The 70,229-nt window shown below is 52.2% G+C and overlaps 2 protein-coding genes and 2 long non-coding RNA genes across 4 annotated transcripts in view; 3 read left to right on the top strand and 1 right to left on the bottom strand.

The window, feature by feature from the left end:
• The first annotated feature begins 17,489 nt into the window (after positions 1-17,489).
• Positions 17,490-23,893, top strand: LOC116657857. The gene is made up of 3 exons (XR_004313007.1): positions 17,490-17,755; positions 18,139-18,226; positions 23,779-23,893. It is a non-coding gene; the product is annotated as an uncharacterized LOC116657857 (long non-coding RNA).
• Positions 23,894-27,517: 3,624 nt separating this feature from the next.
• Positions 27,518-33,483, bottom strand: PCK1 (phosphoenolpyruvate carboxykinase 1). Its single transcript, XM_006186131.3, has 10 exons — positions 33,325-33,483; positions 32,818-33,078; positions 32,180-32,361; positions 31,540-31,743; positions 31,219-31,406; positions 30,520-30,682; positions 29,698-29,922; positions 29,480-29,611; positions 28,987-29,082; positions 27,518-28,559 (listed from the first exon to the last, which is right to left on the bottom strand). Exons 2-10 carry the CDS (start codon positions 33,039-33,041, stop codon positions 28,105-28,107), a joined length of 1,869 nt encoding a protein of 622 aa, XP_006186193.2. The 5' UTR covers positions 33,042-33,078; positions 33,325-33,483; the 3' UTR covers positions 27,518-28,104.
• A 493-nt stretch (positions 33,484-33,976) lies between these two features.
• On the top strand, positions 33,977-38,067 carry LOC116657858. Its single transcript, XR_004313008.1, has 3 exons — positions 33,977-34,115; positions 36,182-36,330; positions 37,961-38,067. It is a non-coding gene; the product is annotated as an uncharacterized LOC116657858 (long non-coding RNA).
• A 31,494-nt stretch (positions 38,068-69,561) lies between these two features.
• CTCFL (CCCTC-binding factor like) overlaps positions 69,562-70,229 on the top strand; it is a 23,001-nt gene continuing 22,333 nt past the window's right edge. The window contains 1 exon segment of the mRNA XM_014560416.2: positions 69,562-70,083. Within this exon segment, the coding sequence (XP_014415902.2) occupies positions 69,562-70,083 (522 nt within the window).

Genomic DNA, 70,229 nt, shown 5'->3' with positions numbered 1-70,229 from the left:
CTGTCTTCACATGGGCCCACCATGCAGGTGGGTGCCCCCAGGTCTCCGTGACAGTGTAGGGCTGAAGAAAACAAGCTCAGGGCCATCCGAGCTTGGAGTTCAGCCCCACTGCTTCCCAGCTGTGTGACCTCGGGCAGGTGCCTAGTCTGTGCCTCAGTTTCCACATGTGTAAAATGAGATAATCATAGTTCCTCCCTCTCAGGATGGTTTGCAGGATGGAATCAGTGTCCAGCTCATAGGAACCAGGTGTCCCTGTGTCAGTGCTGTTGATAACTGCCCCGAGCCCCACCATCTCCTGAGCAAGCCAGATTTCAGAGGCCACCCCTCTTCCATGTTGCCCCAACCTTGACCCCCTCTTTCTCCTTTGACTCCTGGTTCAGCCCCTAGTTTTAATCTGAGAATCAGTTCAGATAGGAGGGTCAGAAGCCGCATGGCCCCCGGTCAGGCCTGGTGGGAGCAGCTTCACCCTCTGGGCTGTGACACGCCCTGAGTGGCCCGCCGCCTCGGACCTCAGCACCCCGAAGCCCCAGTGCACACACAGCTCAGCGCCCGGGGCAGAGGGGGTCTTCCCGATGGGGCAGCCCTCTCCCACCATCTCACATACACGTGTGTCCCACCTCGGTGACCCCAGCAGCACCACCTCCTTCCGCCCAACCAACCCTCCTGGAGAGGCAGCCAGGCCTGGTCCCATCAGGGCTCAGACTCACCCGATGCGTGCCCTGGGAAGCGTGTTCAGTCTCTCTGAGCCTCGGCTTCCCCATCTGCAAAGTGGAGGATTGACTGAGAGAATCCATGGTGACACCTGGCACGCAGTGAGCGTTCCGCGGACCTCAGTGGGCGCCAGTAGACGTCAGTGGGCATCAATGGACGACAGTAGGTGTCAGTGGGCGTCAGTGGGCGTCAGTGGGAGTGGCTGCTGTCACCTCTGTGCTCACGGTTTCCCACACAACCACAGCCACACTGAGAGCAAACAGTGGGTCTCACTTGCTATGATTTAATGGCATCCTGTCACTCAGACCCCTCCTCGGGGGTGTCCTGACTCCTCTCCTGGGGATGACAGCAAGCCAGGTGGTTCTGGAGTTTGCCCCAGTCCCAGAGCCCCTGCATCCGTGTTTGAATACAGGCCTAGAAACTGTCCCTCCACACAGAGGTCGCCTGTTTAACCCTGACAGCAGCCCTATGAAATGGACCAACTGGGATTTTGCCCATTTCACAGATGAGGAACTGAGGCCCAGAAAAGCAAGCTCCAATCCAGGTCTCCACCGTGCATCCAACCCCGGTGGGTCCGTCACGGGCAGTCAGGACCCTTCAGCTCTGAGGGGAGCCCAGGACAGTAAGTGGGGCCATTCTGGAGCAGACACTGGGAGGCCAGGTGGGCTTGGGCCCCAGAGCCGTGATGTCTGTGTCCAAACATGGATTCGTTGAACCCCCTTCCTGTCACAGTGCCGAGGGCACTGACTTTTCGATCTTCCTCAAGGAAAGCAACAAAACCAAAAAACCCTGGAAAACTCACTTTGCTCCTCTAAATCCAACCTACGGCGCTCAGCCAGCCTGGGTCACCCCCGGGCCACACCCAGAGGGTGCGTGCAACTGCTCAAATTACGTTGTAAAAGAGTCTTCAGTGACATGGAAAGAGCTCCACCCCCGGTGGTGTGTCTGGACAATCCCGGCAGGTCACAGAGCTCTGTGTGGCGTGTGAGGCACTTTTTGGATTAAAAAATATCTGGATGCTTCTGAAAAAGATTGGAGGAAGTCAGTGCACATGTGAGGAAAGGCTCTCGCCGGCTGACGTCCCAGGGGGTCGCTTTCTTTTGGCTTTATCTGGATCTTCGCAGGGCACGTGCATTACCTGAGTAACTATAAGCACCTGAAAGAACAGAGCCTTCTGTGCCCAGGACACTGTGGACTCTGACACGGGCCACGGCTCTAGCCACCAGGTGGCGCCCCGATCCTTTTTTTTTTTTTTTTTTTTTTTTGCCGACTGCGCCCGAGGTTAGAATCAACTGGGCAGTGGGGCGGGGGTCATGGGATTCAGTTCTCTGACTCAGCTCAGCCCAGGATGCCTAGAGGGGGTGGGATGGTTCCTGAGGTCCCTGCCAGAGCTGGAACTTCAGGTTCTAACCCCTTCTTCCCCCATCTCATCTCTGTAGACTCCCAACTCCCAAGTTGGCAGTTCTGCAGAACAAGGGTGACCACGGGGCATATCCGTCCTGGCCCCTTCCCCGCCCTCTCTGACACCCTTATTCTGGTAGTGCTCCTGCCCTGTTATGTCTCCCACCTATTCCCCCTGGGTCAGCACCTGGAACCCTAACAGCTCTTGTCTCTTGCTGCTTACCTCTCTCTGCATCTTTCTGTCTGATTTCCTCTCTCTGTCTCTGGGTCTCTGTCTCTGTCTGCCCCCCACCATCCCCTCCTACAATACATCTTAATTGTTCATCAAAGTCCTCAACACCCCTGAGTCTGCACAGGCAGATTCCCAGGCCTCACCCCTGCAAATTCAGTCTAGCAGGTCTGGATGTGTCTCAGGAATCTGCATTTCATGTAAATCTCATCAGACTCCCCCTCTGCTAAAAATCCTCTGTGGTGAGCTCATGGCTCAAAATTCCCCCCAATCTGGAGTGGAGGACTGACCTAGCCCTGCTGATCCTCTGGCTTCATCTCCTCACTTCCCTCTGTCTCCCTTCCTAACCCCGGCCTCACCAGCCTTGAATTTACTCAAATCTGCCTGCCCCAGGGCCTTTGCACACACACTCCCTTTGGTTTCCTTTCTCTGTCTCTTTTGGCTGGCTCCTCTTCTGGGTCTCAGTTCAAGTGTCCCCTCCTCAGAGAGGCCCTCCCATCATGCAAACACTCTCTGTCACACCTACTGAGCTATTTCCTTCTAAGCACCCAGAGGAATCTGCCATCATTTTAATTCCTCATTCCTTTAATTATAGTCATTAATTAATTAATATAATTATTTACTAGGGCAGGGATCTCATCTGTCAGTCTGTCTTCTGACTCCTCAGTTTCGAGAACTCCATCTGGCTCACGAGTAGGGATGCAATCTGTATTTCACGATTAAATGAGTGAATGTATGAATGAACCCCCGCAGGTGACTGACGCCTAGCAGGGGCTGGAAACCTGAGCAACTGGCCCGTCATTCAGGGCCTTTCAAGATCTGGCCCCATCTCATTTCCTCCCCAGACCTGATTACTCCAGTCCAGGGACATCCCGGCCCAGCCCCCGGCCTTTGCTCAGCCCGTGCCGTCCACCTGAGTTCCCTCTCCTCTCAGCTCTGCCCACTGAACTCTCACCCTGAGGGCCCTACCCAGCCTCCAGCTCTGCCGTGACCTTCCTGGGTTGTTCCCTGAGTCAATATTTACCTCTCTGTCCTATAAACTCCACCCCACACTTTATGGGTCTCTTGAGGTTCTGCCCAAGGTGTTTGCTGTGTCCTCCAGGGACACACCATCCTGGGGCCTGGCCTGTATTGACCCTCCTGGGGTCTGCCCCTGTGTGGACTCCATGGAAATGCTGGCTCCAGGGCCCCAACCGACAGGTGTAGGGTGAGTGTGGCCCTGGGAATCAGCATTCATCAGCCCCGTCCCCAGGAGCTGATGCAGGATGTGGTTGGCTGGACTTGGTGACTCACGTCTTGCTAAGCCAGGGGCCCAGAATCCAGAACCTCTGCAGGACCCAGGGCTGCAGGGTGAATCGAGGTCTCCCTGTCCTCCTTGTCCCAAAGGCAGGGGCTTTGGCCCAGAGCTACCTCAGTGATTCAAACCCTCTCCCAGGCTGTGCAGCCGTGGGCAACTACACACCCTCTCTGTGCGTGGTTTCCTGTCTGCACCAACCCCACGGGCTCCTGCGGGGGTGCAGGGAGCCCAGACACCTGATGTGCTTGAACAAGCCTGACACAGAGACTCTAGGGATGTTTGTGGAAGAAGAAAAAGTCAGTCCAGAAGCAGAGTGCAGGCTCCTGCATGAGGCCCATATAAGGCACAAGGCCTGGTGGCAGGTGCGCTGGTGACCCTCCGAGTCAGTTTCCTTGCCTGTAACACGGACTCTCGTCCATCCGACATCCCACATGGATGGAAGTCAGGGCCTGTTCCCTCTACTGGACTGTGAGCTCCTCAGGCTGTGCCTTCACCCTTGTGCCCCCATTCGGGAACCTCGGGGAGCCATCCCCGCCCACCTCCCCGTCCCTGTGCCCAGGCCCAGATGGTCATATCCATTCGCCCCTGTAAGGGGAGGCCGTGACCCCCCTGATGAGGCCATCACAGTGGAGCTGCATCTCAGATTCCCTGGGGACCACAGTTGGGCTCCAAGAAGATCAGGTGCCCCACAGACCCCCCAATCTCTGCACCTACTCCCCTTTGGGCCCCAGCTGCCAAGCGCCCCCACACAGGGTCAAGCTTGTGGACTTGAATCCCACTGATGGGCCCGGGACTTTGGGCTGAGACTTCGCTCCAGGCTTGGGTATTCATAGAGACCCAGGTCTCCATCCAGGTGCTGACGTCGTGGCTGATGTCCTGGCTGGAGACACTGGGTTAAGCATTGATTTCTCTGGCTGATTCTGGCTTTGAACAGGGGACATCCAAGAGAACTGCCAGAGGCTGGACGTGGCAGAAATGGTCCAGAGATTTTCCACCTGAGTGGGGGCCGCCCCTCCCACCTCGGACCCAGCCTCTCCTTTGCAAGCATTCAAGGCCCAGACCAAACCTCCTTTCTGTCCTCAGTCCCCAGACTGCAACCCCAGCCCCACTGCCCACACACCCCAGTGTGCCACCACGCCTTTGCCCACCGGTCCCACCCTCCAGCCTGTCCTCATCTCCCCCCATGAGAGATGAAGGCCAGCCTGAGCAAGGTCCTCCTTCTGGGGACAGAAGTCCTCAGAGGGCAAGAATCCAGCCTCCTGGGTCTTGGCCCACCCAGTGCCCCAGGAGCAGGGATGGGCCTGGCCGGATGGCTCTGGGTCTCCAAGCCCAGTTTATCATGTCCTCCCCAGGACCTCAGCAGGTCTTCCTCTCTTGAGAAGTCTCCCTGGGAGGGCACTCGTGAGAGCCCTCAAACCCACCAGACCCCCGACTCCCAAAGCCGCCCCACCACAGACACCACCGTCATTCTCCAGACATTGCAGCAGCGCCCCACTGACCTCCTCCCTCGCCCCTCTGCCCGTGCTCCACCCAGCATGCCGGAGACTGGGGAAATGCAGCTCCAGTCCTGCTGCTCCCCCGCTGCAACCTTCAATGGCTCCTCACTGCCCCCGGAACTCGGCCCTCAGGCCAGCCAGACCTGGCCCTCCAGCCCCTCCACCTCTTCTCCCTGCTTCCCCCACGGCCGCTGCGTCTGGTTCCCCACACGACTCAGCCGCCCCCTGGCCTCCTAGCCTCCTAGCCTAAGGCTGTTCCCTCTCAGGCAACACCCTTCCTGCTTCTTCACTGGCTCCAGGCTTCAGCTCAGGCAGGAGGCTCTTGTCACTCTCCTCCAAGAGGTGCCCAAGCCCCTGTAGAGGTGCCGTTTTGGTGTTGAGTGTGGCCCGGGAATTGGCACGCCACTGCTGGTCTCTGGCCGCTGTGTTGGGCCAATGTGGACCTGGAGTGACAGAGGCTGTGGTGCCCTTGGGACAGAGAGAGTGAGTGGGTTCAGGCCCCCTGCCTGGCCCTCATGAGGATGTACTCCACCGGCTGCTCGGGTCCCCTCCCGGGGAAGCCCCTTCCCTTCACTCCAGCTGATGCTGGTGGGTCTTGGTCCTGCCCCAGGTGACCCCTCAGGTCTGTGAATTCACAAGAGTCCCCAACCAGCCCACACGCCACCTTGTGGGGATCCGGCCATTGGCCTGAGGTCCCCAGGGGGACGTGTCTGTCTCCATCTCCAGGCCTGGCCCACACCTGGCCCACAGGTGGCCGAGGGGCTCGGAGCTCACCTCCTCTGCGGCCTGCCATCCCGGGGCGCAGGGCAGGGGGCTAACCACACTGAGCCTCAGTGCCCCTGCCCTGGAGTGGAGCAAACAATGGCTCTCACCTCCCAGGCAGGGCCGGCGAGAGCCGGGCGGGTGCTGAGCACCCAGGACCCTGCCTGACGTGTAGCAAACGCTCAGTAAACGGGACGCTTTCCTTTCTGATCTCACCATCCTTTTACCTGGATCACGTTTGCACCTGGCGTGTCTCACACCACCAGGTGCTCGGCAGGTGTGTAGTGGATGAACAGCAGTGCCCAGGGCTCCTCGGAGAACCCAGCCCTCTGGTCTCTGGGGTCACCCAGCTTTGACGCACCAGCCCCTGTTTCTCGACTAACCTCATCCCACTGCATCTTGGCTGCAGAAGGAGCATGAGGAGGGCGGTGCGACCCCAGCCCCAGGAGCTCAGGCCTTCCCCACGGACCCCAAAACTCCCCCTTCCTTGGGGTGGGTCACGGTCAGGAGTCTCACAGGGGCCTAGGTCTTGCTGTGGCCTGGAAAATCCGTGCGGGCAGGGTCTCCGGTGGGCAGGAAATGATTAACGGAGCTGGCTCAGGCTGGATCTCTGGCTGGAAACTTCCGAGCTGGCAGAGACGCTGGTTTGGGTTAGCAGCCCCACCCCATCCAACTCTGCCCCCGCTGCTCAGGACTTTGGTAAAGAAAAGCCAGACCCTGCAAAGCCCTGTCTGAGCAGTGCAGGAGGGCAGCGCGGGGGACACTGGATGGCCTCCCCTCATCTGCTAAGAAAGCAAAACTCCCCAGAACCAGTGCCTCCCAAGGCAGGGGTCTGGGTTCTCAAGTGCGCAATGCAACTCTGTTCCGGCTTTGCTTCTTGGCTGGTTTTGAACCTGGAGACCTTCCTGGGGAGGAGGCTGCTCGCTCACAGGCTGGGAGCCCACTGGGGCCGGGGATTTATGCTGGGCAGTTCTCCCGGCTCGGCCCTCTGCCCTGGGCAGACCTCTTCTGGGCTGCAGTTCTCGCCCCGGGACCAGGCCCCAGTCAGAACACAGCCCCGACCCAGAGTGTGGCTGTTCGAGGTGGTGATGGGCAGGGCGTACTGTGTGCCAAGCTGGGCGAGGGGCTCTGTGGGATTTGCCCCAGTTCCTCCTCCCAACAACCCCGGCTAGGGCAGGGCGGCGGAGAGGAGCCAGGACAGACTAGGAGCCTCACTGGCTGGTTCAGCCCCAGACACACTACGGTGTTCTCAGCAAAATGGGCGTAATAATCCAACTGAGGGAGCCAAGCTCAGGGTGGGTAGGTGACTGGCCACGGTCACATAGCTGCAGGATTTGAGCCCAAATAACTCACCCTGGCCACCAACAGCAGCCCTGCCCCTCTTGCTGATGCTGCCTGGACACAGCCACCTCCAGGCATGTCGGAGGTGTCAGTGTAAAAAGTGTTGACTTAAAGTGAAGCCTGCCTCTTCTGCCCAGGAGGAAGAAGCAGCAGGGACCGTAGGTTGTTAAGCACTCGTGTCCTGCTGTTCAAGAAAACTGAATTCAAATCCTGCCTCCCGTGTAGCCTCAGGCAGGGTCTAATCTCTCTGGCCATAGTGTTTCCATCCATAATGAAGACAATGATAGCCCCTATCTTATTGGGAGGTGCTCAGAAAGTCTCTGGGGCCAACCCCCCAGAAACAACCTCATTTTCATTATTGGTGTCATGGGCCTGATTCCTTGGAAGAGTCCAGGGTTAATATCCAGGGTTCAGCCCAGGGGTCAGGAAGGTTGATCATAAATCACTTATCCTCTCTGGCCTCAGTGTCTTCACCTGTCAAATAGGACTAGTAACAGTCTGTGCTTCTGTGCTTGCGAGGAACCAGGCCCCGTTCTAAGCCCTGCACGTGTATCATCTCATTTAATGCTCACCTCAACCCCATGAATGTAGGGGGTGGGTGGGTGGGTACAAGTACCGGGGTTAGTCTTTCTCAGGGACCAGAACACACGGGAAGTGCCATGCATGGGTGGCTTTGTCACTGTCCCCAAGGTGGAACCATTCACTTGGCTTAACTGCTCCCCCTGCACCCTGGGCCTCCCCAGGACATACCAGCATCCACAGAGCCAGCCCAGGCGTCCAAGCTAGGGTGGGCGCCCTCCTCCCGTTCTTGCTTCTTCTTCCTCTCAGCCTAATTATAAGCAACATCAGAGATGCTGGAGGTTAAACCCCAGGAGCCTTCTTGGAAGACCGGGGCTGTTTCAGACTGGGTTAGATAAGCAAGGATGAAGGCACCCACACAAGGACGGCAGTGTGTAAGGAGGGATGTCTGGGCCCACTGAGGGAGGGTGCCTGCAAGTATTTTTCTGGGACATAGACTTGAAGCCCTTGAGGACCCAGAGGGGCTAGTGGCTGTTGTCACTGCTGGGTAGAACTATTCTGCAGCTGCATGTGAGAGAGGAAGGGAGCTCCCCATCCCTGGAAGAAATAAAGCAGTGGGTGTGTGCATCCTATTGTCCATGGTCCTGAGGCGGCTTGCCCTAGGTGGGAGGGTGAACTGGACAACTCCCTAAGGTAGCAGCCTGACAACAGGGGTCGGTGGGTACAAGTTAGTCCTGGTCAAGCACTTGGCACAGTGTCTGGCTCGTAGCATCCAACATGTGCTGGTTATTCTTTAAAAGACTTTTCCGGGGGAGGGTGAGTATAGCTCAGTGGTAGGGCGCATGCCTAACATGCACAAGGTCCAGGGTTCAATCCCCAGCACCCCCATTAAATACATAAATAGATAGATAAACCTAATTACCTCCCCCCACCAAAAAATAAAATAAAATAAATGTCCCTTCCAGTCCTAAATTCTGTGAGTCTGTGGCTTTGTTTACATGCCCAGGTGCATAACACAGAGATGGGACAGCAGGTGAGAAAACGCTGAAGGATTAAGGATTAAGTTAGAAACCAGGTAAGGAGTGAGTCTAGATGCATCTTTGAGCCCCAGCTGCCCAAGGGCTGGAACGTCCATGGAAATGTGGCAAATTGGAGAAATTCACATTTATTAGAGCTCCACTCAGGGACAGTGTGTCTGTGACTGCAAGAAATCTCAGGACAGATCACCTAGTCTGGGGATGAGACTTCTCTCCCCAAAGTGTGCTTGGACGGCAGCAGGCGCCCCCTGAAGCTCCTTCGACGGAGGTGCAGCCGCGCTTCCAAGGACTCCAGTTCGGCCGAGCCCGCTGGGCTTGGAGCAGAATAGCTCCGGCCAAAACAGGAGGCTAAGAACTGACCATCGCCTTCACGCAGAATACAGGGCACATGCACAGGGCCCGCCGAGGGGGAGGTGGCCTGGGGGCCCTCTGTCCTCTGTCCGAGAGTCAGTTCCAAATTGAGAGGCCTCCTTCTGGATGGAGAAAGATGAAACACAAGCAGGTTCCTTACGGCAGCAAGAATGTCTCTCCTCCTCCCAGAAGGATACACAGGGTGGACCGTTCAGTCCCTTCTGCTTGAGATGCACCCCAGCTGCTCCAGAGGACACTGGGGGCCCCTGGTGCACCCCCAGCCTGCTCCCGAGGAGTCGTTTCTCAAAGGTGACCTTGTATCATGACCCCTAAGCTGCCCCACCCGAGCCTGCCCTCCACGGGGTCGGAGCCCCACCTGCCGGCTTCCCTGAGTGTCCTCGTGTGCAAAGTTCCCGTGTGTGGTGAGTGCTCAGTGAGTGTTGGATCAGGTTAAATAAAACCACAGCCTCTCCCAGAGGTAAACATCTGTTTTCATTCTCCGTCTGCCATTACCAAGCAACCACACTTCAGTGAACCCACATTTCCCTTCCCAGCCTGGTGGGCTTCTAGCCGGCCCACCGCAGGCATCGCCTCCCAGGCTCAGAGAGCCACCTGCCAGCCTGCAGCCAGACGTGGCTGTTCCCACCTCTGTTCCCGCCTCTGTATCCGTCCTCCTGTCTGAAATGCAGTCTCCCTCTGTGTTCTCTTCAAATCCCTCCTGTTCTCACGGCTCTCCACTTTGCTCCGAATGTCTGCAAGTCCTAAACCCCCTCCCTTCTCCCCGCCTCTCCATCCTTCCTGAGGGTCCTTGGGCCATATTGAACATTATTTTCCTGAGCATCCAAACACCGCATGCAAACGATAGAATTATTTTCAAAGGCTTTTTCAAAATGATCATCAATTTTGAACATCATGGTGACTGGCTTTGGGATAACTCTGGTCTCTGATGTGGACATTCACGGTGTGCCCAGTGGTACCCCAGCCAAAGCCCCCGTCGTACCTCCGGACTGCCAGGATGTGGCTGTCCTTCGAGGGGTCTACTTTTGGGTGGCAACCATTATTTTAAAGCTTTGAATGCAATTGTGGGACATAGCTTTTTTTTTTTCCCTGAGGGGAGACAACCAGCTTCACTTCCAGTGTTCTTCCCTCTGGAACCTACACCCACTGGTTGAAGGGAAAAACCAAGGCATTATTTTTGGTGCTTCTTGGCATCACTGCCACCATCCTATCCATCTCCAGGTCTGTGACTCAACCCTCAAATGTGGCTCAAATTTGAAACATGCTTTCCACCTCCATCTCTTCCCTGAAGCCCCTCCTCCCTAGGATGGAGACCCCCTCTGCCTCCTCCCGTCCATCTCCCACACAGTAGCCGAAGGGAAACTTTTAAAACTGTGGGTCAGGTCACATCTCCACCGCAGTCCCCAAGGGTGGTTCTCAAACCAGAGTGTGAACCAGAGTCTTCTGTGGGGAGATCCTGAGCCCCACCCCGAGTTTCTGATTCAGCAGAGCTGGAGTGAGGTTCTGCTGGTGCTGGAGGTGGCAAGAGACCACGGGAGGAGAACGCTGGTCTGCCCGGAGCCCTACGGTGCTTCACAGCAAAATCGGAACGGCTTAACTATGCCACAGGGCGGGGTGTTAAGGTACAGGCTCGGGAACCAGACTGTCTGGATCCAAGTCCTGGCTCTGTGGCTTCCTGTGTGTCCTTGATCAAATGACTTAACTTCTCTGTGCTTTAGTTTGGTCTTCTTCTCAGCAAAATGGCAGCAGTTCTAGTATCTCCTTTCTGGGGTTGTTGAGAGGGTTGAACAAGCTAAGACTGTGTTTGGATTGGGTTCTCCCACAGGCAGACTGGAGGCAAGGATAAGAGAGGGCCCAGAAGTCCCGGGGAAGGGCCGGGAAGGGAGACTGGGAAGCAGGAGGCAAGTGGTACAGGGCCCTGGGCAGGGCGGGTTATCCCTGAGGGCGGCTGGGGCTCAGTCCTACGGGGAGCTCCGGGAGCCAGTGCAGGACGCGCCGTCATAACCTTGAGAGCGAGGTTAGCCAGCCGGGAGGTGAGCGGGATGAAGTGTTCATCCAACAGCCTGAGCAGCCCTGGGTTGAGGGCTGCTCCGGGGCTTGTGCAGGGGGGCTGTGAGCGGCCTGCCCCACTGGCGGGAAGAGCAACTCCGGGGGCCCGGGCAGCCCTCCAGCCCACAGAGTCATGGTTGCCGCGGGGAGAACGCCAGGGGCAAGGGAGCAGCTCCTGGAAGTATCGGCCCCACAGACAGAGCCGTGGGGAAGCTTGTGCGGCCGGCTCCCCTCATAAAGCCCCTGGACCTGAGCCCCTAACCAAATCGCCTTCAGGGCTGGTCCTCCCACTGCAGCCCCCCGGCCATCTCCCTGCTGCTCGCACGTGCCCGGTCCAAGAGCCTTTGCACTGGCTGTGTCCCCAGCAGCTCTCACGGGCCTCACTCCTCACCTCCTCGCGTCTCAACACCATCTCCGGCTTGGAGAGCCCTTTCCTGTCTCTCATCAAAAGCCACCCACTCAGTCCCTCCCATTCCTTCTCCCCTTTCACTGCCAGCCCAGCACAACTACTCCAGAATCTCCGTGTCCAGTTCCCTGTTTACTGGTTCATGGTCTGCCTCCCCCAACTGGTCCATTTCACCCCAAGATTCCCAAAGCAAAAGTATTTGCCATCTTGTCACCGGACTCTAGCAAGCCCAAGGTGGCCTTCACTGAATGAGTGAATGAATAAATGAATGAATGACCAGAAGTACTTGACCAAGCATCAGAGGACCAGCAATGTTATCTAAGGAACGCTGGTTCCTGAGCTGACTTTGCAGGGCTTGAATCCCAAGTCCACTGTGCACTCTTGTGTCCTCCCTCTGACCCTCTGAACCTCACTTCTCTCGTGGGCCATTCACAACCCTCTCACCTTCAGGCACTGACCTTGACAGTGTGGGTGGGAGCTCCTCCTAACTGAAGGGCCCCATGAGATCCATAGATCTGAGAACAGACTGGACAAAATGAACACCATCTGCTCTCTCCTCCACCCTGGGCACTCCTCAAAGCCTAGAGTGTTGGTTAGGATTCACTGTGTTACACAGAAGAGAGAAACCAAGGTGAGAGTAGCTTAAATACAATGGATTATTTTACGCTCGTGTAAGAAGCTCAGAAGAAGGAAGTCCAGGGTGGGTAAGGCACTCGCTGAAGTCAGTAAAGCCCAGGTCCTTCCTGCCTTGTTGCCCCTCCATCCTCAACACAGAGCTTCCACTTCATGATCCACGGTGGCTGCTTGTGCTCCAGCCATCATGTCCTCATTCAAGCCATGAGTTAGGAGAAAGAAGTGAGGAAGACCTTGCTGTCTCCCTGCAAGGACACTTCACAGAATGCCACACCAAGACTCTGCTTCTGACTTACTGGCCGGCACTTGGTCACACATACATGTGCCTAGCAGTTCTTCCAATTAATTATTCTTTGGTCCATCTGGTATGCAAAGATGCTAGTGAAACAGCAGGGACCGAGATGAAGAAAGCTCTGATCGCCGCATTCCAGCAGGGGTGGGGAGGTAGGGATGGGGACAGAAGAGTCCCAGGTTAACACACACATGAGCTGGTGGCTTCTGAGTGAAGCCCCGTAAAGAGAACGCTAGTGATGAGGAAGAGCTGTGGGGAGAAGGGGTGAAAATCTACCCCAGCTGAGGGACACAGAGTGGGCCTTTCTGAAGAGGAGCCCTTTGGATGGAACCACTGACCATTCCAAGAACCAGGAAATGGCTCAGCCACGTGCCTGCTGTGCACCCTCAGGCAAGCCCCAGGACCTCTCTGAGCCTGTTTCCTCACCTATACAGTGTCAGCAGTATCCACTCTCCCACTGAGTTACGGGGTGGAATCTTGCTCATAGAATGCGGGTCTCCATGAAGAAATGGAGGTGTATAGCAACTAAGAACCTAGCTTCAGACCAGCGGTTCTCAGCTAAGGGGGAAGGGCAGATTTGGCATCCCAGCATACACATGTCAATGTCCAGAGACGTTTCTGGTTGTCACAACTGGGGAGGGGGCTGCTGCTAATGGCATCCAGTGGGGAGAGGCCAGATGCCGCTAAAAACATCCTGCAATGCCCAGAACAGCCCCCAGCCACCAAAAATCATCAAAAGCCAGCAGTGCCGAGGCTGAGAAATCCTGTCCCCCGCAGTCCCTGACCCAGAAGGAGCAGAGTTGGGGTCTCAATGCAGGGTCACTTCACCCCAAGTCCCCTCTCTGTTTTCTCCAAATGCTTTTCAGAATCCCACCCCAGACCCCTCCCATGTCCCCCAGACAATGGGATTTAGATGTCTGCTTTCTTAACAGACACCCAGGATGACTCAGACATTCACTGAAGTTTAAAGAGAACTAAACTTTGTGCTTATAAAGTGCCAGGCACGTAGTCGCCACCCCCCCACACCAAAATCCATTACAAGTTTAAAGTACAGCTATTATTTTTACAGCATTGCTTAGAAATGGCTTGCAATCTCTAATTTGCTAAATTGATGTGTATATTGACTAAATAAATATTCGGCACGGAGCCCGAGTCCCCCTCCACACTTATTAATCCTCAGGAAATGGAAACACAAGACACGAAATGAGCTTTTGCTCAGAGCTGCAGACAGGAATACATTATGTTGTTTTTCAGGCGTTTGGGGACCTGACTCGCTGCAGCAGATACGGCCCAATCGCCAGCCTCCAAGCTTTCCATGACGCACACGTCTGCCAGCAGACGTGACTGTGTTGCTGAGGCTTTTCCTCGGACTTTGAAAGTCTAGGACAAGGAACTTTTATCTCAACGGGGGGACATCTGGGGTGACTGCCTTTGGGGGAGTTGATCTGAGGGGTTGATGGATGGCACTAATATTCTTAGATAGAAATCAGGGCGGCTGCAGCACCCCAGAGAGATGACCCAGGGACAGGTCCCTTTCTTCAAGGGCTAGGGCTGTTAGTGGTCTCAGGCCTGGGGGGACGAGACAGAGCTACGGGGGGGGGGGGGAACGTGCCCTTTGTCAGCCACCCCTCCCCCATCACAGGGTGGAATGGGGCGCAGGAGGGGAAGTTCCCTGTGGACAAAGCTTGCTTTGCGGTTGCCCACCTGGAGGGCCTTGATCGTGGGATGTTGATGAGTCCTGGGGCGGCCTTATTCCAGGATGGGGAAGGGGGCCCCAGACATGTAGGAGTGAGCCAGATGGGGAAGGAGGTCTTTCGGGGATTAACTTCTAAAAGTTCCCAATCCAGAGGAGCATTCCCCTGCGGTGCTGGCTGCTACCAGTGAGACAAGAGAGCCCAGAATTAGGAGAGAAGCTCGTGTAATGAGAATCGGGAGATGGGGGAACGTTCTCCAGAGAGCAAGGGTCATGGCCTTCCTTTTGCCCTACTGGGAGGCACTGAATCCCCAGAGGGAGGCATTTCATCAGTCTCTGCCCGAAGGCAGCCCAGACTGCTCAGGGTCTGCACCGCGAGGAAAGCCAGTTTCCACCAGCTGGAGACTATGGAGGGCGTGGGAGGCCTCGGACGAGGTTGTGCCCAATGGGCTTCTTTGCAGCCCCTGCAGCTCAAGGTCTCCCCCAGGCGAGGCTGTGGGACCCCTTCTGCAGGGGTGGGAGAGGAGAAAACACTGACATCTCCAAGGTAGGCCCCTCATCTCTACCACTCTCCAAGCAGAAGGAGCAGCCCGTGCAAAGGCCCTGGGATGGGACCTGACCCCAGACCAGGAGTCTGGAGCCTGGTTAGCAGGTGAGACGGTGCCCTGAGATGCGAGCAGAGAGGCAGCCCAGGTCAGATCACACAGGGCCTTGTGGCCTCGTGGGGAGGAATTTGGGTTGCACCACGAATGCAATGGGCGGCTGTGGGGGGGTTTGTTAAAGGGCCTCAGCAAACTCAGGGACAAGCTTCAGCCCCATTTGGAAGGTTGAGCCCAGAGATCTGGCCCCTAAACGCAGCCCAGGAGATGAGCCGCCTGCCCCCAGCAGCTCCTGAGACAGAGGAAAGGCCACCCTCCTTCAGGGCCAGTGGAGATTTTATGGGTTAAATCAAGGGGAGTCCTGCGCCAGATGCCACCGCACACCCACCGGGGATGTGGTGGAAACCGCAGACCACACCGAATGCTGGCCCGGGCGCAGAGGCAGCGCCACGACCTCTTGTCCACTTGGAATCGCCTTGGTGGTTCTTTAAAAAGTGAACCATGCATCTGCCCTACCCAAGAGAAAGTGCCCAGAAAGAACGGTACAGGCATTCACGGCAGCCTGATCCTGAGCAGGCAGAACTAGAAACAGACCAGGCAACCATGGGGAGGTGGGTGGCTCGGCCAGTCCTGGTCTTCACTTCCGGTGGAGAACCGCACGTGGAACCGCACGGAACCCGCACGTGGAGGATGAACCAGGGTATCGGGAATCACCCCGGACTCTGTCCGTCACGGATAAGGCGAACCCTGTCTCTAGTGACGGACAGATCAGTGGTTCCCTGGGGCTCGGGGAGGTGGGGGTTAATAGGAAAGGGACAAGGGAACTTTCTGGGGTGATGATGGAATTTTACAGATCTTGATCTGGCGGCGGTTACACACAGGGGGCCAAACTCATCCCATTTTCCACTTAAGACTTGTGTCTTCTGCTTCATGTAATTTCTGCTTGAATAAAATATATCCTTGAAAGGGGGTCTGCAGTTGGGTTTGGGGTCCACGACCTCCTCTCTCATCTCTTTTGAGCTGCCCAAGTTTCCCAGGCAGAAGCAGAAGTTCTGCAGGTGGAAAGGGCCTCGTGCTGGGGTCCGAGGGCTCCTGAGGCCACCGCGCCTGCCTTCCTGCGGCACATCCATCCTGTTATTGCCAGAGCCCGAGAATTGCTCCCGAGGAGGAATCTTGAATATTCATCTGATTTACGGCCCGCTGCCGACAGCTTTATGAATCCACCCACCAATACCTGCAGCCGGTCATCAATCTTCCCCCGAGATTGTGCTTCTGCCAGTAACTCATGAATTAAAGAGGCCCCTGGCGGCCCCCTACGCCTCCCCTCCCCTCTCGCGGCGCGTCGTGAGGGAGGAGGACCTGACCAGAAGTCAAAACACTGCTGCTGTCTTGCTGCCGCCGGGCTCCCGGCGACCTTGGATGACTCTCTCAGACTGTCTGCAGCGAGGGAGAGAAACTCGGAAGCCCTCAGATCAGCCCCTCTCCATCTCCCAGCCTCAGTTTCCCCATCTGTAAAGTCAGAGGTGGGGCATGGCATCACCTCGGTCTGCTCACCTGGGAGGCGGGCTGAGGCAGGTGGGCGTGCGAGCCCGTGGGAATGCAGGATGGAGATGCTCACGGAACGAGAGAGGTGGTGGTGCCCCGCCCCAGCAAGCTTCCCTTGGTTTTCTCATAAACAAAATGGGCAGCATTTTCCTCCAGGACTTTGGTGGGGGGACTCCAGCTGGGACACCTGACATCTGTCCACAGGGAGTAGATGTTATGACTTTTATCCAGAGAGGAGCACATGTCACAGGCTTAGCTCTGGGTTCAGGAAGCAGCCCCCGAAAAGGTCTGCAGAGCTGACTCGTGGGTGGGGACCCCTGGCGGAGAAACTGCTACCCAATGTCTTAGCCTGTCTGGCTCCCCTGGGAGCCCCCAGCACCTGCCATGGGGATGACACTCAGCAGATGATCCCAGGGTTGAGCAAACCTTCACCAATCAGTAAGACATTGGTAACACCTGCAAAAGCACCAGGAGAAACATGAGCCCGGCTCCATCCTAGTCAGCAGAGGGCTGGGAGGCAGAGTGGTGGACGCAGCCCCTCTGGCCCAGACCCACCAGGGTTCAAGCCCCACCCTGCCCCTTCATATCTGGTGGCCTTGGCAAGTTGCTTGCCCCCCTACCCCTACTTGGCTCTGGACTCGGACCCCCCGTCTCCTGTGAGTCAGAAGTCAGAGGTTCAAGGAGTCCACCAGCGACCAGCCTGGTTCTAGGGGTACCTTGGAAGGAGGTCAAGGGCGAGGCAGAGGCCAAAGCTGGGGGCACCAGTTTGCCCACTGGTTGCTCCCTGAAAGGGGGCAGAGCTCACTGGGGGAAAGGTCTCGGCTTCTGGGAACAGCGCTTCCCAGGGGGCTTGGCCTCCATCACTAAGGTTTCTGACCCATGGACTTTTCACCTTGGCACCAGTTTCCTGACCACGCTGGCAATATTTACCCTGCAGGAAGGCGAAAGGGCCAGATATGGGGGGCGGGGGTGCACGCACGTGTGTGAGCATGTGTGTGCGTGTGTGTGCACACACGCCCACTGGGGCAGGAGGTCAGAGGCAGGGCAGTTGGACCTGGACCCCTGAGAGCCCCTGGCCCCTGGAGCTTCAGATGTAGGTTTGTGTCCTGGTGTCTCGTCCTCTCTGTCTCCATCCTCATTCAAATCTTGCTCTTAGGGCTGAAACACTGGTGGATGGATGATGCCAAACCCACAGCCCCCTCTCTGGGGATTTGCACCCAGGGTGGAGAGAAGGGTTAAAACCCCACTCCCATCTGAGCTAGCTGTGAGAACCCTCCTATTGCCTCATCTATAGGACGCAGATAATGGTAACTCCCAAGTCTCAGCACTGAGAGGAGGAACTAAAGAGATAACGCCTGGCACGTGCTCGGCGCACTGTAAGTAACTAGAAGCTATTGTTATCAGGCACACAGGTGCTCAATAAATGTTTACCAACTAGACGGGTGGATGGATGAGAGGATGAAAGGATGGATGATGTCTAAGTGAGTGGGTACCTAGATTGGTACATGGATAGGAAAATGGATGTGCAGTCATTCACCATCCACCCATCTGTCCATCCATCCAACTCTGTATATGTGTGTGTGTGTGTGTGTGTGTGTGTGTGTGTGTGTATGTGGTGGGGGCTGGGTGAATGGATATTGGATGGACAGGTAGACAGACGGGTGGGTAGATGAATGAATAAATGGTGGGTGGCTGGCTTGATGGGTGGATGGGTAACAGGTGGATGGATGCTCCAATGGACAACTGGATGAATGAACAGATGGAGAGATAGATGAACGGGCAGATGGATTGCTGGATGGCTGGGACCACAAACGAAAACCTAAATTGCCTCCCTCCGGAAGGTGCAGGTAACAATTGCTTCAGCTCCTGCCGGGCACCGCGTACATTAACAGGGCCGCAGGGGGCCGGAACACTGCAGCCTTCACAATCTGCTCATTAACTGATTCACGGAGCTTTTCACCTATTCAAAGCCGGTGGGATAGCGGCGTGACATTTAAGGTTTCCTTTCAGCAATCACTTGCTTGGCCTTTCACAGAACACGGCGCGCAGCTGTTCGCTGGCTTGCATTCTCCTCCAAAGATGCCTTCAAGCCCCCAGGGCAGTAATGGGTCCAGCCTCCCTGGGGCCAAGGGTGGGGGCACGTGCCCTAAAATGTCGGGGGTCCCTTCTGCCCAGCTGCCTCACCGCATTCTCTGTCTGCAACAGTGCCACCAATTACCCTAATTACCCTTCAGTTAGGGGGCTTAATTTATCATGTGGTGGCGAGGAAGTATTGGAGAAAGAGTTTCCCTGGCAACCAAGGTTTTAAACCCAAGATCCTCTGGGTTTTAAAAGCCACTTTGAGTCTAATTCCCCCCCTGAAAATTAGCCTAGAATTTTTCAGAGGCTGAAATTTTTAGCATAACAGCAGGCTAGCACTTATGTCTGAAACCATAAAAGACCTCGATTTCTCCCCTGCCAGAGGCGGGACCCTGGGAAGCAGTTCGGCTTCCTCTGCCACTTTGTTCTTGGTGGATAAGCAGGGACTGCAAAGGCCATTATGAAATGGCCGCAGAGGCGGCATTTTCTGAGCTGCAGGCAGCCCTGCTCCTGACACAGCCTGATTTCTGGCTCAGTTGTTCGAAGTCCCTATTGCGTCCCGCCGTGGGCACTGGATGGAGGGACCCTGCACACAGCCAGGAGGTCTGGGGCTGTACTCACTGACAGCCTGTGCCCATCTCCCCAGGTCGAGAAGGACAGCGCCACCCAGCACCCTGAAAGGGGAGAGCACAAAATTTCGGGGTTTGCTCTTGGTCCAGGCTTCCCTCACTGGCTGGTGCCCATCAGAATGAACTCCAGCTGAGTGACACGGCCTGGCCTTTCGTACCCTGTGCCAGCCGGGGGCCCCGCTTCCTCCTCCTCTCTCCCTTACCCACACCCTCCGCTCTGACCAAGCCACACTAGCATCCTGTCTAACCTTCAACCATCTACACGACATCTACCCTCTATTCACCCCAAACCCATCCACAAACACACCCCACCCCTCACTCCACCTGCAGTTCCTCCACGTCACCCTGCAGATCTCAGCTTTCCAAATTTGACATCATTTTGCAAACACTGCTCAAATGCTGCTTCCTCTAAAAAGCCTTCCTGATCCCCACTCCCCTTCCTCTGAACCTCTGTAGCAATTTGTCTACACCTTGGAGAGCCCCTAGCTTTTCTGATCTGCCCAGCTTAACAGTGATTTCCTCCTGGAGGCACAACATAGAGTGAAAAATCAGGCCGAGCTGATGCAAACTCTGTCTCTCTCGGCTTGGTAGCTGCGTAACCTTGGTGAGAAGATGGAAGGCTGAGTGGAAGATGGATGCAGAGCTTACAGCTGATTGACCCCTTGGAGATTAGATGAGCACCTGAGTAGAGGTTGGACGGTCCCGTGGATAGGTGTGAGGATGCAGCGTATGTGCAGACATAGATGGAAGATACAGGAATGTACCATTAAATGGAAGGGTAGGGCTGGACCAAAGGAAGGGAGAGAGGAAGGAAGGAAGGAAGGAAGGAAGGAAGGAAGGAAGGAAGGAAGGGAGGGAGGAAGGAAGGAAGGAAGATGTGCCCAGCTGTCCAGGCAGAGTTACGCTGTCTGAGGGGCAGACCAGGAGGCTGACCATCCAGAAACTCTGTGTGGGGCAGAAAGTGAACCTGTGGATTTTTGTCCACACAAAATAATGCTCCTGACAACTTAGGCTTGAAGTTTTTCTGTGACCCTGGGAAGAGGACAGGGCCTCACGCGGGACCAGTTCATTAGGAAGGACAGTCCTGATCAGCTCATCTAAGTACCTGGGTCGACTTTAAGTGCCAAGCAGCCAGAGGGCATTCAATACCTATTCATTGGAAAGTGGCGGATTAACCTTGGAGACCTGCCAAGCGGGGAAGGCATGGCCGGCTGGAAGCAGCACCATCAGAAACACATCAGTGTTTCACCCATCAGAGCACGTTCCCTTCTTTTCAGCAGCAGGAAAAGTTGGTCCTGCTACAACCAGCCCAGACCCAGTCTTCAATCGTCACCCTCTACGTGTGTGCGGTGACTGTAATCCACACAACGGAAGGGCCCCAGGGCACATGCCTCCCGACTGGGACCCTCACCCCTGATTCCAGGAGGTTTAACCTCTGTCCATCTGGGTTCAGATATGAGGGACTTGAGGCTGGGTCAAGTCAGTTCAGGGCCACTTGAGTTACAACCTACTCTCAGGGGTCGATCTTTCTGTGAAGCCGAGAAGACCCTGTAGATGAAGAGCCACGCCGTGGAGCTGTTGGTGGGGAGGGACGAGTGACAGCAGACCTCTTCTGCACAGAATTAGGACATGCTTTCCAGGGAGGAGAGATCTGACTAAATGTTGATCACAGGCACACTCAGAGGCCCCAGGGAGGTGCAGACACCTCGGCGTGCCTGCCGAGCCTTCAGCCCAGCCCGCAAGTTCTGTGCTGACCTGGACAGGCATGTGGATTCTCACCTGGGCGGCCAGGAGAAGGTGCGCTTCACAACCCCTGGGAGCGCCCTTCCCTGTGACCGTGGAGGGGGGCAGTGGGTTTCAGGGTGCTTCATTGTCGGAGGGGGTTTGGGGGCCCCTGGTTCCCGAGTGGTGCATTTGAAAAACAAACAAAGCTTTCTAAGTCACTGAGCCTTGTATTGTTAATAAAACTGTCCCTTCACTTCTTCCCTCAGGAAATAAGCAAGGGGCTGGGGGAGAGAAATTCACTTTCTGTCTTATCTCTTAAGTGTTTAGCTAAGTGCCAGGCACATAATAAAAGCTCAATAAATAACCATTATTAGGGGAGGAAAAGACCAAGGAAATCAGACAGATCAGAATTTAATTCTGCCACGCAGATTTATTGTGCTCCTGCCCAAGGGAAGAGAAAGCCAGAGTATCTCAACTTTCCATCTCCCTCTCTCTCCCAAGCTGACTTTGCAGCAGGCAGTGTCCTCTTGTCCCCTTTTGCCTGCAGCCTGTTGAAAAAAAATGAAAAGAAACAGCCAATCTGGTACGCTTGGCTGAGCCCCTACCTCTCCGGCCCACAGCTCCCTCCAACTTTATGTTTAATTTCCCTGGGTCGAGAGGAAGCATTCTGATGATCCAAGTTAATTCAAAATGTAAATTTCATCTCCTATCGGCTAATGGCTCTGAGCTCTGCTTTACATAACGGGGAGCAGCTGCCGCGTGAGTCACCGGGGCCTCTGGCTCCCCGGTCTCTGCTCTTAATGGTGATGAAACCCTCGCCCAGGCTTTCAGTCCAACAGCCGCAGCCCCCAGTGCCCACTGAGGCCAGACCGGAGCTCACCTTGGAGGGCTGTGTTCTAGTAACTTGGGGGACATTGGGCAGGGGGTTAATGCCAAGTCCAGAGGCTGTGCTCAGCCCAGGAGGCCCCAACTGGGCTAGATCAGTCTCCCAGGACGCCCACTCACCCAGAGTCAGGAATCTCAGCCCCGGCAGGGAATTTCACCATGAGCTGGGGGTCCTCACTGGGGCAGGGAGCGGTCTTTATCCAGACCCGAAAAGCAGCCTTGAACTCTCAGGCTCTAGGCACTTGAATGACAGCCACCGTCTTCCAGATGCTGGCTCCCCTGTGGCTGATCATTTCCTGGAGCTGCCCCGGGCCACCGAGCAGGTCCCCTCCCTCTCCAAGAGATGCTAAGGGCCGGATACCCCACTGTCTGAGCTCCGTGCCCCCCGAAGACAAAACCAGCAGTGGGTTGTGAGTTTCCATCTCTCCTCTGTAGCTTGTAGGCCTTTGTGCCAGAACAGAGGGTTGAGGGGCTCTGGGGCTGTGCCCACAACCCTGAACCTCCTGTTCCCCATTGTCCTTCCCTGGGTCCTGGCATTGGTAGGATTCAGCAGCACAAGAAGGGCAGTGGGATAAACAGGGAGTGGGGGCCTGTGGGGTGGGGGGCAGGCACGCTGATGAGCTGCAGCTGAACCGTCTGTGAGTGGAACGTGCTTTTCTGTCCCTGAAGTCCTCTCCTCACACCTGGGCCTGGGCTCCCTCAACCCCAGTTCTAAGGGTCCCACCACAAGGCCACATGGCTCCGACTTCGTGGCAGGTTGGAGGTAGGACACGGCAGGTTGGAGGAGATCCCGGGGGCGAGGCAGGGCACTCCTGTACAGCTGGAGAAACTGAGGCTCACGAGGAAGGGGCTGCAGGGCTGCACCAGGTACTTGGTGGCTGCAGTGGGGACTTGTTCCCTAACCTGGAGTCTGTTCCACAGGCTCCTGCTACCAGGGAGGGAGGGGCCCTCCTGCCGAGGCTGGAGACTCTGGGTCCAGGGCACCTGTGTCTCAACCCTCCCCTGTGCACTGACATGAGCGTCCCTTCCGCTGTGCGAGTTTCCTGATCCACTGTCAGAGATGGGCTGGGGTCCCTGGCCTCCTGTCACGGGAGTTCTTCCCTCTGCTGAGGACCCTGGGATCTTGGTACGGACTGGACATCCTGGAATTTGCGGTCTCAGCTCTGCCACCTGCTGGCCTCATGGCTCTTGCAGGCTTCTGTCCTCCGGCCGCTGCCTCCTCCGGCAGTGGCCGGCGTGATTGTTACAGGGCTCATGATAATTCACAGAGGCTCACAGGCCTGGAGTTGAAGGGCATCGAATCCCATAATGAGGAAGTCCGGCCGTCTTCCGGTTCCTCTGAATCCTCCTGATCCTCTCTGGGAGGGAATCCCAAGGGACCGCCTCTGCCCATCTTCCCCCTCATTCACCTCCCTTTTTGACTAGGCGAGCACTTGGCAGACAACTGGCCTCGAGTGTGAGCTAAGACAGACTTTTGCTTTGATTGTATTTATTCTTTTTTAAACCACTTTATGGAGCTATAATTCACATACCATGAAATTCACTCACTTAAAATGTACCAGAGGATGGTTTTTAATATACTCTCTGGACTGTGCAGCCTTCAGCACAATCCAATTTTAGAACATTTTCATCACCCCCCCCAAAAGAAACCCTGTGACCATTGGCAGTCTCTCCCCAGTGCCTCCTCCCTCGACCTCTGGAAACCACAAATCTACTTTCTGTCTCTGAGGATTTGCCTAGTTTGGATATTTCATGTAAATGGAATCACACAATGTATGTCTTTTGTGGCTGGCTTCCTGCACAGGATTGTGTTTGTGTGGTTACCTTGGCGAGGAATGCTGGGTTTTAATTAACTGTTGGGATGCAATGTTTTCTCCTGAAGCAAATTTCTTTCAGTCTATTCTTTTCTTCCCGTTTCAGTGTACTGACCGTGTGCTTGAGTTACCAGGTACCCACGGAGGGTGGGACGTGCATCGTAACGTTTGGAACTCACAGTGCAAACCCCGTCTGAGGGATGGGGGTTCCTTTGCTGTCGGTTCTCTGTTTTGGGGAACTTTTTCTCTCCCTCTTCTCTCCAACAGCCACCAAGCCCCTTCTTCCAGCCTCCCTGACTTTTCTCAAAATCCCCATTACTCAGATGAAAGACAGAGACCAGGGCAAGTTCTCCACAAACAAGGAGTCCATCCTTCTATTCAAAGACTGCAGAGGGACAGCTGTGGTCTCCGCTTCTCCCCAGTCGTTCTGTCCGGAAGCAGCATCCACATCAAGTTTAATTATGCAATTAAAGTCATTTTCCTGGGCTGAACAAATATTTACAGCATATTTTGCTGCAAATTGCTTCGCCTGGAGAAAGGCTCTGCCGTTCGGGCTGGTGTGCCCGGTGAACATTCACACATTTACATACCCCATTGCCAGGGGGGCCGCTCAGCGCCGAGCAGGTGGCAGACAAGCCATCCCCCAAGGAAGGAGCGTCAGTACAAAGATGTGGCAGGTGTCAGCCAGGCGAGCGCGTTCTGGGCCCCTCCACGGTGCGACTGTTGACCGGTGACGTCCGCTGGGCCTCCGTGCAGCCCCAAATCCCAGCTCTGCGGCATCAAAGAAACCTCTGGGCTCTGGGGGGTGGGGGCCCAGACGGCAGAGAGAACATGGTGTGGGGAACAGCTCTGTAATAATCAGAAATGTGGCCATCCTGTCCCAGACACGGCTGTCACCTGTGTGGTGGTCCTGGGAGCTGACCCTTAACCAGATCCCCAGTGGAGCATCTCCCTAGGGCTCGGCTGAATTCCGCTTCCTGTGCAAGAAAATTCAAAGGCAAAACTTCAGAAAAGCAGAAATTCTACTGCCCCTGAAACTTGTCTCCGTCTCAAGCCCGCAGTGCTTTTACCCCATGAGGAAACTTTATGTCAATCCATGGGGGTGAGGTCCGCTAACACAGGGTTTCCTCGGTTAGAGGGCTTCCTCTCCTGCCTAGCTCAGGGTATGCAGGAAAATTCTGGGTCTGGGGGTTTGTGTAGCATCAAAACATGGGAGGGGAGCTGGGACAGGAGTGACAGTCAAGATATCTAAAAATCAGTGGGAGCAATAACCACTCAGATACAATCCAGAGCGAGATTTGGGAGCCCCTTGGCTGTGTGGGAAGGTCTAGGGGTCCCGGGGGAGGACCTGGGATGAATGAGTCGGGGGCAGTCAGGGTGCGGGGTCAGCAGCTCCCCATCAGCCCATGTGGGTGATTTCAGCTTGTTATCCCCAGCGCCGCCATATTGAAAGTCAGTCCTGATTGGAGTGGAGCCCGTTTGACAGCCAAGGAAACAGGTTCAGAGTTTTGTGCAATGACCCGAGGGCACACTGCTAGGAAGGGGCAGGGTGTACCTCACATCCAGACCCTCTGGACCCCAGAATCTAAGCTGAGCTGAGCTGTTTCATTTCACTGGACTCCAGCAGGGGAATTATTACCCCATGGCATGGTGGAGGGTGTCACTTTAGGTGACACTGCTGGCCAGAGGCAGAGCTGGGATGTGTCCAAGGTCACCAGTATTTACTACGGGTGGGAGGGAGGGAGCGGGCAGCAGTCCCTCTCCCTAGAAGATGGAACCTGGTCCCCTGTTGCTGCAACTGCTGACAGCGAGGACGAAGCAGAGATCACTGCTCCAGCCTGGAGCTCCAGAGCCTGTGCCTTGTGGTCTTCAAGCTCTGGAAGGGACATGCTGTGGCGTCCAGAAGGGCAAGTGGGATGCAGATCAGGGGCTCTGGGTTAAGGTGGCCCCGAGGAGAGGGGGAAAGAAGGAAGAGGGTCCTGCAATTCCCAGCTCCCAAGAGCCCCCAGCCAGCCTCCTCCGTCCCCCTGGATGCACCCCAAGATGCTCAGGTGAACGCAGGGACAAGTTTGTTGTCTTGGTTCAATATTTGCTGTGTACCTACTGGGTTGTGATCTTTAACCCAGACCCCAGCATGGCTCCAGGAACCCACGGAGGTCAGGGGACAGCTTCTACATTGGATTCCAAGAGAGGACGTCCAGTCCCTGTGTTGGTTTGGACTCCTGTGTACCATGGGGAGGGCTGACCAGGACCCGGGAGACTGAGTGTTCATTCTCGCCCCAACCCCGCCCTGAATGACAGGCCACTCACCTGCTCAGGGCCCCGGCATGACCACCTGCCTTGGCCTTTGCCTTCCTGCCTTGCACAGATCTAGGTACAGCAAAATAGCGTCAGTCATCAAGGTCACAGTGTCCTGATCATTGTAGCCATGGGGCTTGCACAGAAACCAGGACTTGGAGGTGGATGGAACACAGCCTGAATGGTGGGGGGAAACTGACTTAGGGTCCAATGGCTTTTGAGTCCTTTTGGTCCCCCCGAAACTCTTATTCTATTTAAGGCACCTCCTCTGGGCTGTCCTCCAGGCTTCCAAGGTCAGGTGGGAACATGACCATATGCGAGTCTGCTGGCTGCGTGGGTGACACTGTGCCTACAGAATCCTGAGACGGCTGTCTTTGCTTGAAAAGGGAGGAACACTACTGAGGGCCTAGAACAGGACAGCCTGGGGCATACATTTAAAAATGGTGCCCAAACTAGATTCTGGAAGCACCTCTCAAGGGTCCAAGGATCTGCCTCAGAGGCCACCAGGGAGTGGAGAAAAAGAAGCCAGGTGGCCTAGGTCCCAACACCTTCCCAGCCTCGGATGGGCCACCTCCTGTTTTGTCTCTGTTAGACGTTCGTTTTCTGAGTCAGAGTACATGACAAGCGAGTGTTCTGCAGCAAAAAGGAAAAACAAATTTGAAAGCCACTGGTTTAAATTAACACAGCAGATAGCATTTAATCCCGTTAAATGGTTTTTCCCCATCAGCGGTTTTGCTATCGGAACCCGACCCTTCGTCAGCAGAGCCCCGCCAGCTCTCAGCTCCTTGAAGGGAAAGAAGATTCGGGTTGCTGATTCCCAGCCTGGCCTCCATGTCCCCATCTATAAAATCAGGGGGTCTTGGCTTCACTCACCATGTGGAAGGCGCAGAGGATTTCAGGGGAACAAGTAAGCCTGTGTGTTGTGAAAGCAAATTGAGCCGAGGCATCCTGATCCAAGAACAGCCCGGGCCCAGAAAGAACAGGAACCCGAGAAAGTCACGTTGATCTGCGGGATGCAGGTACCGTGTCCCGTGGATGGTTGGTCTGGATTGTCCAGAGAAACCAATAAACATTGGGAGCAGAGGAATCAGGGGAGGGCTGGAGGCCAAACCATACCACCCACACTGTCCAGGGTAGCCAGCCGTGAGCCCACCGATGCCACGATGCTCGGTATACAGAAGGTGCTCAATTAATGCTCAATGAGCACTTTGGCTGGTCCTTCTACAGGACATTTTTCTCTCTACTCTCCTCCCCTGTGGGTGACAATTGAGAAAAACATTGCTCAAAGAAGAGTTTATTGACAGAAGCCTGTGACGTTGGCCACAATATAACACGTGTGGAAGGCTGAGCCCCCAAGCCCAAGTTTTGGTCAAAAAGCACATTTTAAACTCTCCCAGTTCCAGTTACACAAGATCCACCATCTAAAGGTTTGTGGAATTTTTCAAGGACACTAACTAGCGGCTTCTAGGCATTAACCAGTGGTTAATTCAGAAAACCCAAAGTATGGTGTCAGGTGACCTCTGAGTGACATTCTCCCTGCTCAGGCCTCCCCATCTGACTGCCTCCATCCCCTCTACTCACCCTCTCCATAAGGGTGGTCCTGACACTCCCCTCCCGATATTCTTTGCAGGAGCTTAGATCACAAAGGGTTTCATCAGAGTCCCCTTTCCTTGGCAGTTCAAGTAAGAAAAACCAAGCAAACAAACCCACCTTTTCTATAAAAGTTTATTTTGTGATTTTTTTCCCCTGAAATTGGTAAGGAGGAAAGTTGAAATTATGTGAAGGTAAGGAACCAGGGATATAAAAATAATTTAAACACGCATGTTAATAACAAAGCAGCATTGCTTTCTAGCAACAACTAGTAGGTAATCTTGCCCAAGATTTCTCCAAAGGTATTAAATATGTTTCAGACAACAGTACATAGATACACGCACACATACACAAACATACAGCTCAAGTACTTTTTTTTCTGTGCATTCTGGCGAAATGATACAGCTACAGAGAAAAAACGGAAAAGACGCTCTGCCTGAGTGTCCTTAGGTTGAACGAACGTGCGCTGGATAGTGAACCCTGGAGCCGTGCTGAGATTTCCCCATCCACCTCATTATCCTGTGCTCCCCACTAGCCTGTGCTCTGTCATCGTATTTGAAAAATTAGGGTGTGTCTTTCAGGTCAGCTCACGGGTTTGATCATTACAGGGCTGCAGGCAGTGAGAATTCAGGAAGTGCCAGTCTCTCGCGCAGCTGGGACATCTTAGGGACCGGAAGGGGGAGGACTGAAGGCTGTGGGGTCCAATTACATCTGGCTGATCCTTTGCTTCAGGGCCAGGACCTGGCTCCTGATCTCGTAGGGGAGGTCAGCGTTCACTTGCTCCTCCAAGTACTTCTGGATCTCTTCTACCTCCTCCTCCCAGAACTCCTTGGAGATGTGGAAGAGCTCCTTCACGTTGACGTCCCCCAGGCCCCGCAGATCCAGGGCGCCTTCCGCGGGGACGTAGCCGATGGGCGTGGGCCTGGCGCCGCCTTCCCCGTTGATGCGATTGAACATCCACTCCAGCACCCGGGAGTTCTCGCCAAAGCCTGGCCACAGGAACCTACCGTCCTTGTCCTTCCGGAACCAGTTGACGTGGAAGATCTTGGGCAGCTTGGCTGCCGGGCGCTGGGCCATGCTAAGCCAGTGGGTCAGGTAGTGGCCGAAGTTGTAGCCGAAGAAGGGCCGCATGGCGAAGGGGTCGTGCATGATGACTTTGCCTGTTAACGGTTGGGTGCGGGGGGGGGCTGTTCTAAGTGATGCTCAGAGGACACCGTGGGCACGTTTGTTTTCGACACGGCCCCGTGGGTCTCTCTACCTCTGCACACACACAGAGAGACACAGAGACACTGAGAGAGAGAGAGAGAAACAAGAGAAACAGAGATAAAGAGACAGAGATAGAGACAGAGAATACACAGAGACACAGAGAGAGACAGAGAGACAGAAAGAGACATAGGGAGTCAGAGAACATAGAGACACAGAGATACAGAGACAGAGACACAGAGACACTGAGACAGAGAGAGAAAGAGAAACAAGAGAAACAGAGGGATACAGAGACAGAGACACACAGAGACATACAGAGAGACAGAGACAGAGAGAGTGGGTCCATCACTGCTCTTTGCGGCCCCAGAGGCAGCCGGGACTCACCCTTGTGCTCCGCAGCTGCCGTGGCCTCCGACCTCATGGCCGCCCCCACAAACACTCCATGCTGCCAGCTGAGAGCTTCATAGACCAGAGGGACACCTTTAGCAGGAGAAAGAAATGCTCCTTAAAGGCCTTGACACCCAGACCCCTTGGCCGGCGATGCCATCTCGGAAATGGGAAGACTCGGCAGGACGGCATCTTTCTATCTGAGCTCATCCTGCCTCCCAGAGCTGAAGGGCGGTTGCCACTACGTGGAAGTTACAGCCCCGAGGCCATGAGCCAAAGTCAAACTAGAAACTGCATCAGGAGGTCAAGGACCCGGAGGCTCTAGGCGGGCGGAGGGCAGGTTCTACACTGGAGCTCACGGCCCTGCTGTTTCGAAAGGGTGCTCCAGACCCCTGACCCCCTCCCATGAGGTCAGGGCTGGGGGAGAGGGCACCACGTCCTCCGGCAGCCGCACACCCGTGCTCCTGGCCCCGCTGCAGGAGAGCCTCACCTGTAGGTCGGCGCCCTCCGAAGATGATGCCCTCGATGGGCACGCCTTCCGGAGACTCCCAGGCTGGGTCAATGATGGGGCACTGGCTGGCAGGGGTGCAGAAGCGCGAGTTGGGGTGGGCGCAAGGCTCCCCTACGACAGTGAGAGGAGAGGCCCTGAGCGTCTGCCAGACACTCACGCCTGCGGGCTGGGGCGCCGGGCCTCCCGGGGGTGCTTACCATCCTCCGGGCTCCACTCCTTGTTCTTCCACGAAGTGAGCCTGATGCCCGAGGCCAGTGGCTGGTCGATGCCTTCCCAGTAAACGCCGCCATCGCTGGTCTGGGCCACGTTGGTGAAGATGGTGTTCCTCTGGATGGTCTTAATGGCGTTGGGGTTCGTCTTCACAGAGGTTCCAGGAGCAACGCCAAAAAACCCATTCTCTGGGTTGATAGCCCGTAAGTTCCCTGGAAAGTTTTAAACCAGGGAGTAGAAATAAATGCCAAGCAAAGCACAGCATGCATTTTCCGAGGCTGATTTTGGTGCTGAATTCTCAAATCTTTTATTTTTTTCCTCCTCCCTGGAATATGGCTCTCTTTTTCCATCCAAGCATCACAGTCAACTTCTTCTTTATACTTTTTCTGGGGGGCTGAGGGGAAGGTAATTAGGTTTGTTTGTTTGTTTACCTTTTAATGGAGGGCCTGGGGATTGAACCCAGGACCTCGTGCATGCTAAACACACACTCTACCACTGAGCTAGACCCTCCCCACTACAGCTAACTTTGACACCGTGACAACTCTTTCTTTCTCACCAGTTTTCCACCAAACTATCTTAATAAATGTATTATGTATACAAACAGTGACATATGGTCACATTTCAATTCAGATTTGATATGCGATGAAAGAATGCTGACAGAATACCTATGTCTAAGCTTTTGTAAGATCTGAAATAACCGAATTACAAATCCAGCCACTGTGGACTTCGGAGAATTTGGCGCGTTTTGAGAGCCAAAATTTTACTTAGGTCCAAGTATTATCCTCAACGCTTGGGCCTGAAAGAGTGACCTTGTGAGTCAAGCTTCATCCAGGCGATGTCATCACCCACACACTCTACTTTCCACCCCGGGAGGGTGGGGTTCATCATGGCCAGGTTGGTCTTCCCGCAGGCACTGGGAAACGCAGCGGCAAAGTACTTCTTCTGGCCCTTGGGGTTGGTTAGGCCCAGAATCTGTGGGAGACAAGATTCTGCCTTCAGCTCTTCACTCCTTCCCACCACAGAGGTCCAGGCTTTAGTCTAGAAGTGTGCCTGGAAGTCCCAGAAGGTAGGGTCCCAAGATCTACGTCTTCAGGTATCAAAAGGAACAATTTGAATGAGGAGGCCCAAAGGATCGCTATGGTATTTGAGGTCCTTCAAAGAGGCATCCACTTCAGGTGGATTAATACATGTTTTCTGGAGTATGGTGAACCTTTAACACAACATGACTGCTATCTCTACAAGAGGGAAATTTGGACACAAAGGCAAAAAGTCGAGGTAGAGATGGAGGTGGCCGTTGCATCCACACTGCCAAGCAATGCCTGCAAACACCAGAGCAGGAGAGAGGCGTGGGAGGAATTCAAATTAAAAATTATTGATGGAATTTCCAAATCCGTCCCTGGGGCACGTTGTGTCCTGCCGGATAGGAACCAAAACACAGTAGGTAATAGCCACCTTCTCTTCCTCCCCAGGCCCTCGACCACGCACCCAGAGAACTTCCTGTGTCTTACCAGCATGTGCTCTGCCAGCCACCCCTCCTCCTTGGCCAGCCGGCTGGCTATCCGGAGGGCAAAGCACTTCTTCCCAAGGAGCGAGTTCCCACCGTACCCACTCCCGAAGGAGACGATCTCTCTGCGGTCGGGCAGGTGGGCGATGAGCGTCAGCTCTGGGTTACAGGCCCAGTTGTTAACCAAAGGCTCTGCGCAGGAGGACACGCCCCACATTAGTGTGCCACATCCCCGCCTGGGTTCAAGGCCAAGCTCACTTTCGTGAATTTCAGTGCTTTTTTTTTCTCCTAATTTTAGCTTCTGATTTTGAAATAGGACGCTTACTTTTTAAAGGCAAAGGGCAGCCCACAGAGTGGAGGCACTTGACGAACTCTCCATCACCCAGCGCTTCCAGGACAGGCGCGCCCATTCGCGTCATGATGCGCATGCTGGCCACCACATAGGGCGAGTCGGTCAGCTGGATGCCGATCTTGGACAGAGGTGAGCCCAGCGGCCCCATGCTGAACGGGATGACATACATGGTGCGACCTGGGGGGCCAGTGGTGGGAACTGGTGAGAAATGACCCTAGACTCACAAACCACCATCATGGTTTTCCCAGCAGGACCCCCATCTCGCTCTCCCTCTGACAACATCACGCCCTGCAGCTGCCAGCCCCCCCCCCCGATTTAGATGAGTCCTCTGGAAAGTGAACAGAACGCAAAAATTAAAGAGTTTTCCTAAACATACAGTAGGGTTCCACCAAGCTATCGGAAATCCACATGCATAGAAATCGTTTTCACGGTCGTATGAGAAAGTCTATAAAGCCAGCACTGCGATGTACATTTTCACCACAGGGCCAATCCCACGTTCGGAACTCAAAGTTCTCCGAGGCCATGGGAGTTTCCAGTCCAATTACCATTAGGATAGACATGCTAATAAAAGGTTTGCTGACATTTCGCCCAATCAAGTAAACATTTCATTCACCTTTCATGCACCCTGGGAACCGGGCATTAAATGCCTTCTCAAAGTCCTCCTCGGACATCCAGCGACCCAGCTGGCTGAGGCCAGTTTTGGGGATGGGCACCGTATCTCGTTGCTCTTGAGTAATAATGACAGTCTTGCTTTCAATTCTGGCCACATCCCTGGGGTCGGTGAGAGCCAACCAGCTGCAAAAATCAAAGATACACAGGTTAGGACTGGAGAGGGAAGTGTTGCCACTCCACATGGCATCTGTGCCAGGGATTCCCTCAGCCGAGCATCATTCAGGAATGGACCAGTTTGTGACTTTCCACAGCTAGCAGGTGCCAAGCACACTGACGATGGTCCATACATGTGGACACAACCACACTGCTTGAGACACAGTCAGGGAGACACTTACTAGACCAGGAGATAGTCTTTTAGGACAGGGACTGTCTGACCTTCATTTTTATCAGGGATCTAGTTTGCAAAGAGCGTTTGTGGCTCCACCTCACTAAAGACTTGGGTTGCTCTGCAAACGTCATAAAATTACAGTTCTGGCTCTTCTAGTAAGTTTTTCAAGAGTCTGCAAAACTGCGGCCCTCCGCCCCCCGCCGCCGCCCGCGGAGGGGCAGGTGTGGACGCGGGCGCGGGGCTGCGCTCACCAGTTGTCGTAATTCTTCAGCCTCTTGATGACACCCTCTTCCTCCATGCGGCCCAGTAGCTGCTGGTTCTCCTCCTCGGAGCCATCGCAGATGTGGATCTGGTCAGGCTGACACAGCTTGGCGCTGCTCTCCACGAAATCCCTCACAGCCTGGGGCAGGCTCTCGAGCGAGCCCTGGATGACTTTGGCTGAGTAGCTGTGGCCGTCTGAGATCTGAGGAGGCATCTCTGCAGGGCTGTGCTGAGGGGCTGGCCGGGGTTCCCTGCAACAGAAGCACAGGCTTCCTGGTGGGGAGGGTATAGCCCAGGGGTAGAGCGCATGCTTAGCGCGCCTGAGGGTTCAATCCCCAGTACCGCCATTAAAATAAATTAAAATAAAATAACACTCCACCCGCTTTGTTTGGGTTGCATGTCACCAGACAGACAGACATCCTAGCTGGAAGGAAAAAAGATGAGTTCCTTTTAGGGCTGCAACTCCTGAGAAAGGTACTTGATAAAGCTCTACCTACCTCTCTTCTCTGTGGCTGATCTGCACCAGAGATGCAAAGGTTTCCTTCAAAGTTCTTCCGGCCGGTGAGCGTGCGTTCCCCGTGGGAAAGCCCTGTTTGGGGTTCGGTGGCAGGACTTCCTGGCTTTAAATTCCAAGGAGGAGAAAGGCCCTGCCCCTCGGCCACACCCCAGGGAGGCTCGTCCCTGACGTCAGGGGCAGGCCTTTGGATCACTGGCCACGGTCAGTTATGCTTTGGACCGACTCACCACAATAAACCCCGGGGAGATAATCATTGAACGGACCATTGTTAATGAGTGCTGGGAGGCCTCAGCCCCGGACCAGCCATAGTAAACTCTTACGCAACTTCTGGTGGATGGAACTTTGACCCAGCCCACTGCTGGAAACCCGTCGCCCTCCCACTGACAGGCAGGTGGGATGGAGCACAGGCTGGGGGAACACCTGCCTAAGGATGTTGTCGATCGGTTGCCCACAGTCAAAGGCCCGGGCGAAGACCGCCCTGAATGCGGGACGGCCAGGGGCTAACTGGCAATGATCTGATTTAATTAGGAGCGATGAACCCTACTGAGTGTCCACTGTGTTACCCCCTCCCCACCCCCAACCCAAACATAAACTCCATGAGAGCAGGGATTTCTGTCTGTTTTGCTCTTTTTTGTATACATAGTTCCTGGCACACGGTGCGCACTGAATGAACAAGTGCTGAGCCTCGTTCCAAGCGCTTCGCCGCCGCTAACTCCCCCCCACTCTCTGAGGATCCCACGAACAGCCCTGTGTACAGACAAGGACACTGAGGTACAGGGGGCCCGGTGGCTCCTCCCAGCTCCCCAGCTGCCCCACTGGGCTCTGGGGCAGCATCCCAAACTGCCCCTAGTGAGGTACCTTTGCCCCTTCTAGAACCTTCCATGTATTCTCCAAGGAGTTCTGGACTGATGCAGTTATTTCTGGAGTCGACTGTACACCCTTCACTGCCCTTGCAGGTCTTAGCGTCCGGGGAGTGGAGGGGGCTTGGTGGTTTTGCTAGATTACACTTGAGCAATGAGACCTTTATAACAGTTGCAAAGATTTTGCTTTGCAAGCTGTCAGAACTTCAGTCCAATTTAATGAGCTATGGAGCGTTGGCTAGAGTTTTGAGAACACTGGGTGAGAAGTCAGGAGAATGGGGCCAGGCCCCGACTCCCCACAGCCAGCCTGACAACCCAGTGGGCACCCTCTCCCTCGGAGGAGGACAGTGGGGACTCGCCCACCTCCCCCACGGGCTGTGAGCTGAGCTGACTCTGTGTCAGGAGCTGTGGCCATTACAAGGCGTTGGGAGTAATGGTGTCACACCAAGCGTATTTATGGGACTGTCCTGTAGGGCTTCATTCCCACTGCCACGCTGGGTATACCCTTATCACCAACTTCCACCACAACTACCAACTCATTGCTGTTTCATTTATTCTGATTTTTTTATTCAGCCAATTGAATCTTTCAGCATAAATACAACAGGAGGTATTTTCGTGCAGTTTACAATTATTTGCCATTTAGGTCACTAGAATGAGGGTTATGTGGTATGTTAAATTGATTGGAAAGCATTGTCAAAAGATTGGAGATACACCTTCTTAGGCTGTACTAAATGTCACTAATACAGATATTCTAGAAATTACATGAAATTTGTAAAATTTGGATACATCCTGATATAAAGTTATCAATCATAATTCTAGTTATTGTCTTAAAATGTTCTGTGTCACAGCAGTGACCAAGTTTCTTTGTCAGTTGCACTGTAATCAGATCCTTAACCATACCTTTTAAAGTCCTTTGTCACTTACAAATATTGTTTGATGCTTTTGCAAAAGCGTTTCATCTTCAAGAAGATTCATAGACAGGACATTTGACAAGGACAGGTTTCTGATAACTTTCAGATCATGTTGTCGAACTGGGTAAGAAATGAAAGTTTCCCAATGGAAAACTTCATTAAAAAAATATTAACAAAAAGGATCAGTTACATAAGGTTGAGTGAACTGGAGAATACGGTTATTTTTATGGTTTTTGTCTGAAATATTTCTGGCTTTTAATCTATGTTTTTCAGATACAAGGAAACCTCTCCCCTTAAGCTAGTTATGACTTAAAGCAACTAGGTAATTATGCCTTTGTAGGCAGAACTGAAATAGTTATCTTTTGTCTCTACCTGATCCCTCCAGAAACTGGAAACTCCTAAGTTCCCAGCTGACTTACCAAGCAAATAAAGAAGACAGGTACAGGAATCTCAAGATACTTTGGGGACTCTGAGAAGAGAGAAATTTGCCCAAATCTATAGCTGTTGCAGACAGAATCTGTGGCAAGCCCTTGGCCTGGTTTTCCTGGCCCTGAGAGACCTTTTAAAAGCTCGGTCTGAGATTCTTTGAAAAGTTCCAGCACTGCTAATTTTTAAAATTCTATAATGATCAATTACACTTACGTAAATAATCAGGCCAAGTTTTTTGAAATCTGACTTGTGTGGCAAACAAAATAATCTTAATTTGGCTATCGTTGGTAGAAACGAGGGTAATTTTAGAGAGAAAAAGACTATGTTTTCGTGGATATTAAATTCTAGGCTTGTTAACTGAGGCCTGTATTCACCACCTTAGACTCACTAACAGCTCCTTGTTGCTATGTTGTAAAGTTTAATTGAATTATTAAAAGGACATTCTAAGTTTGTTCCTGAAGCTTATCACAGGAATCTATCTTTGGATGAAGATCAGATGCCCCATGATCTGCAAACAGGAGATGCATACTGGGAAAGGCACCCTCCAAAGGGCTGTCTCCGATCTAGATGTAAGGACCGGTATCAGGCACTCTTAAACTGACGGGAACTGACTCTTGAACTCGTATCTCCACGTCAGAAGGGCCTCTGCACCGGACTGGTCTATAGAAAGAACTGCTGACCTCAACAGGACGAGAGGAAGACGCCGGTCGGTAGACAGCTGACCCAAGAATCCGGACCAGGCCTGTAAGACGTACCCGACTAATCTGGCTGAACGGTTTACCAAATGTTAGTCTCGCTGTCAAAACTCAAAGTGATCGTTTTACTTTTAACCATACTGTCGCCCCCAGGGTTCAGGAAAGAAAGAAAATTCTCTGGTGAAGTTGTCAGTTAGCTACTCATGACATGTGCCACTGTCTGCTTTAAGTCTATTGCTGAAAGCACGTGGATAATGTCTGTGTGATAATTTGCTATAATTTACAAAATATATAGCCTATAAAATGCTTCCCTATTAGCGTACTTCTGAGTTTGTTCACTGTATCTGATTAAATTTCCTCCTACGTGGATAACTAGACAAATATATATAAAAATAAACAAAAAGGAGGCCTAGCACCGAGGGACAATGATGCGCCCAGGGCAGGCAGCAACCTGGCACCAAGGGACAAATATTTTGATCTATCCAAAGATATGCAAACCAAAAGGAGAGATGATGAAAGAAACTTGCAACCACTGAGGTCTGGGAAGGTCACTCTGGCTTATGTAAGACAAACTAGAACAGCCTATTTCGTTGTCTGGCGAGCATGGATTGGACATCGGCCTTAAACATTAAGGAGAGAAAGTGCATTTTGAGATCAAAGTAGAGTAACTGTGGTTCGGGCATCCAAAACAGAGCTGAGGGGCCACCGTGGACATGGTTCAGACGTGTTCCTCTGCTACTGAGAGCTTGAATATTTTTGAAATCTATTAGACTCAAGGACACCACCAACTATTCTCAAAACAATGTCTGCTAGCAGCTGCCAACTACAACCTTCTAACCTCAAGGTCTCCTCTTGTAACTAGGAAAGCTTTTCTCTTACTTTAGGAATAGCTGTGGCAAATGGGACAGCGCAAGCCACAGTCTCCCAGCAGAAGGCACGAGATGCTTTTTTCCTTAATTGAAGTACAGTCGATTTATAATATTCTTTTTTAATTCTTTTCCATGATAGGCTTTTGCAAGATATTGAACATAGTTCCCTGTGCTCTACTGTAAATCCTTGCTGTAGAAGGCCCTGGATTCTTTAGCCAGAACAGCCTTAGACAATAAAATTGTGTCAGATTCGATTCCAGCAGACAAAGGAGGCATGTGTGTAGTGGCCCATAGCTCCTGCCATGTATACATTAATACCACATCAGAAGTTAAAAGCTACTTAGATAAAACTGGGCAACTGGCTACCTGGCTACAAGTCTCCCCAGAAGTGCCAGGTCAAGACTGGCTTTCAGGCTTATTCTCCTGAATTCCTCAGGGCATAAGATCTCTTTCCCAAGGTATATTAAACTTCAGGTTGTCACCCCCCACCCCGACCCCCGCTTCTAATTGGGTCTGTTGCACCAAAACTGTGGACCAAGGGACTAAGCTCTTAATCATGAAACACTCAAATCCGAGACCTGGAACTTGGGAATATTTCCAACTCAGTGTGAAATATTTCCATTCCCCGCATTAAGGTGGGCCCACACCCTGTTTCAGTAGGAAGTAGCCAGCGCGGCCACTGCTTCGTTCCCTTAAAGACCAGGGGAATTAAAGCAAGAGTGAGGATAGAACCTGAGCCCCTAAAACCGAGCTCCCTCACCGAGTTTAGGATTAATCTCTCTATCCAAAATTTTCTCCCTTGCTTGTCGCCTCTGACCACAATCCTGTGCTAACCGAACACTACTCCACCAGGATCAGCGGACTGACTGCTGTTGCCGTAACACCATTAACGTACTGAAGCTGCAGCCGTAGGTGTCATCGTTGACCTAAAACCGGGGATGTTTCTCCAGGGCAAGGGGAGCTCACAGGCCCCCAAGCCATGGGCCACCTGGACGGAGAACTGCGAACCAGAGGCATCCTGACCTGGTAAGAAACGTCACAAGACAACGATTAACCCCAGTTTCTTTGTTCCTCCCCTTTAAAACACCTTCAACTCAAAGACCAAGCTGGAGTGGGTCTGAGGCTTGTCCCCCACTCCCTTCCTTGATGCCCTGCAAATAATCCTTTGCTGCAAACACCCACTGTCAGAGTTTGGCTTTCTGTGCTGCGGGCTCACAAGCCTTTGCTCAGTAACAGGTTAGACTCCCTGGAAGAGCACCTAGACTGAAAACAGAAACGAGGAACCAGAACTTCTGTGCAGTTCTAAGTGCTGCCTGTACATTCGAGGTGTTTGGGTTCTGGGTCTCCCGGGAGAGAAAGGGCTGGTTCAACTAAAATGTAGGAGCGGTCCCTCGACAAAATGTTAAAAAGCAAACACGGGGTCGCAGATGTACCTAAAAGCAGTGAGTTCTCCAGAAGAACCGAGTGATGCAGAGAGAAGCCAGGGTTCTGAGGACTCACAGGCAACATTCCCTTATCCTTCCATTGATGATGTCCTGGGTAGAGCCCCAGTTTGTCCCTGTCCTCGGAGACTCCCTGCACCAACGGGGACTCACTGAGCAACACTTTCAAGGGGCTGGCCAGAGACATCAGTGTCTTCCACACTTACCCAGTGGCTTGGTTGTGAGTAAGCCTCAAAACTGAGTACCTGCCCTTGGTTTCCACTCAGAGCTACGGGGGCAGTCAGACTGCTTCCCAGCTGCTGGAATCCCTGAGGACCTCCGGTCAAACCGCCGCACGGAGTTTTCACTGTGCTCCAAGGTGGCTGGGGAGGGTGGGTGGCTGCCTGTGCCGGACCCACCCTTTGAACTGCAAACACCACAGGTACCTCCCCCTCCACTGCTTTCCCTGGGCCACCTAAGCACTTATGGCCTAAGGTACAAGGTTGCTCTTCTTTTTGATTTGGGGGTTTTGTTTGTTTGTTAGTTTTTGCGGGAAGGAGGTAATTATTTATATGTTTAATGGAGGTACTGGGGATGGAACCCAGGACCTCGTGCGTGCTAAGCATGCGCTCTACCACTGACCTATACCCTCCCCAACCAGATTGCTCTTTTTCAAAAAGAAGCATGTAAGAAGTTGAGCCCAGATACAAAACTGCTTCGTTGAAAGGAGAAAAAAAAAAACCAGACACTGAAAAAAAGTTTCAGACCTAAAGGCAATGTTTTCACCACTCCTCCCTGGAGTCACAACATGCACGGACTTTGCTGTCCTCAGCCGCTGCAGGCTGGCGGTCCCCGGGGTTCTGCGGGCTGAGGGAACGAGACTCTGAAAAGCCTGTGGGTCCCTGTGAGGATGGAGCGGCCCAGAAGGCGACAGGGAGACGCGGGCAGCGCCTGTCAGGACGGAAAGGTGTGAGCAGGTGAGGCACCGGGTGTGGAGCGGCTGTACCCCAGATAAGCAGTGAAAAACACAGCCATGCACCCGGGTGGAGTCTCACAGAGGATTCCAAGGGCAGTCTGATTGACATACATTGCTGTTTCCTGGTTACGTGGAGGCCAATGAAAGACAAAAAAAAACCCTCAGCAATTCCAAAGGCCATTAACACCAGTGCTCGGAGTTCCTGTAGAGGCAAGATCAGTGGTTCCCACTCTGTGCTCTGAAGGGTTTGGGGGCTTCCTCTGAGCCTCCTTGTGGCGGAAGGGAGACCGGCCAGACGTGCTCAGAGCACCCACAGCGCCCTTGACTTCACCGCGGAACTTACTACGTTAGGCTTCCATATTGGATCGCTGCCTGAACAAGGAATCTCAGAAAACCTTCGAACCCGCCAATCACAACCACTACCCGCCAATCACAACCACTACCCGCCAATCACAACCACTACCCGCCAATCACAACCACTACCCGCCAATCACAATCACTACCCGCCAATCACAACCACTACCCGCCAATCACAACCACTACCCACCAATCACAACCACTACCCGCCAATCACAACCACTTCTTTTGCTGGCGCGGGTGAAAGGGCTGAGACCCAGGGAGGGCGGGCAAACACGCCCTGCTCCCAAGCGCAAGGCCGGGACCTCCCCGCCACGCCTCAGTGCTGATGGGGTGGCCCCCGCAACGCCCCCCAGCTCGGGAATCTGGATTCACAGAAACACATGCCTCTTTCCTGGTAAAGGTCAAAGGGACAGTGGTTTTCCAGAAGGTGATAAGAAACGAACAGTGTGAATCCCGTGCCTTGTCCTGGAGCCAAAGATACGTGCGCAGATCAGCTCCGGGCGTCCACTGCCAGCAGGGCTGCTCCGTGGGCACCGACCGGGCCGGCCGTGGGTGTTTCCAGCAGCAGGAAGACACAGTCCAGCTGTGTCATGATCTGCCCCGGGCAAATCCCACTCACCTACCCCAGCAGTGTTTGTTTGGGACAAATATTTAGATGTTCTACTTTTATGGGGCGATCTTAAAGTCTCTGCAGCCTGGAGGGGAGCTGAATGAGTTAAGTTCCTATTTTAGAGCCACAGAATCATATAACTGAAAGGGTCCTTAAAAGATTATGGTTGGGGGAGGCCTCCCTCGGGGGTGATGAAGATGTCTTAGGAACTAGATAGAGGCGGTGGTGCATAACACTGTGAATGTATCAAAGGCCACTCAATTGTACACTTTCAAATGGTTGATTCTGTGTTACGTGAATTTTACTTCAATTGAAAACAGAACCAAAAAAAAAAAGATGATATAGTCCAGTCTTTTATTTGAAAGGTGTGGAGACAACAGCCCAGCACTCGGGGCAGGACTCTTGTGTGTCCCGGGAGGGCACAGTGCTTATTTAAAGCACACACCTGGAGGCAGGCAGGTCTCCAACCCCCTCCACCCACCTGCCACTCCCCCACCTAATCCTCTCCACGTCTCTCAGCGGCCTCCTAATGTCCTGTATCAATCCTGAGTAGCCCATGGAAAGAGCGAGTCCATAAAATCTTGTTTATTTCCTTTGGAGAGTTCTGCATCAGGTTTTTGGAGAGGCGTAAAGGAGCTCCTGCTGTGCGGAAACGATGTAGAGTTTGGAATTCAACATTCCGCGCGGCATCCATCCCGTGAACAACTTTGCCCTTCAGAGAGCAGGGTCACCTCTGTAGGATGCTTCCGTGGCACCAGGCAGTGACAGGAGAATCACCCTCAGAGTAGGGACGAGCAGATTCCAGGACTGCTGTTTGAGTTAGGTAGCCTGTGGTTCGCAGCCAAAAGCATCCGGAGACGAGATCCTGTACTCAGTCTGCACAGAACCCAGATTCAGGAGACCCAGGTCAATTCTGGGTCCAGCTCCCCTAGAAACCAGAGAGACAGCAGCCACGTCTCAGTCTCTTCACCTGTACAGCGCGGAGGTGGATGAGATACGGTCCAAGGCTGTTCCCATCCCTGAAGTCCTGTCGATTTATCACTGCACGTGTTCACTGCCATGGATTCCGAGGTCCACAGTGGCTTTGGTTTTTGCCTTATTTCCCTCTCACCTACTTTGGAAGACCGGCGACACTGTGTTTGCTAAGCTGCCCTTCTTGTTGGAGGCCGGGAGGACTTCCTCTCTGGGCTACACGTGCATATTAAAGTGGGAAGTCAACATCACCTGCTGGGCAGTGCAGGTGCAAAACTGCACTGAGTGCAAAGGGTCAGCAAACCAGGACATGACAAAAGAAAATTAAAAACTCAGTTTTGCCCTGATTTTTCACAACCTGCCTTAGTTCTCTTCATCAGTTTCACGCTGTAACCAGAGCGCGCGCAGCTTTTGGCCAAAGTCACCAATTTTCTACTATTCCCCATTTGTTTGCCTATGACTTTTGGGGGGGCACTAGCTGGGTGGTACGGCTCCGCGTGGTCTTTGACAATGCTTGTGCCATCTGTACTGACTGTCCCTGGGTGGGTCACTTATCCTCTGCGGTCTCAGCTTCCTTATCTCTAAACTGAGACAGCCCTTCTGACCCACGGTGCCCTTGATTTCAGGTGCTACGGAGTAAGCAAATCCATTTTCCGGGAGAGTTTGCAGCAGAGGAGAACAGAGTCACCCCAGATGCTGTTCCAAACCCACTCGCGGAGAAGAGACAGCACCACCAGGCAAAGCACAGGGCAAGAGGCACTAATTGCCTAGTTACCACCAAAGCAATCCAACGCACTTATTTTGCAGCGAGAAAATGGATCCACTTTGCAGCGCAGTTAACTCTATTGGAAATAACGGTAATTGCCCGGGAACTGAACGCCGCTCCTCCCCTGCGCTCCCTGGTAACTATGCAAATTCCTCCACACGCCTGTAGTGTTGCGGCTCAGAACAAAAATGTCTTTTCAGATCCGTGCTGGGGATGATTCCTAAAAGCTCAGTAAATCTAACGCTCTCAGCCCCTCTCCCAAGGTGGGGAGAGTTCACAACATCGAAACCCGGGGACACAACCCGCAGGGTAGGCGTCCAGCCAGCACTTCTTATCAGGGGCTGGGGCATCTAACTTAGCCGTACCCTGAAATACTTCCAAGTTGAAATACAGTGGAAACGGAGGCCCCACGGGACGCTGCTCTCATATCCTGGTACAGAATCACAGCCCATCTACACGCACGCAGAAAACCCTGTTTGTCTGAACAATGACCACAGAGTCTAATGGAAAAAGGCATAAGCCCATAAGCCACCTTCCCCAAACTCGTCTGCATTGCTTTGAAGAGGCAACCAAGATAAATGGTAAAGTCAGGGGAAAAAAACTTTCATTTTGGTGTTTTGGATACTCGAAGAGAAAGTAAAATTGTCGAGGGGAATGAGAAATGTGCAGAGGGTGCACAGAACCACAGACCAACACAGATAAGGAAGATTCGTCCTGTCCATCAGTTGGTTTTTCAGATGGAAAAACGGAAAGCAGGGGGTTGAGGAGACCTCTGACCCTTGTGTGTGTGTTGGTCTCTGTCATTCTGTAATTTTCAATCGGGCAGAGTTCTGTCCTGCAGCTCTTCTGCCAAAAGCTGAGGTTATGCAAGCTTTCTCTCCCTGGCTTGATGCAAGGAAGCTCTGACGCAAGAGGCCGCTTTCTCAACCCTTCTCGATCCCTCTGGGGACCGATGTGGCAGGGACTAGGGCACAGACATCTGTCTTGGGGGGCGCTGATCTCAGTTCACAAGCCCCTGTGGGCTCCCTCTCCAAGCAGCAGGGTCAACTGCCTGGGGTTGGAAAGCAGTGAGAAGTCTGGACTTTCAGACACCAACTTTTATACAGCGGTGGACCGGCCCCACTGAGAAGTAGACCCTATTTGACTAAAATCATCATAAATAGGAACTGGCCCAGTATTTCGATCTGCATGCAGGGCCCGTGGTGTCCTCTGGGGAGCAGTGCAGTGCAGTCCCAACAGCATGAACGATGCTTCCATTCACATCTCGACCACGTGGCCTTAGTCAAGTCACAGCCTTTCTGCGCTTCCTCAGTTTCCTATCTGTTACGGGAGGGCAGTGACAGTACTTACATCAGAGGGTGCCCAGGTCACACTGGTAACCCAGAGAAACACCCTTGGGGTCTTCATAAAGGCACAAAAAAGCAAAGGCAAAATCCCCAGCTTCTAAGGGTCTGTATTCTCACTCCTCGCAGCCAACGCTGCACCTCAGACCATTCCTGGCACACAGTAGGTGCTCAGCTAACGGCCGCCGCACAGACGCAGCTAGGAAGACAAATTCCACACACCCAGGAGCAGAACCGCCAGAGGCCAGAGTGACCCGGCACCAAGCGCGCGGTGCAGGCCCTGAGCGCCCCCAATCCAGGCACCCGCTCCCTAATAGCCCCCTGCCGGGGAGGAGGGGCGCTGTCGCCTTGGGTTTTTATCTAACTTTTCCCATATGCTCTCCTGTCTTCTCTTCTCTCTCATTTCCTCGAATCAGATTCATGTTATTATGTGTGTGAAATAACCAGCTCATTTTTCACTCCTGAGGCCGCTGGTCCCCTGGCTTCACCAGCTCCTCGGAGCACGGTCCGGCCGGGCTCACGCAAAGCTGCCAGGGCAGGCATTTTTCTGAGTGCATTGTTTACTTTCCTGCAAGTCCCACGGTGCCTTCTCATCACGAGGAGCGAGACGTGTGCACACTCAGTAATGCAGGTGCACTAAATCGCCCGGGGTCGGTTGAAAAGTCCTGAGTGACGGCCGAACGGGCTCCTGTTAGCGGGACACGGGAGCTGGTTGTGAATAGTGGTAAAACACTTCTGGGGGGAGACGCGTCTTGACAACCTTGATGAATGGCTGGAACCGTTTTCCACCTGGCCCAACTCCTTCCAATCGCAAGCTGCTGAAAAACAGAATCCCTTTGACACCTGCTCTCTGCTAAGTGCCGAGGCACGAACAGAAGCCCGTTCCCAAGCCGGGCACTCATTTTTATTAATGATACCTTCACTCTATCGATCATTGTTAAGCAACATCTGAAGAAATTAATTGAAAGCCGGTGAGAGGAAGCAAGCCGGCCCATCACTCCCCTCCGTGCCCCGCGCCCCCTCCCGGATGAATCCTGCATCACCGACTGCATCAGAAGTACACACAGCGACTCGGGCTGGCCTGAGTCGACTCTCTCCGACAGAGGACAGTTTCTCCTTCAGAGATCCCTTTCCTGCGCAGGGGGGCTCTGCTAGCAAAGGTTTCTTCCTTGTTCCCCAACACCGGACCTTGTTCCCCGGAAGCACTGGGGAGGCTGTTGCCCTCTGAGGATGTAGGATGTGGGAAGTGGGAGTGGGGAGCTGGTCCATGGGCGAGGTGAGCTGCCTGTCTCAGGAATTCACCTGAATGCATGTGAGTGGGGCCTTTATACTTTTAACCAAGGGTGAGGAGCAAGGAAGGACGAAGAGGAAAAGGCTGAATTCCAGGCACAGGAGCAGCTGTAAGAGGGCTCTCACCTCCCTGGTCCTCTTCCCACTGCCCCACTACGCCAACCCCCAACCTGAATGTTACAAGCCGGAAAGCCCAACATCTGTCTCCCCAGGCCTGTGGCATCTTGGGAAGAAGATGGTGGCCGTGGACCAGTCCTTCACATTTATTTCTATGCTTATTTCTATTCAGCAAATGACAACTTCCAGGTTCCAAGTTTAAAGGGTTACACAAGCATTCTGAAGTCTGTGCACTTCTGCAAAAACAGGTGATGACCCACAGAAAGGCGATCTTGGGTCTTCAGCGAGCTGGCCCCGCGGTGGTAAACCAAAAGTTCAGGCGCTGGGGGTCACAGTTTTGGTTTTGTTTTTTTTTTTTTGAAATACCTGTATTTGAAGATTTATGCCAAGTACTTCAGCATTTAGACGTTTCTGCATACATTTTATTTTGTTTTATATTTTTATCAAAGCATAGTTGATTCACAATGTTAGTTTCAGGTGTACCGCAAGGTGATTCAGTTATACAAATACATACGTATATATTTTTTCAGATTCTTTTCCACTATATGTCATTACAAGAAACTGAATCTAGTTCCCTGTGCTCTACAGTAGATCCTTGTTGTTTACCTATTTTATATACAGTCATGTGTGTCTGTTAATCTCCAACCCCTTCCGCATACATTTTTAAATACGTGAAGCCTAGTTGAGCAATGGTAATGCTTTGTTTTTTTCCCTTTTAGCTGAAAATTCCAGATGTCTCTTCTATTAAAATGAGTCTTCACAGCCATTATTTGCTGAGCGAAAGAGAGAGAAATTAAATGATTACATTCAGTAGGCAACCACATATAAAGTAGCTCTTAATGATAAATTTGTGGGGGGGCAGGAAACTTCTTGGACTTTCTTTGCTGTACTTTTAACAGTTGAACGTGCTGCTCATGTCTTCTTTCGAGCTGTCACATTATTTAAATGAGAGCACACCTGACAGGTTCCAGAAGCACGAGCTAAGTTCTGAAAACGGAACGTTCTCCTTGCTGGTTTGACGGGCACCATTTGGGCTTTTCAAAATACAGGTTTTGAGCGCTTTACTTTAGGAGCACCTTGCCAGGGTTCGACTCGGAGATTTAAAATACTCTCAACTACTTAAAGAAGAACAGCGAAAAAGTTTTCTGCCTCACTACAAACAGAGGAACACGCCACAAGTGACAGCTGAAAGGCACTGATGGTGGATAATAACTGCTCAAAATATACTTAGAAACGCTTAACTTTTCATTGTTCTTTATGTATCTAATTATCCTGGCTACTGTCATGTCAAAAAAAAGTTTCATGTGACATATGTCCTTAAAAAAAAAGAAGAGTCGAAGTCAGAAATGAAATCTACTTCTCCACGGACAATCGAGGCGCAAACGGCTCACCTCTGGGAGATGCCTCTCCTATTTCCGGCTGAGGCACTTGCATTTTAACAAAAAGGCATTTATTTGTTTGGGGTTTGCCCACTGCTGCCCCCTTTCCCTTCTGCAGCGCCTGGGACGTTTACTAACGCATATCTGAGCGCAATTCATGAGGCCAGACACTACGCTCACTGCTGTGAGAGGCGAGCTGGGCATGTGACGGTCCGTAGAGCAACCAGAAGAATCCTGAAAATTGCAGTTCATTGTTTTTTTTTAACTTGTTCCATCTGCTGACCCCACCCTCAGTATCAGATTGTGGTCAGCTCTTGGGAGCTCTCAGGAGTTCCTCAAAACTCCAAAATCAGCTTACCTTTTGTGAGTTCAACTTGGTCACATCCTTAAGCCACCTTTGTTCCTACCTCAGGACCTTTGCACCTGCTCTTCCTTCTGCCTGGAGCGCTCCTCCTGGCTTGTGTGTGGCTTGGGTCTTCTTGTCAGTCAGGGCCCAGCATTTCCCAGCACCCAGCAACACACTGTCCCCTACCGTGTTTCCTTCCAGGCATTTATTACTAAGTGGCATTAATGTCTGCATTTGTCTACAGGTTAAATTTCAGAATCCCTGACTCAAACATAATGAGCTCGGTGCTGGACAAACACCTTATCTGTCTTGGTCACAACTGTGATCCAGCCCTGACTGCAGTGAGTGCTCAATGATACCTGTTGCATCAGCAAGTGAATTCAGTTGGATCTAACCAGTCCCTTTGCTTGAGTTCTCTAGTCTTGAGCACCGTGAGATTACGATGTGGTTTCTCAAGGCTGTGCGGGTTGGAGGCACGGGGAGCTCATCCCAGCACAGCTCTGGTCTCATCGCAGGTCAGCACGTTGGCGTTCTCTTCTAAACATCAGTCCCATGAGTCCGGTTAAGATGAGCCCAGCTCTGAGAGCCACCTACTCCCGGGTTGCTCACGGCGCTGGATGTAAAGATGGGAGCTTGGGGCCACCACACTGGACTAGGAAAAATTAGCCAAAAGTAATGTTCCCCGGATGCAACTGGGGGACAGCCTGGGAGTCCTGCCCAGGCCTCAAACTCCTGCCACTGTTTGGACTTGTTTGGACTTCGAAGCAGATCACCAAGAGGGCTCCGGCTTTTATTTGTACGAGGTACTCTACACTTCTCTCCTGTCCTGAGAGCTCAGAGCCGGTGTGCACAAGAATTCTTCTTTTAGTAAGTGAAATACAAAAAACCCAAAACAAGTGTCTTGCCAGGAAGAAATAATAACAGCACTAAATTAGATGAGCGATTGTAACTTAGCCAAGGGGTCGATACAGGAGACGCAGACGGGCGTTTAGGGGCATGCGCACACAGCAGCCGCCAGAGCTTGGCAGATCCTCACTGTCGCGCACAGTCTCCACCAGGGGCAGAACCCCCACCCCCACAACCACAGCCCCAGGGCTGCTTCTGGAAAGGTGTGGAGCTGGTGGGGTTGTCAAAAAGGAGGGAAGCGTGACTAGCATTTAGTAGGTGGGGACCAGGGACGCCCCACATCCTACAAAGCTCTGGACGGGGCCGCACACCTGCCCTGCCCCAACCCCAGAGGACCTCACTGGGACTCGCCGCATCTCTGAGTTCTTGGTGGAGGGCACTGGAGCCGTAGGCACCCAGCATCCACACGGCTCACAGGAGGAATGCAACGACCTCCGTCAGGCATGCCACCTCGTTCCCAGCTCCACCTCTCTGAGAACATAGTACCGTGTCACAGGTCACCGGAGACACAGAAGCATGATGCAAAATCATCCTTTATATTAGTGATTCATTTGTGGTTTTGAAATTAAACAATAATTTCCCTCATGCTCTGTGCGTTTACATAACCGTGCTAGTGAAAACTCTTATGAGTCAGGAAGGAGAGAGTTGTGGTGGGAGGTGGGAGCCTTAAGCTCATCTTTTATCATAAGATCATAAGATTGCCACCATTCATCAAATGCCAGCCGAGTACCCCAAACACATACTGCTGCACTGGGACCTTTCCCGGGTCCTTATTAACTGATGTATTCATTAAACCTTTCCGGGTAATTTACCATCTGAAAAGAGAGGTGATAGCAGAAATACAGGTTTGTTGCAGAAAGTTTACTATGTAAGCTTGAATGAGCCAATTTAGAAACTATTTTAAAGTTTTTCAAAAGTTAAAGTATAAAAAGTTTTTCAATGGTGACAGTATAAAAATTAGGGGGGAATAAGGGCAAACTTGGTGGTGTGCATTATAATATGCTAATAGATAAGAAACACTATTACATCTCACCATTTGCAGTGAAATGGTTATTACAGCAGGGTAGTATTATGAAAACGACAGGGTTATTATAAAATAATAGGGAATTTATCTTACCTTCTTTTGTACTAAGATAAAGTAAAATTACACTCTGAAAACAAATTATGCCTTCTGTTATTCTCATGAACGTTAGCCAGACCCGGGCAGTCCACTAGGAATCTTCACTTTTGCTGTGTCGAGGTTCTGATTTCGAAGTCTGCATTTCTTTCTTCATCCCGTGATGACATTTGAGAACTGGGGAGAGCCTTCTAGAAGAAGACTGGATCCCTTCTCAATCTGCAGAGATCACTGTGGCCAAGCATGGTTGCATGACTGGAGATGGGCTCTAGAGAGATGGGGGTGAGGCGCCCCTTCCCTCCGAGACCCGACTCTCGCCTGGACACCTGTGCTGAGCTGCTCCGTGAACACGAAAGCCGACCGGAACCCGCCGTCTTTGCCAGATGCACAGGCTGGACAGGCTCCGCCCGTGCGTGAGTGTGCGGGGCTTCCGGGCAGCTTGTTCCCGAGACATATCAAGACACACTCTTTTTAAGGCCTTGTTCTGGGAGCCTGATGCAGCCATCGCCAATGAAGAGAAGAAAAAGACAACCAAATGCAAAGATGATCAAATGTTCAGAGTGGCCCCGTCCATTTCCTTTGTGGTGACAGGACAAATGAACTCCACGTCCGTCCAAGCCTAGGTGGTCCCCGAAGACCCCTCCCTCCAGCCCTCCCTGGGAGAGGCACATTTAACCATTTACGAAGTGACTCCAGAAGCAAGCCGGGGAGGGGGACGTCAAGGAGGGGAGAAGCACGGAGTCCCTGCTGGGTGTGAGCGAGCAAGCCGCCTTGGCGTCCTTGTCCGGGACAGAGGGACAGGAGTAGTACCCGCGGCACAGGGCCACAGGGAGGATGAGACGGGAGAGTGCGCGGCAGCCCACGGCCGGACACTCGGTCCCGATGATGGGACACATCTTTACCTTTACCTGCTATTCCCTTTCTGAACAGAACAATTGAGGAGATCCAGCAGGACCCTCAAACATCGCCTGGCCCCGCTCCTGCATCACAGACACCTGCAAACTTTGTCAAGTCCCGAACGTCCCCACGTCGAGTTAGAGAAGGCAACCCACAGGACCCATCAGCACCACTCACCACCCTGCCAGGAGGGCCAATCTGACCATCTGATCACACTTCCCAGGGAAAGTACACTTATAATTTGTCTGGCTTCTTAATTTCTCCTAAGACAAAGTGACAGACTGCTCTTCCCTTCAGTGGTGGCTTTTATTATTTCTTCCTTTATTTTTCCATCTCACCCACTCTACTCTGTTGCTCAGCCCCCCACCCCTCACTGTATTCCGTTGTCACTTCAGCATTAGCCCACTGTCTGCCTGGCAGCCCACTCGTATGCACTTATTTTATTACTTGGTTTTCTACCCTGATCTTGTGATTCATTTCTAACCTTTACTGACTGTAACATAACTCCTTTGCCTTTCTTTGTTTCCTCCCCACCAGCCCCCTCAACCTTAAACTTTCAGATGTCAGTTTCAGGTAAAGTCTGGTGTCGTCCTGTCCCTGGAAAATCATCTTATCTGCAGCTCCAGGTTGACAGTCTTGTTTTTCACTTAGAGCAATCAGTTTAATCAAATCGAGAGCTGCACTTAATGTTTTCAAGTCCTTTTGAATAAGATCAGGAGAGAGAAACAGGAATCAAGAAAGAAAATAAGGTGATAAATTGGTTCCATGGGCAGGTATTGGGCCCCAGACAAAAGTCAAGACACTTCTTTCTAACCTCAACTTGCTTGATTGTGTAACCAGGAGGTTACATAAACATAGGTAAACGGTCACAATTCCAATGATCTGTGCACGAAGTTTCTACGTGTTTTTAGAATCGTGTGGGACAGTTTAAGAAGAATTAGGAACTTCTTGTTTTAAGGATGCTCCATTCAAAGGAAACCCAATATAAAACATCAGAACTCATTTAACAGCATAAACTCTCTTCACATCAGTACTGGCAAGGAGATGTCAGGTGGAATTTTCTGGGGTGACGGGAAGAAAGAAGACAGGAAGAGAATCTTGGAAATCACAGGTTTTTTACAGCTGGAAAGAAACACGTGGCTCATTTTCTCCAACTCTCTAATGTTTAGATGAGGAAACACCGAGGCCCTGGGAGGTTAAGAGACCCAAGGACTCGGCGCAGGTCTCTTGACTCCAAAACCCAAACTCTTCCCAGCAACTCAGCACTTGGAAACATCATTTTTATAAACAGAAATAATCATTTTTTAAAATCCTGTTTCAAGTTTTTATGATCATCACCTCCTCTCTCTCTTTCTCCATAACAGCTTTGTTAAGATACAATTCACACACTCTAAAATAATTCATCCTTTAAAAGTATTCAATTCAGTGGCTGTTAATACATTCACAGAATTGTGCAAACGTCACCCCAATCATTCTTAGTACATTTCATCACCCCAGAAAGAATGCACTTAGCAGTCACTCCCCATTCCCACCTCCTGGCCCCTTGGTAACCACCAATTCACTTTCCATCTCTATGGATTTGCCTAGTCTGTGAATTTCATATAAATGGATCATATACTATGTGGCCTTAGGGAAGTTCTATCACTTAGCACAGTATTTTAAGGTTCATCCACACTGGAACATCTATCAGCACTTCAGCCCTTTTTATGGCTGCATAGTATTCCATCGTGTGTTTATGCTCTTTTGTCTATCTATTCCTCTGTTGGTGGACATTTGGGTTGTCTCCCTTTGGGGATATTATGGATAAAGTTGCTGGCCCTTCTCTTCTACCTTGTAACAATGCCATATGCACTTCCTTGGTGACTGTGGCAGCCCACCCTTCTCCTCACCTTGCCTGTGGCCCAAAGTCATAGTGTAATCTAAAGATCAAATGTCCCTGGGCCCGCCCCACCTCCTCCTTAGCAGGCACTGCCTCTCCTGCCTGAAACTTGACATTATCTCTAAATGGCAATGTGTTCTGTGAAATGTCCCTTGTGACATTTCCGCTTGTCTCCCCGGCTCCCTTTCTAAACGCTCTCCTGAGGATCTTTTTAGAATTTTGATATGCCAACCCATCCATTTTCATTTTGCAGATCTAACAGACCCTGCTGCCAGGTTTCTGTGTGAAACCTTTCTGCTTTCTGTCTTTAGACCCCCTCATCTCCCAAAGCTGATCTTCACAATTCTGAGAGACAGGAAAACTGAAGACTATTCCAAAATACTGAAACCAAATGCTGAAGAAATTAACACAGCTTGTTAGAAACAAAACCTGAATCTGGCCCAGGCCTGCTGAAGGCTAGCCCTGCAAGCTCCCCGGAAGACCTCTCGGCAACGACTCAAATTACCAAAGACAGGGGGCTAGTGTGGGTGAGCAGGAATTCACATTTCCTTTTAAAAATTGTTTATTTCTCTCTGAAAAAAAATCAGGAGGTAAAACAGGACACACACAATTAAAACTGGGTGCCCCAAATTAAACTGTGTGAAGCAGCTATGAAAACAGTGTCATGACACGAACATTCTGGATCTCAGAAGTATGGAACGGTGGCCCTGTTAAGTGCAGCAAAAATGGAAATGAGCTAAGAAACCTCATCAGTTCTGTCCCTCTAACAGCACTTCTGACAGAGGCCGGGTTAAAGTTTGCCTCTTAAGATCTTTTAAGAAAGCCTTTGCTAAGCAAACCAACAGTGTCAACAAGATATCCAGTGACTGTTGAAGCTACTTAAGTGTCCAAGCTGCTACCCCGCACGTTAAGCAGAGCGGAGATTAAATACGCGCTGATCTCGCGGCGGGTATTACACCAGGACAGGAAACGAGCGAGCAACACAGAAAATGAGGTTCCAAGGCATCTTAATGCCCACTTACTATTCCCCTAAAGAATCTTCTTCAGTCATAGTTTTCTAGCCCAGTTCTTACTTGGTTTGAAAATAATAAAATATATTTTTTTTTAATTGGTAAATAATGTAAACTTTTACTCATGCAGCCAGGCCTTCTAAGACATTAGTCCAAATTACAATGGGACAAAGGACCCTGGTCATGATATAGGGATTCACAAACCACTGAGTGCCACTGGTAAGGAACATTTTAAATCAGATAGTAAAGCAGGCAGATATAGACTTTGGGATAACTGAACAAAAACTGAAGCTAAGATACTTTAAGTTAAACTCTGTCCTGAAAAACCACTTTGAGGCAAATATCCAGAGGCCAGGGGAGGTCCCCTTTAGAAGGAGGTTATCATCAGAAAGCAGCAAGAAGAGGGAAGAATCTCGGTACGCCCCCCAGGACCACTTGGGGAACATGGCACTGTCCTCATTTTGCACAGGAGCCTGTGATCCAGCACGGCTAACTCACACCCCCAAGATTATAATGCTCGTAAATACTGAAGGGAAAAGGGAAAAGGGCCTTCCAAAGAAGTAATTCTCTGCAGAGAAGGTTTGTCACCGAGGATCCGGGAGATGTTCTGCTCCAGGCTACAGTGAGGTTCAGAAGCTGTGATCCAGTTGATGGCATTAAGGACCAGGTGAGCAAGGAGTGTGAGGACAAATGGGGTGAAGGTGGAAGGTCTGTGGGAGTGTCCCCGAGGGCAGAGGCTGAGCTTTGTTCCCCAGTAGATTATCTCCCAGGTACTTGGACCACAGTAGCCATTTAGTATTTGTCATCAAACAGACAAAAGATAGCACAGATTAGTCTAGAAAAGGGAAAATCAAAGGAACACACTGGGCAGGTAGGAGTCTGTACAGGTGCAGGCAATGACACAGGCCACGGAGAGCCACAGGCTTCTCCTGGGTCTGGGTGCAGGAGTCCCCCAGACTAAAGCTTCTCGAGTGGGGTGATTCTGCCCCCTCCCTGGGGACATCCAGAGACATCTTTGGTTGTCACAATTGGGTGGCGCTACTGGCATCTGGGGGTAGAAGCCAGAGATGCAACTAAACCCCTGGCAATGCACAGGACAGCCCCACATCAGAGAGTCATCCAGCCTGAAACAGCAGCAGTGCCACCTCTTCGTTCGATTTTGTGCTCCCCAAGCCACCTTCACCTCCTGGCTTGTTCTGCTTGTGTGGCTGATGGTACCACAATGGATTTCCACCATCACAACTGCTAAGACTCCGAATAGCAGGGGCAGCTTCCGTTCACTGCAGCCCTCACAGTGTCTGTAAATACCACCGTTCGATCTCTCATTCAACACAATGACAAATCTATGCGACAGATAAAATTCTGTCCTCATCTAGTTGATGAGAAGACTGAACCTCAGAGAAATGAAGCAGCTTATTCTAGGTGACCATGGCTGGAACGGCAATCCACTCATGGGCTCCAAAGTCTAGACTCACCCATTGCATTTGGCTGTCTTGTTAAAATCACTCAGTGCTTCTTCGGGGACCCAACAGTTTATATGTGTACTTTCCTTTAACCTTCCCAACTACCCTGAGAGTTGAAGGCAGGGTGGTTATCTTATCAGAAAGGGTCGAGCTTGCTGGGGGTCATTAGTGGAGCTGAGATTCTGCACCAGGTCTGTCTTTCCACCTCATCACAAAGTCTCTAATCACAGTAGCTACTGTGAGGAACCCTGAGTGGCAGAGTTGGGGTCTATCTTTCTAGAAAGGCAGTGTTTTGTTGTAAATTAAGAAACTGGCACACAAGTACCTTCCGAGCCTGGTGGTTTCACTGTGAAGTCCAGACAGAACGAAATTTCTAGACCTTCACAGCGGCAATACAGACCCTGAGCCCAAGCAACAGCCTCAAGCTGACCCCCCCCCATCACCCTGTGCCATCGATCGCCCTGTGACATCAACCCATGACCCAACACGTTAATTAACAAAGCAAAACGTCACACAAACAATTGCAGAGAAGAACACAAATGCCACCTTATAAATATTAGCGTGTATAAGCTTGACGTTTTTGCAGACAGCAGCCCTCCAGGAAAACTTCCACTCACAGATTAAAGCTCCAATGAAAAACGCCCGAGTGGTATCTTTAAGCATTATTATCGAGAACAGGTGTCAACAGCTGTTACATCCTTAGCGTTTGTACTGACAATTCAGACTCGGAGGAGTTCCATCAAATGAAGACGAACATTTTGATATCGCTAAGAACACAGACGTCCTTGAAGTGTGTTCCCTTCATCAGTTCTGCTAGCTTAACTTCCGCAGCTGGCCCTGTCTGAACTCTGTTCTCAGGCAGCCAAACTCTGCCCAGCTCTGTCCCCTCATTAGCAAAAGAAGCAGAAAGCTAATTGGTTTTTAAGCTGCGGATTCTCTGCATTCATCACCAAGACACAACAACCGGTTCCCGCCGGAGCGAGGGCCCGTTCGTGCCAAGGCAAAGATCTGGCAGTCTTTTGTCTCAGTTTATGTGACGACTGCTGGTAACTGGAAAATTACCTCCAAATTCATCTTTCAAAAACAACTGAAGTCCGGCTGAACCGCGGAAGGGTGCTTAGTCTATAACTTCCTGACAGATTCCTGGAAAGAAGCCAGACGGAGTTCTCAGGAAGAAAGCAGGCCTCTGGTGCCAAAGCAAACAGCAGGAGGAGAGGTGGGTTGGTACACATTCACTACGGCGCCCTCCGCCTCCATCCTCTGGAATATTCTGTGCCATGGAGAGCTCGTTTGCAAGAGCGAAGGGCTTGCACAGGGTGAATGAAAAGGCTGAGTCTGGGGAAGGGCCTACGCTGGGCCTGCTGCTGTCAAGGTCAAGACCATCCGCACTGCCCTCACGCCATCCGCTGCAGGAACGCGGGACGCACAAGTGCACCATACTCACCCTACTTCAATAAAAATAAAAAGTAGCTGATAGACTTACAAAGTTTAAAAAGGAAAAAAAAAAGAGGAGGTCGACGTTTGATCTTCAGGTTCACCCAGCAGATGAACGCCAGGCCCTGTTCAAGGCTCTGTGGGACAGAGGGGACCCGGACAGCCCTGCTCTCCCCGAGTCGCATCCTAAGGGGGGACAAACAATAAACAGGCAAACACAAGATAAGAATCCAGATAAATGAGATAATAAAATGCAGGACGGTGACAGAAATACTATGCCGGGGAGGGGAGCATTCCGGACAGCACTGATTTGGGGACCGGACGCTTCTGATGAGAAAGGGTGCCCACATTTACATCGGAGGAGGAGACCCTGAAAGTGAGCAAGCGTGCGGCACTTCTGGGGCCTCGGAGGCCTCAGCGCAGAAGCTGTGGGGCAGGGAGGCAGGTGTCTGCGGGCCAAGGAGCCGCTGGCAGGAGCTGGGTGGGAGGAACGTGCAGGCCTGGGTGAAGTGTTCCAACCTGAAAAGAAGGAGCCAACATTTCGGCCTCTTTCGAGATCAAGTTTTCAAGGTCAACAAACTGAAGACTAATTTCCTCACGCCCCAGCCCAGGCTGTTTAAAACACTAAAGATTAATCAGGTCCCAGATGAGCACCTCCACGAACAGTAACCTGCTGAGAAAAATGCTTTGGCTGTAGGAACGGACATGTCACTCAAGGGAGAGGGTCACGCTTGTGACCTTTATGGCTGTAAGAAAATAATTACAGCTTCATGAGAAGTTGAGGTGCAGGCAGGGGCTGGTCCCCCTTCCACGTGGCCATTTCACCCATTTCCCTCAACAGAATGACACCTTTATTGCCTCTCACCTTCAACGTCAGTGGAAATAAGACACACGTGCCCATCAGCAAAGAGCACAGTTACAGCTTTGAAGCCAAAAGCATGGACCTAGGTATCCCCAGGGTACCAAGAGCCAGGAGACAAGGGGTACGGAAAGAAGAGAACTTCCTAAAGCATAAACTGGATCAGTCACTCCCCGGGGCAAACCCCGCCGGTCTCTTTCTGTGGAGCCCAAATAGAGTCCAGCTCCTGACCGCAGACTATCACCACAGCCCTGCAGGAGCCGGTCCGGCCCTTTTCCGCCTCACAGGGGTGCTGAGAACAGGGAACGGGGCAGCAGGGGCCCAGATGGGGCCGTGTGGCCCAGGAAGACCCACGAGAAGGCAGATGTGAAGGAGTCTTGAGGGATGCTTCAGAGCTGGACTTGTGAAAGACAAGCAAGCGAGAAGACATGCAGGGAGCCCGTGTGTGTGTGTGTGTGTGGTGTGTGTGGTGTGTGCAGGATGATGACAGATGTGTGTGGTGGTGGTAAGAAAAACTAGGGGTCAGGTTCTCAACACAGTCTCAAGCAGATGTCACCTAAATTCCACACGAAAGCGCCTCAAGCAGCAGCAATAACCTCTCACTTTCAACACAACAGGTCCAACATTGCCAGCTTCTCCTCTCAAGTTGGAAAAGGTCACTGTCTCTCTGGTGACTCCCACTGGAGTAACTGTCACGCACGTGGGGGCTCTGGTAGGAGCCCCTGGGTGCCCCTCACCCATCCTGATTTTGGCACACCCCTGGTTCAGGTGTTCAGGCCGTGCTTGGGCTCCCAGCCCTGCAACCTCAGACAAGCCATCCAGGTACCCACTGCACCGGGAGGGAAACCGAGGAAGCACACATCGGCATTGGTTCGGTAAGCACTGGACAGACTTTAATTACTATCACTTCCAGAGCTCTCTTTTCAGAAAAACAATGCCTTCACAAGTTCAGGAAGTGCTTACAAGCACTCTCAGAAGGATCCACTGTGCCCACATCCAGTCCCCTCCTTCTGTGTTTTCTTGTTCTGTGACTAAGTCTTGGGAACCAATGTGAAAACATCCCACTTGGCTTGGGCCAGTCTGGTCCCTGCATCTATTCTGTTTGGTTGACAAGAGGACTTACAACTTCTTTTAATTCATTGCCAGTGTTCGGAAGTCGAAGGAATTTACTTATACACTTAGGGTCTGGCTTGTCCAAGATGAGCTGCAGCTATCCCTCTGAGGCTGCACCTGAGCAGAGCTGGGAGCACTGTCCCCTGGGAGAGGACACCCACCCGTCTCCAGCTGCCAGAGTCACCGCCATGCCTAGTCTCTAAAGGCAAATGGCTTTGCAGCCTCTGTCCTAGATTTTAAAATGTATCATTTGTCCGTAATACGGGCACTATGGGACGCTTCATGTAAGCAACCTGCTGCCACGGGGCACCGAGCAGGACTCCAGGGCCGCAGAGCAACCATCTGACAAAATGTGGTCCCAGTGCCTCCGGCCTCCCTGAGGTCTTGTTCCCCACTCTCCATGGATCCCTCTGGCACTTGAGGATCCAACTCGTAACTTCTAGCTCTTATACGCCATCCCCACTCCCTTGTCAGAGACCGTCCACACCCTGACTTTGCGAACGAGAGGACTTCGGAGTGTGAGCTATTTAGGATGAAAATCAGTGCTGGTTTGCAACATCAGCATAGTTCCAGATTGATGGAACAGTAACCAACACGGCCCTTAATGTCTAGATAAGAAAGGCATGAGCCTCCCCAGCAAGTATTGTGGAAAAATACACTGTCCTTCCCACGATTTCTGCCAGTTCCCAAGGGGCTTAACTTCTTATGGTCATAGGGATGGGGTGGGGGAGGAGAGTGGGCGTGGCTATCAAGGGGGAGCTCGAAGGGTCCGGGGGGGGGGGTGATGGAACTGTTGGTGTCCTGATTGTGGGGTTGGCTACACAAATCTAGATGTGTGATAGGACAACACACTCACACGCACAGAGGAGTATGTGCAAAAATCTAAATAAACTCTGGATTGTACCCATGTCTGTTTCCTGGTTCTGCTAGTGCCCTACAGATCAGACATAACCACCAGGGGAGACCTGGTAAAGGGTCCACGAGACCTCCCTGTACAGTCTCATTGTGCAACCTCCTGTGAATTTACAATTATTTTCAAAACAGAAAGTTTAAAAACAAAACCTACATCCTTCTGGTGGCCCCTGCATCTAAGCCCCAGGACTGGGTTAATTCCATGTGTGGCGCTTGCCCCGGGGCGGATGCTGGCCTGCACTGCACACTTGCAGACAGGGAACCCCGCCCTTTGCTTGACTTTTACAGGTACCACACCCCCACCCCACCCCCAGACCAAGGGCTTTGTGTGTGCCGCCAGCTCGCTGACGGTTGGAGGGAGATACACACACCTTACTGTTTACCAAGATACACCTCCCGGCAATGCATTAGCCATTTTTCACACAGTACAGTTGACCCTTGAACAGCATGGGTTTGAACTGGGCAGGTCCGCTTACACAAGGATGTTTTCAGTGGTAAATACCACTATGCAGCCAGGTCCACGGTGGCTGCATCCCTGGATGTGGACGCGGAGGACCAGCGGATGCGGGGGGCCCAACTACCACTTACATGGGCATTTTTGTTTGCGGAGGGTTGGCGCCCCAACCCCCCAGGTCGTTCAAGGGTCAACTGTATAGTGTGGCCGCCCCTTGCCCCCTCCCTTCCTGCTCTTTTCCCTCCCTGCCCCACTCCCTCAAAAACAAACAGACAAGAAAAAGCAAACTCGATAGAGGCGAATTCTCCATCTCCAGCTTACAGCGGTTTCCTTATCTCTGTTAGGGTGTTGGCCGGGGTCCCCTTCCACCCGCAGGCAACTTATCAAGGTGGTTTCCCACATCGAGGACAGCCCTGCTCTCCAGAGATACGAGGAGGCCGGCTGCTTTAGACAACTTCTGTCCCTCCACGCGGCCGGGCCGGAGGGGCATCCGGCTTGAATAGCAGCCTCTGGGAAACCTGGCTTATCCGCCAGCCTCCCTCTCAGTCATCGGGGCTTCTAGACTGCTTTCCAACCCCTTCCTTCCCTGCACAAATACTCAGTTGGCCCCTCCTAAGCCCAGCCCTGACGACCCAAAATCAAAGAGAAGATCATTTGCCCTGCATCTCAGCGGGCATCCCACAAACAGGGGTTCTCTCCTGAGCCCTCTGACACCCTAAATGCAGCCCTTGTTCCAAATGAAAACCGCCCCTTCCCCTTTCCAAAGTAATGATTCTGAATCTTAACTGCATAGAGCATCTACTTTGGAACACGTGTCAACGGAAAGCCAGAGGTGCCTTGGGCAGAAGAAGTAAACCATGAGCCCACTCTCAGCCTCTGTCTGGGGAGTCCATTCGTGTCGCTGAGTCTCAGCAGGCAGCCTCCACGACTCCCACAAGCAGAGAAGCTAAAAACCACTGGGCATGTGGCACGTTCAAGCGAGACGCACCACTAACCGCCAAAGGTGAGACGAACCCACTACACATTTGTTTTGAACACGCAGCCCTCAGAACCGGGTAAGGTTATTTATTCCACAACTGTTCATTCAGGTTCATTCATTCAACAGATGTTTGCTGAGGGCCCTGCGTGGGGCAGGCGTGATCTAGTACCGGGAAGGAAAAAACAAACAAACAGCATAGAAAACACAGGAAGGACCTTGCCCTGGGGGAGTGTGCATTTTGGTGACACCGCGAGCTTTTCATTTTTGGAGGGGATGCCAGCAACGTTAAATCCTGAGGAACACGAAGCTGATGAGGGATACTGGAGGTTCTGGGTTTTTTTTTAAAGGATTTTCTTTACCATTTTTTAAAAAATTGAAGTATAGTCAGTTTACAATGTTGTATCATTTCAGCATAATATTTCAGTCATACATATACATACACATATTCCTTTGCATGTTCATTTTCATTCTAGGTTACTACAAGATATTGAATGTAGTCCCCTGTGCTGTACAGTGAGACCTTGTTGTTTATCTATTCTATACATAGTAGTGTGTATCTGCAAATCTCAAACTCCCAATTTATCCCTTCCCACCCCTCTTCCCCCGCCCCACCCAGTAACCATCAGTTTGTTTTCTATGTGTGTGAGTCTGTTTCTGTTTTGTAAACAAGTTCAATTGTGTGTATGGTTTTTTAAAGAGTCTGCACATAAGTGCTATCCTGTGGTCTTTCTTTCTCTTTCTGGCTGACTTCACTTAAAATGGCGGTCTCCAGGTCCAACCACGTTGCGGCAAATGGCAGGACTTTATTCTTTTTTATGGCTGAGTAGTATGGGGTTTCAGTTTTAAACAGGGAGGCCAGGAAGGCCTCAGAGAAGGGACAGCAGAACATAGATTTGCAGGAGGTAAAAGAGCCACACACCGTGGGGGGAGGAATCACTGGATTGTACCGGAGGCACAACTCTTCCTCGGCCTCTTAGGGTCTCCGGCTGAGAAGTAAATTGACCTAAAACACATTCACAGGAGAAACGCATGCAGACTGTTAGGTGGACATGGGTGTCCCCAGAAAACAGGGAGACCCAGGGAAGGGGCCAGGCCTGGGGTTTAGGCAGCAAATTGAGCAAAGACCAGAAGCTGTAGAAAGGTAACAATACACGGGGAACCTCAAGGAAGACTGGGTTATCTCAGCCAGTGTGTCCGTGCGGAGTTCTCTTGGCCTCCACCCCGTCTCTGGTGACAAGACCGCTTCCTGCTGGTACAGGGAGGGCACCGTCCACACAGGGGTTTTGTCTCCTGCTCTCGAGAAGAAAAGGGGGGTCAGAGGGCCCGTCCTGCACATGCTCTTTCCCAAGTGCCTTTAGCCCAAAATATCCTTATGCCAAAGCAGGGTATTTGGGGTGCATGTTCTGCCTCCCCTCAAAGTGCAAAGTCCCTGCGGGACAACCTGCCTGGGGCGTGTGAGGAGCAGCAGGGGGCGTGCGGAGGGAGCAGAAGCGGGGAAACGTGGTCGCCTGGCTGAAGTCTGCGAGGAGAAGGGGGCCCCCAGCTCCCGCGGTGCCTGGAGGGCTCTGCGTGGGGCATGGTTGGTGTTTTAGAAAGAGATGCGACACTAGTGGCCTGGGTTCGAGTGGGCGCAGGGGAGGGTGGAGGTGGTCAGATTCGGGAAGTATTCTGAGGTAAGGCCAACAGGATTTGCTCGTGAACGCATGCATGCAGCTGTGAGAGAGAGGGCCCTCAAAGGTGTTTGGCTGGAGCGTCTGGAAGAATCCCCACTGACTGCAATGGGAAGACTGAGTGAAACGGGATTTGGGGGGAAGGGGACCAAGAATTCTGCTTTGGACAAATTACGTTTGCCCAGCAGGTGCCCTGACAGGGACAGAGAGAAGGCAGTGGGTAACGGAGTCCTCCGCTGGAGAACAACATTTTGGCAGCCATCACGCACGCACGGTGCATCAGAAACGTAGAGACTGGTGAGACCCCTAAAGAGGATGCAGAGAGGGAGGGTCCAAGGACTCTGCCCAGCGACCCCGTCTCTTGCTAAGAGGTCCGAAGAGGGAGGAAGGAAGCAGCACAGAAGACGAAGATGTGGCCACAGCGAAGGAGAGGACCAGAGGTGTGGAGTCACCTCAATGCAAGTTGTGTTTCTTGTTACCATCGCAACAAATTCCCACAACCCAGCAACTTACAGCGACACAGATTTATTCTCTTATGGTTCTGGATGTCAGAAGTCTAAGAGGAATCAGCAGAGCTGCATTCCTTCTGAAGGCTCGAGAGGAGAATCTATTTCTTTGTCTTTTCCAATGTCCAGAGGCTGCCTTCCTGGGCTCGTGGCCCCATCCTCCAAAGCCAACATCTTCCAATGCCTCTCTCTGCTCCCGTCACCCTATTGCCTTCTTCTGACCCTGACACCCCCGCCTCCCTCTTATACGGATCCCTGTGTTTACACGGGGCCTGTTCAGATAATACAGCAAAAGCTTCCCGTCTCACACCCTCACCTTAACCACATCGGCAAGGTCCCTTTGGCCTTGTATCTGAGCATGTTCACAGGTTCCAGGGATTAGGATGTAGACTTATCTGGGGACCCATTATTCTGCCTACCGCACAAGTGAAGAAAGTACATGAAAGAGGAGTGACTGACAAATGCCTCTGAGAGGTCGAATTAGCGTCAGAACTGAGCATACACCCACCAGCGTGGTTACTGTTACCCTCGACCAGAGCAAGAATGGAGCAGCTTCTGCAAAAAGCAGCACATCCCAAAATGTCCTCGGTACCAGACAACAACGGGTATCACTCTTTTTAGATTTTAGAGTAGAGTTATCAGCCTCGAATTAGTGTCTAAGGAGGTATGATCTAACCATGCCACTGAACTGAGACCTCTTTCTAATGCTAAACCTACTGGAGAAATACAAAAATGTAACATAACACTTCTTTATCTGCTCTGCGCCAGAAGATTTAGGGATGTCACTTTTTTTTAAAGGCAGATTTAATTTTAGAACTAGCAAAAGAAAGCTAAAAAGTGAAGTTCAAAAGACTTGCAGAATTCCAACGACATCAAAAAACTTTCATTATAAATAACAACTGTTGCATAAGGGAGTGAAAATAATACACGAGCTAACATTTACTTGGCATTTACTAGCCCCAGCCCAGCATTATTTTTAAGCCCTTGACATCGATTAGTTCATGCCTTCTTCATTATAAGAAAATTTGGAAGGTACTATAGCAGGGCTCAAGGTTCAGATGAGAGAACAGACTCAGATAGGGTGAGTAACCGGTGGAAGGTCACACAGCAGGGAAGCTGTGTCCCACTTTTACTGCCATGTTATGATTCTTCTGGACACTGACTAGTAGCCAGAGGCTTGGGAGACAGAGACAAACAGAATGCACCCCATAAACCCCCGGTATTTATTTCAGATTTTTGATCCTCCAGGATTTTTTTTTTTCCAACAACGGAAGAGGAGATCACCTTTTCTTTTGCACCAGTTCTGTGTGCTATTTAAAGATATCATGCACAGAAAAAAGGGGGTCCTTCGCATTGGCCCCTTCAGTATCCCCAGTCCCCAAATTAACTACCATTAATGGGCTAAAGTACATTTCCAGACTTTCCCCCCAAGAGGCTAGTGTTCAGACTCCACTTAATCAGACTAAATGCAATAAAGCTTTTATTATTTATTTATCTGTTTATTTCCTAAATGTTTCTTCATGTATAAGCAGGAGGAAGTAGAGGTTATAATGATAGCGTTCCGGAGAGCTCTGGAACACCTAAGTACCCTTTTGCTTAGTCATCAAATTCCCATGCTTGGACCCTGCCTCTTCCTGTCCCATAAGCATTCCACATGGCTTTAAGAACTCTCCCCTGTGCCTCCTTTGCCCCCAAACTCTTCACCCCTGTGGCCAAGTCCACGGGCAATGCTGAATTGCTCACCAAATAAAAATGCATTTGCTCTGTGTTCATACCAAAGTTCAAACGATAATGATCTGTATAAAAACAACGTTTGCCCGACAGGTTAACTGGCATGTTCGAAAATGGACACTCCTTTGGCAACTCATTGGTTGAAGTACAATGACGGTAATAACATTCCAGACAAAAGAGCAAGGCTGTTTTATGTATTTTGGGGGGATGCAAATTACCTTTATGACCCTGAGAGTAGCCAATCTTATCACTGTAAGAGTGAATTAAACAATAGTTTACGACTAGTTGCTAGTCAGGCTTCAGAACAAAATAAACAAACACAGAAACCACCACCTGTGCAGGACAAAAACCTGGTATCTCTCGGCAATTATAATGGTCCACTAAGGAGAAATTAACTGTCCAGCTTTTCTTCCTTAGAATGGAGCTGATCATAGAAACATGCACAGCTGAGGCAGCACCAACACGTCTTAGTACAGAGCTACCTGCTAACCCATCATGTGTTAAACGCTCTTCACCTGTAAGCAGGCACATTGTCCAACTTGGGAAATGGTACCTCCAGCATCAGTGTGGAAATTCTGGGTGCCACATTAGCTTTCAGGAAAGCCGTCTGAGCACCCCGTTTCCCAACAATGGAGCTACCTGAGTTAATGGTGAACACCTCCTGCATGAACGAACAACTGCTGAATAAAGCAAAAGGCTCTAGGAAGGCTCCTTAAAATGAAGCGGTCAGAGATGTCATCCAACTGTTCAGGTAAATATCACTGCAGAGCAACAGGAGGAAATCACCCCAACGTTTATTTATGTAAGACTCCAGGACATAAAAATCAAATTCACCCTTCCTGGATGCTAGAGAGGTAATAAAAATGAATGGTTAAGGATGGACACCAGCATATATAAATTCAACAGAGAGTTGCCGGGGGACCCTCTCTGTCCCGAGCACCTTGGATCCAACATCAGCAAAACTGACAAAGACCCCTTGCCGCAGATTTTCTGGCAATTCCAGCCTTCATGCCTCATTTCATTATCAACCTCCTTTTTTACTCGGAAACCTCAAAAACTTAAGTGCTGACCACGTGCCTTGTAAAGATGTGGCACTCAAGTTAGACGGCCGGGGACTCATAACGTGGTAAGACTCGTGACACTTACTTTGGAAGCAGTGAGCAGACTGAGAATAATTTTAAAAAATGATGACCAAGCCTGCTGGCCTGCATCATTCGCTGCTATTCTGCAAGACACTCATCTATTTTATTTTTTTGTTTCAAAATATTTTTACATTGATCACTTTATATCTCTGCGTAAAGCTATTACATTTCCAAATAGCATTATATATCATGCCTGCCCCACAGACATCCTATGCCTACTGGGTCAAAAGCAGGCCCTGGAGGCAAATAAAGCCTGTGGCCAAAGAGCTATCTAAGTAGAAGGTACTTGAACACTTGCTTTTTGCAACCAAGCGCTCTCGTGGCCTCCTACCCTTGTTCCTTTTTGCGTGGGAAGCACCACATACCTGGCCGGGACCTCTTCTTTCTTTGAGCCCCTTTGACAGATCAAAAGCTGATAATCTGAGCGTGCCAAGGAGCAACACTGCCCCCGCAAGGCTGAAATGCCAGCGCTGCAGGCCTGGGAGTGTCTCCCAGGGACGCGCCTGGTGAGTAGCTGTCAACCACGCACAAGTCCCTTGACATCCTGGGCAAAAGGCATAGTAAGCATCACTGTCGCCTGGAGGAGGCAGGTGACCAACACTGTACCACCGGCATCGGGAGAACTGGAGGCTGGCCCGCCACAACCCGGGGCATCTTTAGGAGATGAAGCAGCATTTGACTCCAGGAGAGGATGCTGCAGTCTCCGGGTCTCAGTCCGACTAAGCTGTGGCCATCAGCGTTCCCAGGGACAGCCTACGACAGCAAAGCCAAGCCAGGTCAAAGCTCTGGGTCTCAGAACAGACACGGGGCTCAGGTCACACGTGGAGCGGCCACCTGCAGTAAGTAGGAGGTGGGTCTGGATGGAGCAGGGACAGGAAGCGGCAGAAAAAAAGCGTTTGGGAAGATATATGAGGGTAGATAAAGGGCGGAACTGAAGTGAGTAAGAGGAGTTCAGACTTTACAAGACAGTGGTGGGCCCAGGAGTTAATTGCTCTTTTCATTCAAAACTAAAGGCAAGCAACCGGCCTCTGCTCTCCCTCAACCCCCTAATTAACAGGGGTTGCGCCTTCAACAGGCAGAAACTGCTCTGCACACTCGGGGTGAAACAGAATCGCATCTCTTACTTTTTTAGTCTTCTGCACTCCCCAGGCCTTTTAGGAAAATTTAGCACCTCTTTTTTGAGGTGTCTCCCCAAATATTGTTTTATCTAAGAACACAGGGAGGTTTGCAGGGTCAAAAGGGAAGGGCCACTTCAGGTCCCACAGAACCTGCACCCCCAAAGGAGCCAGCACTGCTGAGGTGAGGCTCTGACACTCCGGACTCTTCCAGAGGCTGCCAGACAAGCCCACTGCCTTGGGATTGAGTCTGGCCCACAGGTGGGCTCCAAATACCACCCAGCTTTTGAAGCCACCCACAGGCACGGCCAGGGTAGCAGCCTGGCCCCGGACAGCTCCCACAGCGTCAGCCCCCACATGGGCCCTATGCGCCCTTCACCCACACGTAAAGGCTCCTCCCCTTCTCCTGGTCAGTGGGGCTGCCAGGGCACTCTGGAAGGAAGACAGCCTTCTGGGGTTCCCCTCTTACCTCTACCTCCTGAGAGAAGGACCCACAGAGGGTCCAAGGTGACACATCCTCCAGTGGGAAATTGTCCAGTCAATCCCAGGAACATTCTGAAAGAGGAAAGGAAACCTGTGAACTGTGGTGGACTCCTCACCTCCGAAACAAAGTTTGGAACACTGCACGGTTCTTCCCGGCTTCACCTCCTTCCAGTCCCCCATCCACGTCGCCCTCTCTCCCCTCCTGCTCACCCCTCCTCTCCCATCTCTCCCTCTCTCCTCTTAGGCCCCTGCTTTTCCCTCCACGTCTACCACAGTTTCCCCTTTCTATGTCCCACCTCTCCTTTAAATAATACTTTTTCAATCTGTAGTTGAAATTTCTAAGCACAATTTTATAATATAAATATAATATACTATAAGTACACGAATTTATAATACAAAGCTTCCTCGTTGCAGGAGTTTTGGAACCGTAACACAGAATTACCCGAGAGGGCACTAAACAGAGGTGGTGGTTCAGGCAGAGAAACTCATTTACATGATTTAAGGGAAGTTATTATAACACTATTTTCCTGGGGACCTTCAAATACTTCTCTCCTCCCTTGCAGCACACACACTGCAACAGACACCTAGACACACTGTGAAAGGTAGCGACCCAAGAACTTAACCAACAAGCACATCCCTGCTGGCACGTGAGTTTCTTTGAAAAGTGAATTTGAAAATGAAAGAAAAATATTTGAGTCCACACTAAGCACCAGAATGTGAGATAAAATACAAAGAGCTACAAGAAGGGGCTGCGGAGAACGAATGAGCAGACGTACAGAAGGTACAGAGGTGGGACAGAAACGCCATCCCCCGCTGCTGGAAGGTGTGCTCAAACAAAAGGAGGCCAAGTGAAGGCCGTGTCTCCACTGAGGTTCCAGAAGCCCATCCCAACCTAGTCCTCAAGACCGCCTTCTTCTTCGAGTTATGTTTTGGTTTGTTTTCCAGCATCCAAATGTATTTATTCACAATCAGCAAACAAGAAAATTCTGTTAAATTTTCATCAACTTTTTTTTTTTAATTAAAAAGTGGAAACAAAATGAAATTTCCTGGAATGTTGTTAACCATACCTTTAAAAAAAAATCTCAGGGAACTGCAAAAGATTTTAATCATCTGTTGGCTCCAAAGTTGTATTTATCTTGTATCTAGTTGGAGACTCAACTCTTTCTGAAGACCATCAAAATCAGCTTTAAATTAATCTCCATTAAAAAGAATTTATTGAGATGAAACTTATACAACAGAAAGTAACCCCTTTAAAACGAACAATTCAGTGACAGGTAGTGCGTTCATGTCATGGCTCCTGAGTTTTAACTGCCCACCCCCAAATCCCTTTCTCTGTTTCTTCACTCTCCCTCTCCCTCCCACCTGCCTTACAGAAGATAGTCTGGAATGAATTCTAGGACTTCTAAAGAGCTGGGAAAGATGTAAAGCTGCACGGGTGGTCCAGCCCCCTCCCACCTTCTCATCACTGTCTCCACTTTGACCTCCCGGTTTCTTCCTTCCAGCCTCCTAGTCTCCCCAACGCCCCCACCCCCCCACCTTCTGCCCTTCAGGTTCTTTAATTCCATTCACTTTCGTTGCTCACCCCCTGACCATTAGCTGGGCTCCCTCCCTTTCTCCATCATGACCATAACCACTGTGTTTCCCATTCCCTCCTTGTCTCCTGCCTTTTCCCTCCACCACCTACCTCCTGCTCAGGTCTCTAGAGCATCCTACCTATAGGCTCCCTTGTCCCTCTTCCACCACTACCATCTCTCAAAACCCTTTTTAGTTAGTTCTCTCCTACCCCTACTATCCTCATCCATCCCACCCCCCAGGTCTCAGCGCCCCCTGCAAGGACCCCCACCCCCCTCCTCATCCATCCCCACCCCCCAGGTCTCAGCGCCCCCTGCAGGCCCCCCACTCCCCTCCTCATCCATCCCCACCCCCCAGGTCTCAGCGCCCCCTGCAAGGACCCCCACTCCCCTCCTCATCCATCCCCACCCCCCAGGTCTCAGCGCCCCCTGCAAGGACCCCCACCCCCCTCCTCATCCATCCCCACCCCCAGGTCTCAGCGCCCCCTGCAGGCCCCCCACTCCCCTCCTCATCCATCCCCACCCCCCAGGTCTCAGCGCCTCCTGCAAGGACCCCCACCCCCCTCCTCATCCATCCCCACCCCCCGGTCTCAGCGCCTCCTGCAGGCCCCCTACTCCCCTCCTCATCCATCCCACCAACCCCCAGGTCTCAGCGCCTCCTACAAGCCCCCCCAGCTCCCCTCGTCACCCATCCCCACTCACCATGGTCTCTCATCGTTCCCTGCAGCTCCCGGTGCAGCTCTCGACCCCCTCGTCTACCTCCCTTGCCGTCCATTGCCCCCTCCCCCCAGGGCCCCGCCCCTCGCACACCACCCCACTTCCCGCCCTGCGCCTGCGCACTGCTATCCTTGACCCTCGTGCCCAGGCGGCTGGCGGCGGCGGGCGGAGGCCTGGACCGCGCGGCGCAAGGCGGAGCCCACCAGGACTGGGCGGGTTGGCGCCCAGGCCACGCCTCCAGGGTGAGGGGCCTCCCCAGGGTCCAGACTCGCGTCTCCCGCTGAGCACCAGCTGCTCCGCGTGGGCGTGGGCGTGGGCGGGCTGGCGCGTAAGGCCCCGGCAGGCGGCGCGGAGGAGGGGGCCAGGGAGGGGCCAGGAGGGTGGGGGCTCTCCCGGTCCAGAGCGGGTGCCTCAGGCCCAGAGAGGGCGCGTGATCGCCTTGAGGCCAAGGCTGCGTGGGTACAGGCTCTGGGCCAAAGCCTCCGTGGCTCAAAGGGTGCGCAGTCTGGAAATGCGCTCTGGTGGGAATCGTGTTCAGGCCCCGCTTCTAGGCCTGCAGTGTGCATTTGCTGAAAGCCGGTTCAAGCTCAAGCCTTCTAGGCCTGGAACTGTGCACTGGCCCGAACCCTGCACAGGCCACACTTTGCTAAGCCTAGACTGTGGATTTGCCACAAGCCTGTTGGTTCTAGAATGTTCTGGACAAACACCTGCTTTGGCCTAAATCCTGCTAAGGCTCAGCCCCTCCTAGGCCTAGGCTGAGTCAACTTCATCCTGACCCCAACGAGGCCCAAAGCCTTTTGGGGCTGGAAACTTGTCAGACCTTGGTCAGCCCTGATGCCCGCCAGCCCCAACCCCCACTATGGCCACCCAGACGGCTTGCTTTTTTCTCTGACAGGCCAGGTCACAGTGGCAGGGATGGAGTTCTTAATTCCTTCCGAGCAGTTCACCAAAATCAAAGAACTGGAGTTAATGCCAGAAGAAGCCCTGGAGGAGAAGGAGGAGGAAGATGGCGTGTGCAGAGTGAAGGAACACTCAGGCTCTGGAGAGTTGGAGGCCCAGAGCACCCATGGGGCCCTCCAGGCCAAGATCCCGGAGGGAGAGCAGGAGCTGGTGCCGGCCACCACGGAGGAGAGCGAGCAGCTCATCCTGACCCTGCAGGCAGTGCACTTCACCTCGGGAGATGTGGAGCCGCCGCACGAGGGGGAGGTGCAGTTGCTGCTGCAGCGGGCCGGCGGCGGTCTACAGTCCCTGGTGTGGCTCGGCGAGGGGTCCCCTCCGAGCCTGCACCAGTGTGTGGCCATTAGCTTTCAGGAAGAGGTGTACTCGATGCAGGAAACGGAGGTGATGCAGTTTCACGTCCTGCAGGAGAGTGTGACCGTGGCCAGTGAGGACAGTGAGCTAGCAGTGAGCCTGGCAGAAAGCACTGAACTGATTAAGGTACAGCTCATTTTCATAAAAAGGAGGAAGGGGAGAGCCAGGAAACTGTTTTGTAGAGTTGCCCTTTGAACAGGGCATGGTATGGACAAGCAGTTTAAAATTTGCAGTTTAAATATTAAATGCACTAAAAATATTCCTCAGGGAAA

This window comes from Camelus ferus, chromosome 19 (genome assembly GCF_009834535.1).
Source record: "Camelus ferus isolate YT-003-E chromosome 19, BCGSAC_Cfer_1.0, whole genome shotgun sequence".
Classification (NCBI taxonomy): Eukaryota; Metazoa; Chordata; class Mammalia; order Artiodactyla; family Camelidae; genus Camelus; species Camelus ferus.
Note: the sequence above shows the minus strand (reverse complement) of the source record. Positions and strands in the feature narration are given on the sequence as shown.

Excerpts from the sequence above, each read along its gene's own strand:
- PCK1 (XM_006186131.3), bottom strand. The coding sequence starts at position 33,041 with ATGCCTCCTCAGATCTCAGACGGCCACAGCTACTCAGCCAAAGTCATC. Across the intron at positions 32,362-32,817 it reads CTGAAGAATTACGACAACTG|CTGGTTGGCTCTCACCGACC; the intron begins GTGAGCGCAGCC and ends TGATTTTTGCAG. Across the intron at positions 29,083-29,479 it reads CGGAGGGCGCCGACCTACAG|GTGTCCCTCTGGTCTATGAA; the intron begins GTGAGGCTCTCC and ends CTCCTGCTAAAG.